Genomic DNA, 72,089 nt, shown 5'->3' with positions numbered 1-72,089 from the left:
CATACTATTTGGGGCATATGTGGCATTTTAAAGTATGTCAATAGTCCAGTAATCAGAGATGGTTCTGGCAAATTTATCAGAGGCTGGACCTGTTTTGTCATTGGTATAGGGAGCTTCCAGGTGAAGGAAATTCTTCTACTAATGCATGTTGATAATTTCTCTGCAATTTATAGTCTCAGAGAGTTGCCTAGGGGAGAGAGAAATTAAATAATTTGCCCAGGGCCATACAGTCAGCATTCATTAGAAACAGAACTTACAACTACATCTTTTGTGTTCAAAAGTCAGCTATTCAACCACTATGACAATGTACTTCTCAATATAATTAAAATATGTCTTCTGCATTACTGCTCCTTTGGGACTTTCAAGTTGTTGATTGATTTGCTGCCTTCACTACAGAGACAATTCCTTGTCATTCAGTCAGTCCATCAGTCAACTCAAATTTATTAAGTTCCTACTTTGTGCCAGACACTGTGCTAAGTGCTAGTGATATAAAAGAAAAGAAAAACAAAACAAAACAAGTATGCTTTCAAGGTACTCACTGTCCAGTGGGAAACTGGGGAGACAACAAGCAAACAATTTAAGAGAAACAAGATGCATACAGGAAAAATTGGGTAGATAGGTGTCTCCAAGGGAAGGCACTAAGATTAAGGAGGACTAGAACAGTCTTCTTGCAGAAGGTAGGATTTTAGCTTAAATTTGATGGAAACCAAGGTAGAGATGAGGAGGAAGAACATTCCTGGCATGGAAGGCCACCAGTAAAAATGTGTGGAGTTGGGAGATGGCATGCTAGGTGCAAAAAATCTCAAGAAGTTCAATGCCACACATTTACAGAATATATGAAGGACAATAAAGCATAAGACTGGAAAAGTAGGTAGGGGTGAGGTTATAAAAGGCTTTAGAAGTTATACCAAATATTTTATATTTGATTCTAGAAATGATAGAGAGCCACTAAAGTTTATTGAATGGTGATGGTCATGTTGATGGGAGTTGGGGGTAGGTTGATATTCTCAGCCTTGCACATAAAGATCAATTAGGTACTTAATGGAAGATATACAGGCAAATAGAAATATGTGAGTCAAAAAGAGCAGCTAAAATATTCTTGAAATATTAGAGGCTTGAGGTGATGAGCAACTTCACCAGGGTGATGGTAGGAGGGAGTGATTTGGAGGGCATGGGGGAAGGGAATGAGTTCAGTTTTACAGAAGTCGAGTTTACAGTATCTAGGCAACATCCAATTCAAGGTAACTAACAGGGAGCTAGAGATGGGAGGTAGGAGGGTTAGGCTGAACAACTAGATCTGAGAATCATCTTCATGGAGATGATGATTTGAAACCATAAGAGCAGATCAGTTCACCAAGTGAAATAATATAGAGTAGTTTGAAAATAATAGCACTCTAACCTGATCAAGTCAAGTAAATCCTTTGTTCATCTCAGGCAAGAGTGAGTAAACTGTATCAATCTCATGTTAGAATCTTGCATCCCAAATGTAGAATTGACAATAGGATACTATTGTCAGTATGCCATAATTGACAACTTGCCAAAAAAAAAAACAAGGAAAAAAACTTATATGTTATGGAAATAGTATTTTCTGACATTATTAATATATTCATGTTTAATTTTTTTTACTTGACAGTCATTTTCATAGTACATTTCTCCCCCCTTTGAATACTACCTTGCAAAACAAACAAAACAACAACAAATAGGAGGAATAGTTAATCAAAACAACTGTGTCTAAACTATGAAAAATTCCATACTTGTCATCAACCACTCCTTTAAAGAAAGGTGTGATGGATGTTTGTTCACTTTTTCTTATAAATATTCTTTTAAAAATAAGTATCTTCTTACTAATTTTCTTTTAAAACTTTCCCATTTTCCTAAAACACATCTGATTATGTCACTCAATACACTCTGAAACATTACATACCTGCACCCTTCTTACCTTTTCAGTCTTATTACACTTTACTACCCTTTATGTAAACCACAAACCAGTCATACTGCCTTATTTTCTGGTCCTTTCAAATGATGCTACATTTTCAGACTCCATGAATTTGAAATACTTGTTCCTCTCCTGTCACCTATCATTCTTTGAATACCTTCCTTCCTAAATTTCACCTCAAAGATTGCATAACTTCCTTCGAGATTCAATATTTTGGGGTCCCTCCACCTTTGACAGAACTTACCCTGAAAATGACTTTAATTTACACATTATATATCATGTATGTAAAAAATATTTATATATTATCTCTCCCTTTTGAAGGAAAGTTCTTTGAGAAAACAGACAGGGATTTTTTTTTCTTTCTTTCTTTGTATACCAACTGTTTAGCACAGTGGAAACAAATAATAAGCACATTAATAAACATTTCTTGAAATGACAAATATCCTTTTAAAATGTGTATCATCAAGGGGTGGAGCCAAGATGGCAGAAAGAAGACTGGGATTTGTCTGAGCTCAACCCAGGTAACCTTGGAAACAGTGTTAAATCTAACCTCTAAAAGAATTCTGAAGCAACAGAATCAACAAAATAATGGAACAAAACAATTTTTCATCCCAAGATAACTTAGAAGGACTTCAGAAAAGGTCTGTTTCACTTGGGTAATAGTAGGGTATAGCATAGTGCAGGCAGTGTCTAGGTAAGCCACAACATAGAACAGCAACCAAGGTTTCCCAATCCAGGATCAACAAGCTAGTGGCACAGCAAGTCAGCTGTGAGGCCTACAGCAAGATCAGCAAGTAAACTGCCAGCCCTGGAACCCAGGGCACAACAGGTGCAACTAAGCCAGGCCAATCCTGTGTAGAAGGTAAGCCAGCAGTCCCAGAATCCCCAGCTCAGAAAGCAAGTCACCAAACCCCTAGGCCCCAGTGAAAGAAGCTTGGGATAGTTCCCCCTGTACCACAGGAGCAGAGCTCAACTTTTAAAAATGAGTCTCAAAGTGGGAATAAAATTGACATTCAGTGAGGTAAAGAAACCTATCTTAAACTATAAGGAAGTAGGAGTGGCAGGTCAAAAGAAAAGGAGGGAGAGACTGATAGAAATGAGGGCAAACTGAGAGAGGCAGTGGTCAAATCAAAACACTGGTGAGAAGGGACAGGGTGAAAGGAGAGAGAGAGAAAAATATGAACAAGGGAAAAATAGGATGGAGGGAAATAAACAGTTAGTCCCCATAATTGTAAATGTGAATGAGATGAACTCTCCCATAAAATGGAAGCAATAGCAGAGTGGATTAAAAATTGGAATCCTACAATATGCTGTTTACAAGAAACATATTTGAAGTAGAATGGTAAAAGGTAAAAGGATGGAGCAGAATATATTATGTTTCAGCTTAAGTAAAAAAAAAAAAAACAAAAAGCAAGGGTAGCAATCCTGATCTCAACCAAAGCACAAAAATAAATCTAATTGAAAGAGACAAGGAAGGAAACTACATATTGCTTAAAAAAAATGGTACCATAGAAAATGAAGTACTAAACATATGTGCCAAGTGGTATAGCATCCAAATTCTTAGAGGAGAAATTAAGTGAGTTACAGGAAGAAATAGAAAGCAAAACTAAAACCATTAGTAAGCATTTTCTATAATGGAGGTAAGTTAGAAGCCTTCCCAGTAAAATCAGGGGTGAAACAAGGATGTCCATTGTCACCACTATTATTCAATATTGTACCAGAAATGTTAGTTAACAATAAGAAAAGAAAAAGAAATTGAAGCAGTTAGACTAGGCAACAAGAAGATAAAATTATTACTCTTTGCAGATGATGTGATGGTATACTTAGAGAATTCCAGAGAAAACCTTGAAATAATTAACAACTTTAGCAAAGTTGCAGAATTCAAAATAAACCCACAAAAATCATCAACATTTCTATATATTGCCAACAAAACTCAGCAGTAAGAAATAGAAAGAGAAATTCCATTTTAAATAACTGTAGACAATATAAAATATTCGGAAGTCTACTTGCCAAGGCAAACACAGGAACTATATGAACACAATTACAAAACACATTTCACACAAATGAAGTCAGATCTAATCATTGGAAAATTATCAATTTCTCATGGATAGGTTGAGCTAAAATAATAAATATGACAATTCAACTTTAATTTACTTATTCAGTGTCATAACAATGAAAGTACTTAAAATTATTTTATTGGGCTAGAAAAAATAATAACAAAATTCATCTGTTAGAACATAAAGTCGAGAATATCAAAGGAATTGATTTTTTAAATGCAAAGGAAGGTAGCCCAGTTAGATCTAAAACTATATTGTAAAGCAGCAATCATCAAAATTATTTGGTATTGGCTAAGAAATAGAGTAGTGGATCAGTGGAATAGGTTATGAACACAAGACACAGTATTATATAGTAATCTACTGTTTGATAAACCCAAAGACTCGAGCTTCTGGGATAAGAACTCACTGTTTGACAAAAACTGCTGGGAAAACTGAAAAATAGTATGGTAGAAACTAGGCATAAATCAACACCTCATACCATATGCCATATAAAGTCAAAATAGGTACATGATTTTGACATAAAGGTTGATACAATAAGCAAAGGAATAGTACATCTGTCAGATCTGGGGAGAAAGGAAGAATTTATGACCAAGCAAGAGATAGAGAACATTATGACATGCAAAATAGATAATTTTGATTACATTAAATTAAGAAGGTTTTGCATGAATAAAACCAACAGAACCAAGATTAGAAGGAAAGCAGAAATATGGGAAACAATTTTTACGCCATTGTTTCTGATAAAAGCTTCATTTCTAAAATATATAGAGAACTAAGTCAAATTTATAAAAATACAAGTCATTTCACAATGATAAATGGTCAAAGGATACGAACAGGAAGCTTTCAGATGAAGTTAAAGCTATCAATAATCATATGAAAAACTGTTCTAAAACACTATTGATTACAGAAATGCAAATTAAAACAACACAGAGATACTACACACCTATGAAATTGGTTAATATGACCCAAAAAAAAGAGAATGATAGATTTTGGGAAAATTGGGACATTAATTCATCATTGGTAGAGTTGTGAACTGATGCAACCATTCTGGAGAGCAATTTGGAACTATGCCCAAAGGGCAATCCAAACTGTCCTTTCCCTTTGATCTAGCAATACTACTACTATGTCTGCATCCCAAAGAGATCATAAAAAAGGGAAAAGGACCTACAGGTAAAAAAAATTTATAGCTGCTCTTTCTGTGATGTAAAAGAATTGGAAATTGAGGTGATGCCCATAAATTTGTGAATGGTTGAACATGTTGTGGTATATGAATGTAATGGTACACTATTGTGCTATAAGAAATAATGTTCATGTGGAGGTCAGAAAAAATCCTGAAAATACTTGTATGGACTGATGCTGAATGAAATAAGCTAGAAGCAGGAGAACCTTGCATGTAGTAACTGTAATACTATTATCAAATATTGACTTAGCTCTTCTAAGCAATACAGTGATCCAAGACAATTCCAAAAGACTCATGATGGAAAATTCTATTCAAATCCAGGGAAAGAACTATGGATTCTGAACACATATTGAAGCATATTATTTTCACTTTTTTGGTGACTTTTCCCTTTTGTTCTATTTCTTCTTTCGGAACATGACTAATGCAGAAATATGTTTCCATGTTTGCACATGTATATTCTATATCAGATTGTTTGCCTTCTTGGGGAGGGTAGAGGAAAGATAAGGAGGGAGAAAAATTTGGAACTCAAAATCTTATAACAATGCATGTTGAAAACTATTAGAAATATAATTCAAAAAATTAAATACTATTTACAGAAAAAAATGTGTATCCCCAATCACATTTTCCATAATACTTCCCTTTTAAAATATGTCAGATACTAATTTTAACTTTAAAGATTCCCTTAAAATGTTTTCAACTAATATGCCCTGAAGTAGAAATAATTCAACCTCTATGACTTCCTTCAAGTTTCCTAGTAAACAGTGGCATAAACTGGGATAAAAAAAAGTTCAATGTATATCTACAAAGATTTCACCACAATCACAATCAATAGCAGCTGCATTTAGCAATAAATATCATATGCCTCAGGACAAAGTGGTATGTGAGTTGAATTTCTGGTTTTGCTTTTTTTATTGTTATTGTTGTTAGTTTGGTTGTTTGTTTTGCCCTGAAAGATATAGTCTGGCACCAAATTAAATGGAAATTGCTGAAGTTGGATGGTAGTTCCAATACCATTGGCTTACAAAGCTTTATGCCCAAATCAGTGTCATTTCAACTATATCAAAACCATTCTTGTGCCAGTTTTTCTATGAGCACATTTCTTCTAATATGCATTTGAATGAATGCACACCCCAGTTCCAGAAAATACAGTGCCTTCTTGCATCAATTTGGAAAGACTCACTATGGATCAGCAAAATTTTTTTAATTTCTCCCTGTCTTATCAAATTCATTTCCATCTCATGCTTTCCACTTCAGTCAACTAAATCAAAATGTTTCTTGCAAATGTTTTGTTTCTTACTTCCATTTCTATAACTTTGTCTTGTGTCATTTCCTATTTCCCAAAATGCCTTTTTTACTTGAAGAATCTCCTTAAAATATTAACTTTAGGGGACATTAGATGAGAATCTGTGTTACCCAGTGGATAGAATGCTGGACTTGGAGTAGGGAAGATTTGGACTAGAATCTTGCCTCAGATTTCTTACTAGTTGTGTGACACATTAGAAGTCATTTAGACTGTCTGTAATTCAGTTGTTGTTGTTGTTGTTGTTGTTGTTGTTGTTTTTCATCTATGAAATGAGAGGATTGTACCTGATTACCCTTATGTGCCCTTCCATCTCTAAATCAATGATCTTATCATCCAACAAACCATAGTTTATCATGTAAGACTTTTTATGGTTGATTTGAGGACTATGATATAACAAATTACATTTAAACGTATGTAATACTCTTCGTTAGACAAGGGGTCTACCTAGTTCTAGTACCACATTGGGAAGTTTGGGAAAAATAACCCTATTTACAGTACCAAGCAATGAGCTAAATACTACTTAACTCCCCTACTTAACACCCAACTTTATCCTATTACTTCAATTAACAGTTCTATATCCCTGATAACTTTTTAATGAATCCTAAAAACAGTCATGTACACATTCTTGGTTCTCCCATACTTGCACCAATAATTTACACTTATAAATCCATTATTTATCTCATCAATGTGAGTTATCTCTCCACTAAGAATGATTTAAGCCCATACATGCCTTCTCATTCTTGTCCACATCATTTCACAGACTCTTCAAATTGGAGGATTTTCTCTACTTCTTTTACTATGTTGTAGGTACCAGCTAAGTATGCACCCAAACAGACTATCTACTTACTCTTGCCTTTGATACATGACTACTGCACCTCACTTTATGAGTTTCTTTTTTAGTATGATGGCTTTTTGCCCATGATTAAACAGAATACATGCCCTTGAGATGACTTGAACATACCTGGATAAAAATGAAAGGACACCAAGAATCACAAGAAAATGGGAAAATACTTGCAGAAGGTATTTTATCAAACTATTTTCTCCATTAAGGGCAAGAGAATCTCATACTTGGATATTTACATCACATTTCCTAATGTACCCATACAGGAAGTAGAAATGTAGAGAACATATTGGAAAGATATAGGGAAACATATTGGAAAGATATAGGGAAAGAATCTATATCAAACTACAAAACTGAAATGAAATTTGGGTTGGAACAATACAATTGTGATATAGTTGAAGGATTGTTATTACAATTCATTAAAAAGAAAGAAAGATAGCAAGACAATAGTATAATGTCAGGCCTCATTAATTTTTTTATGAAGTGAGATAAAATCAATAATTGATTTGTATGCCTACTCTGCCAGCTCTACAAAATCTTCATGAGAATTATCTGTATTTGAATTGAGGGAATTCTAAAGAAAAAACAGGGAATTATTAAGGAATAAGCAGGTGTTAGCAAGTGATATCTCACAGTGGATTCTATCTTTAGAATATCATAATTCACTAAAGACATAGAAAATATAAGATCCCATTTTATGTATTGTTTGTTGGTTTTGAAAAAACATTTGATTCTGTAAAAGAAAAAGACACCTTACAAGCTCTTTTAAATAAAGGTGTTTCCCATCCCTACATAAAAATCATTCATTGTTCCTTAGAAGGTATAATAACAGAGGGAAATATGTGTTCATCAAAGTTATTTGTCATAGAAATCATCCAGAATGGAATCTAGTACCAGGAGATTCCACAATGAAAACTCTCAGGAATATTATAACCAAATTCCAGAACCCTCAGGTCAAGGAGAAAATACTGCAAGCAGACAGAAACATTTCAAATATCACAGAGTCATACTTAGGATAATACAAGATTTAGCAACTACTACATTAAATTATCAGAGAGCTTAGAATATGACATTCTTGAGGGCAAAGGAGCTAGGATTACAACCAAGAATCATCTACCCAGTAAAACTGAGTATAACTCTTTAGGGGGTAAAATGTACATTATATTAAATGGAAAACTTTCAACTATTCCTGATGAAAAGACCAGACCTGAATGAAAAAAAAATATTGACTTTCAAATATAAGATTCAATAGAAGCATAAATAAGTAAATGGAAAGAAAAATCATAAGGGATTCAATAAGTTTAAACTACTTACTTTCCTACATGAAAAATGATACTTATAAGTACTTTATCATTATTAGGGCCATTACAAGGAGTGTATATATATATGACAGAGGGCATGGGTGTGAATTTATTATGATTGGATGATATGAAAAAAATTAAGGAGTGAGAAAGAGGTATGCCCTGAAAGAAGGGGGAAGAGAGAGGTAGAATAGAGTAAATCATCTCACAAAAAGAGGCAAGAAAGCTTTTACAGTGGAGGGGAAGATAAGAGTGGTGGGCAATGCTTGAATTTTACTCTGAACAAAATTAGCTCAAAGAAAGAATAACTTATGCCCTCATTTAGCTATGGAAAAATATCTTACATTAACAAGGAAGTAGGAAGAAAGGGAGATAAAAGAAAGAAGGTGGGGCACCCCACAGTCACTATTTAAATGACTTATGTTGCTGTTAATCTAGTCATTATTTAAAAGGAAATGAAGAATATTTAGCTGAGGTTCTAAATGTTAGACCTTAAGACTCATCCATGGTTTATTCTTCCAATGAAACTGTATTATATGGAAATGAAAGAGAGGCACTGACATAAACCCTAAGGAATTTGCCACTGTTTGGTCCAGCAAGAATTCCTTTCAGTTATCTTGTCTCAAACTGTTATCTGAGAATTCAGTGAGGGTAAAACAGTGAACAATAGATTTTAGGTAAGACTGACATATGGAGAAGAGGGTATCTAGAACTTATTTTATTACTATAATAAATAATATGAAAATTAGCTTGACATTAAAAAAAGAAAGAAGGTAGGGGCTAAAAGAAGGGAGGATGGCTTGGATGAGGTGGTAGTTAGTAACAAAATACTTTTGAGGAGGGGCAGGGTGAAAGAGAGAGAGAAGGACAATTGGGGAAAAAGCAGAATGGAGTGAAATTAAACAGTACTCAGAACTGTGAATGTGAATGGAATGAACTCATCCATAAAACAGAAGCAAATAGCAGAACAGATTAGAAAACAAAATATTACAATAAGTTTTCTTTTTTTTTATAAGAAAAACATTCAAAGCACAGAGATAGATGCAGAATAAAGGTAAGGTACTGAAGCAAAATCTATTATGCTTCATCTGAATTAAAAACAAACAAACAAACAAACAGGAGAAACAATTATTATCTCAGAGCAAAGAAAAAGCAAAAAATAGATCTAATGAAAACAGATCAGCAGGGAAACTCTATATTGCTAAAAGGTAGCATTGACAATTAAGTAATATCAATACTAAACATATATGCACCAAATGGTATAGCATTCAAATTCTTAAAGGAAAAATGAGTTATAGAAGTAGATAGACAGGAAAATTATGCTAATAGGAGAAGATCAACTTTACCCTATGAGAACTGGATAAATCTAATATAAAAGTAAACAAGGGAGACAATCAGGAGACAAATATAATTTTTTAAATGTTAGTTATGACAGATGTTTGGAGAAAATTGAAGAAAATAGAAAGGAATATGCCTTTTTCTCAATGGTAAATGGTGCCTACACAAAGAAGGACCATGTATTAGGGCATAAAAACTTCACAACAAAGTGCAGAAAAGCAGAAACATTCAATGAACCCTTTTCAGATTATAATGCAAAAAAAAATTCAATAAAGGGCCATGGAAAGATACATTAAATAATTGTAGGAAACTAATTGATCTAATCCTAAAAAATGAGTAGATCAAAAAACAAGTCATAGAACCAATCAATTATTTAATCAAAGAAAATGACAGTAATTAAGAGAATATACCAAAAATATTTGGGAGTACTTAGGAGAAAATTTATATTTCTAACTGCTAAGGTCAATAAAGGAGAGAAAGAGCTGATCGATGAATTGGTCATGCTACTAAAAATTTAGAAAAAGAACAAATTAAAAATTTCCAGCAAAACACCAAATTAGAAATCCTGAAAATCAAAGGAAAGAAGAGAATTTTTAATTTGAACTTTTAAAAATGAATGTTAAAAATTTTCCCATGTAAGTGGAAAAAAATAAAATATTCAACAAAAATCACTTGCTGAGTTTAAACAGTCAAATGTATTTACTTGTCCATGTAAGCAGGAAACACCAAGTGAAGGAAGAATATTTCTTGTCCACATTACAACATGCATTGGCATGGACATCATAAAGAACTTACTCATTGCTATTTATATCTGGGATAGGAAATAAAGATATTCAATGAGCTGAGCCCAATGTTTAAAAGGAAAATAGATTAAATTGCTTAAGGGAGATGGTAAAACTCTTTTTACTGACCCCAAATTAGCCATGAAAGCTTAGCTGTACATTTTCAATAATAATTTTTTACGAGATTTTGCTAAATGACAACAAGACATTGAATACTGATACTTTTAAAGAAGTAAATGTGAGTATCACAGAAAGGGAAATGCAAAGTCATATGGTGATTAGAAGCTGGATGTAATACATAACTGATAAGGGACACAAAAACAAGAGTAAAACCAAGGCATTCAGAAAAAGTAAAGCAGTTAGCAAAAATGGACTGGTCACATGACAAGAGCAAAGTATAGCAGGTAAACAACCACAGTGTTCCATCGGTATCCTCCTGATTTTGGAAGAAAGTGAGGAAACATAAGGAATAAGGAGACACTGATGCATTGCAATCTGCATCAATGAAGGAAACTAGAAAATCTATGAGATAACTGGTCCATTTGAGTAATAAGACTGGAATCATAAGAATAGAATTAAAAACATGAAAGCAGCCTTACATCCTATACCAGACCACAGAGAAAGTGTCCTGTTTATCAAAAATTATTTTTTAAACACACACACACACACACACACACACATTAAACAAGGGGTGGGTAACTTGCAGCCTCGAGGCCACATGTGGCCTTTGTTCTGTGAATTTTGGAAGTTTGGATTCAGTCAAAGAGCCACACTTGAGGACCTAGAGGGCAACATTTGGCCTCAAGGCCAAATGTTTCCCACTCCTGGGTTAAACAATCATCAGACCTCAATGGGTCAAGCAAGGCTGAAAAGATTAGGGTGAATAGTGCCCAAGGTAACCATATTTGATCTTTGTGGTTGAGGGACCTGAATATGAAGAACAGAGGTATACAGCCCGCACCTATGCTAATTAGGAAACAAGAGGTATGAAAGACAAAACAATGATAATAATTTCTTTACATTTTCATGCTTCTTTTCCAACTTTTTACCTTCCCTGTTTACATTGTACACTTTTGAAAAGCAGCTCTGTAAATTTTAAAATGGAAGTGGAAAAAAGAGAATAGTGAGAACTGCAAGGAGTTCCAATCACTCAGTGTGGGCTTATGCATCTGTTTGGAGTTTTGAGTCAGTGATGGAATGCAATGCATCATTGATGTCAATAGCTGAAGAATGACTGCAACAACGGGACCACACTGTCTTTCAGCAATCAGTTTGCACAGTGAAGACTGTAAGGCTTTGAGAGAGAGAGCGCTATAAAGAGTGATAATATCACAGACAAAGGCTAGAATATTTACTCAGTTTAGTTCCCCTATTCTAGATCTGCTCAAAATTAATCAAAGTACATTTATCCCAAGTGAGAAGTAATAAGATCTTCAAGGAATGTAAAGCTCACTCATTGGTTGCTGTTAATAGTTAGGGTACTTTCATTATTTCTCTGCTCTTTAGGTTTATTTTAATCAAAACAGCAAATGCATGTTAAACCATTTTGAAGGGAAAAAAAATTGTGCGAAAAGGTCAATCCAGTTGAGTAATCCAACCTATCCCCGTGATCTAATGGGAAACCTCTTGGACCAAGGCAAAGAAAAATTGTGTTTTTTGTTTATCATCAATTTCCTTTCTGAGCAAAGTGTGATGATAAAGAAAGCAAACAGGAAAGAGTGCAAATGGATATTACCCTTGCACCACTGATCAACATCTGAAGTAAAATTAATCATACACTTGTATTGTAGGGAGAGTACATTACACCAGACTCTTATTTGTTGCCGACTTTATCAATCAGATACACACTAACCTCCATTCCTACAGGCACTGACACAAAGTAAATCTTTGACTTTCAAAAGTCACTGAACAAGGTCAGGTGTGAAGAATGTAAAACATCTAGGGCTCATTTGGAATATTTATCATTGCATATTCTACATTATTTATAGCTCTAATCAGAAGAGCAGTGGGGGTATTCATAAATTCCTCCTGGAGTATGGTATCCCTGGAGGGTCCTGGAGATCTGGTAGAAGAGGAAAAATGACTTTTATTCTAATAGCAATAAATCACAGCAATGGGATTTTATAATTTCTATTAGTAGTGCAATCCAGAATTTTCATCTTAGAGTATGAAAATAGAGAAAGTTGAGTGTTGAATTTGCCAATAGAATTTCCTGGGGTGATGCATTAACCTCATTGAAAAAAGACACAGTTTAAGAAATCAAATTGTGGGAATTATTTGTTATCTGAAAGGTGTCCAGTCAGTAAGATTTAGAACAATTCATGAAATAATGAAGTGAAACTCCTGATTTCCAGTTATCATATCTAAATTAGTGTCCTGTCTCCCCCAGAATTATGATAGATCATCATCTAGAAAAGTAAACTTTCCAAAACCCATGTGTGTAAATGAAATGCTATATAGTGAAATTGAATATTTTATTGCAATAATATCATTTATTCATTCCACTAAGCTCATTAAAACCTTAGAATACATTTGCTACACCCTGCATTTGTTGAAATTTGTGATAACTGAAGTAATTTTAACATTGAAACTAAGTTTAAAAATGTCCTTAGCACCCATACTATATTGTTCTGTGTTCAATAAATGTTTGGAGACTGACAGGCTGAGCTAAACTTTACTCTGTTCATTAGCATCTAGTCACTGAGGGACATATAGGCACACCTCATTTTAGAAATTGTTCCAGTAGTACATTTTCTATTGGGCTACACAACCCAATATTTAATCATTATTGCAACTGCAGTATCAAGTTTAAAAAATAGTCTTATCTTCCAAATTACAAAAGAGGAAACTGGACATAGTATTTATCTCTTTTAAAAGTAATCATATTTTGGGAATGGACAAATAAATGAAGTAAATAACTTGAGGAGGTTTTTGAATGACACACTGATGCATTATTCATACATAACCTTGCAATAGTAGTGTATGAATCAAAATAAACTTATGGCAACAATAATGATAATCAAAAATTTAACTTCAGAAAATTATTTATTTTAGGGTCTGTAAGATGCATGTGTCTTATGTACTTACATGGATATGATCTATGCACAAACTGTTATTTAATTGATTTTTATGTATTTCATCCAATTATAATTTCAGAATTAGAAGAGACCTTGGAAACCATCTAGTAAAAAACCATATCAGAATAGAAATTCCATCAATGTTCTTGGCTAGTGGTTATTTAGCCTTAGTCTCAAGTCTTTGAATTATAGGAAACTCTACCACTCAAGGAAAATGATTCAATTTTTCTACAGTTCTAACTGCTAATAATATACTTCATACTTTTTTTCAACCTAGACACCCTATTCTTTCAACAAATACTCATATGACAGTTTCAAATATCTTCACTTTTTTGGTCACCATTATTTGGACATACTTCACATCATTAATGTCCTTTTTTTTTTTTTAATACGGACCCTAAACCTGAATATTCCATATGTGGTTTCATAAGGGGCTATGTTCTTGAACTAATATTACCCAAAATTGCATTGACTTCTAAAAGCATTTACTGAGAATCTACAGATGCAAGGAACGAAGTGAAATATCCCAGTGGATAGAGGGCCAAAAAGAATTAGGTTCAGGTTTGATGCATAATATCTATAGTATGTGACAATGGACAAATTCTTAACTCCTTAGTGTCCTAGGAAACTCATTAAGTCTATGGGGTACAGACTAGTTAGTTGTGCAGTTGCATTAATGGAAGGAGATTCCTTATGAAGAATTCCATACAACAATTAAATCACTAATCTCGATAATTATTAATGTACCTTAATGACAAGTGCAGGGCTAGAACTTTATACTTAGGATATTCAAATAATAAACTGCATCTGTCATTTCAACCTGTAGGTATTTACTACAACAATGCAACTTATAACTCATCCTTACCTATGCAACCTGTTCAATTATGGCCTATGGTCCTTTAATAAGTTAGACTCAGGAGGTATATTTAATATATCTGGGCCTTCCTCATTTTCTTTTAAAATTATGAGGTTAAAAAAGAAAAACAATTATGGACACCAGTTCTTGCCAGGAGGCCATCCTATCTTCTTTTTTTGTTCTTACATTTCTTTTAAAACATATTTTATATTGCTTATCCTTTGTAATTTGTTGCTTATAGTGTATTATATCCTGGGAATGTCCATCATATTACTTGCAATAGCCTTTTTTAGTTCTATGGAAACAGAAGTACGACATGATTCATAGTTGAATGATGCATGATTCTACAACAGAAGAATCAGATGACTATTGCTATTAAAAAGATGAGGTTTTCTTTAGGGAGAAAAGTTATGGTCATTAAAAAAAAAACCAGCAACAACAATAACAACTTTGCCTAAAGGTGTGTCCTTCATGTGTTCATTTCCAGGTCTGGTTCAGTATTCAATTGTAATTTCTCTCCAAGATATATAAAACAATAGCTTTGTTGAGAGAGACGGGCAGACACAGAGACAGAGAGATGAATGGATGGATGTGTGAATGGATGAATATTTGTTCTGGGGATAGCTAGATATAAAAAATTATGTATATATTCATATAGATGTAAATAAATATATGGGTATGAATAAACATATCATTATCTACCTATAGACATAACTCTATTTCAACTTTTTTGAACTGCTTACAGATCTCACTTAGAAGGTTCTGCAATATTACAGGGCTCCACATAATCAGAACAATGTCATCCACAAACGAGCATCTTAAGGACTTCATTATCAACAGGGGATCCCTCTTTTGCTCCACATCTTTATTTAAGTCTGCTATGACAGCAGAGAAACACGTCTCACTGTTTTTTGCCATACTTGATATTGAGCATCAGTAGGTTGTTGAGCAAGGTAATCTCTGACACTGTATCTTTCAATGAATGCAGTAAAATATTGACATATGCATGACAGACACTTCATTAGATGAGATCGTTTAATGGGGTATTTTGCTCTGCAAAAGAAATGCTTTTCTATAATCAACAAACAGTAAGCATAGCTGGTACTTATGTATACCTTTTGGTTCAATGGTGTGGTGGAACAACATTCTATTGATCACTATCACTTTCAAAAATCTATTTATTGTTCATTTTTGTGATCTTCTTTAAGAATATCTTGATGTTTTTGATACCTTAGGAATCAGTCCCTTAGTTCCCTCAAAATTGTGCCAGTTCAATGGAATAAGCACATATTAAGTATCCACTGTATATCTTTGATTAATCCATCTAATTTTTCCCATTTTTTTCTTTCATTGTCATCTACACTTCTTCAGGAAAAACAATACATGTGATACCAATATTTGAATATAATGATTTTTCTATGCCAAGAGTTTGTTAGGAGAATATTTTCAGATAGTTTTCATCTTGCAATCTTTCTGTTGTTCTCCTTGAAGATCCATACTAAAAGACCCTGAGAGGAAAAAAGATAGTAAAAAAAAAAGCGTCCTTTCCCTAAATGGTTTTGCTTTCTATTGAAATACAGCCGGTACTAATACACTGAGAGCTGCAGTCACAACCCTACACACAGGTGACCCAGGCTGTAGTGCCATCTTATCACTGGAAGTAACAGTGGAATTCGGCAGCCCCCTCAGTGTCTGAGCAGTCTTTCAAGGACCACACTGCTCACCTCCTGGTGTGAGGAAGGAGTTAGAAAAAGGTGCCCTAGAAATTGTCTGTTTTATCCAACCCTGTCTGCTCACCACAGCAGGTGGGGATCCCACCCTGTGGTCAAAACACACAAACAAAATGTACAAAAACTTCTGCAAAGATAATTCCATTCACCATTGGTACCCAGAGTGTGTGCACACTTATGAACAATATGAAATTCAGTAGACCTGAAAGACAAACAGCTTTTGTTGAAGGAGAACTCCACAGATATCACATCTAAATAGCAGCTCTGAGTGCAACAAGCCTGGCAAATAAAGGTCAGCTTACCAAAGTCAGAGGTTGACGCACATTTTTGTTTTGGGGGGATTTTTTTGGAGTGATCACAGTGAAGGGGAGTGTCATGAAGCTGGAGAAGATTTTACAATCCAAACTAATTTAATCAACAAGTTTGTGTGCCTACCAAAAGGACCTAACAACAGGCTCATGATAATCCAACTGCAACTTGATGCCACTATCATCACTGCATATGCTCCCACTGTGATGAACCCTGATGATGTCAAAGAAAAATTTTATGAAGATCTGGAGACCTTCACCATCAATGTGCTGAAAGAAGACAAGCTCAAAATTCTGGGTGACCTTAATGTCAGAGTAGGATGAGACTACCAGAAATGACAGGGAGTCCTTGGAAGAAATGGAATCAGAAACAGCAACAGAAATGTTCACTTACTACCAAAGATGTATGCATCTTATAACCTTCTCTTCACCAACACTGTCTTCCATTTACCTAAACCCAATCAAACTTCATGGATGTACCTCCACAGAAAAAACATTAGCATTTGCTAGACTATGTCATTGTAAGAAGATGAGAGAGACAGGATGTGAGAATAAAGAAGGTAATGTGTAGAGCCAAGTGCTACACTGATCATAGACTTCTCCTCTCCAAGCTAAACATTTGCATTCAACAACCACCAGTAATGGTCCCAAGGCAAGATAACTACCAGAAACCTTAATGTCAACATATTAGAGTGCTTCTCTGAGCATGAACAATTCATTGCTAACTTGAAGGGGAAACTGAGCTAACACATGCTTGGCAACATTGGGGCAGAAAAGGAGTGGGCAGCTTTTGGAAATTTGGTGTATAGCATTGCATTTATTCTCTGAGCCAGAATACTTGCAAACATCAATATTGGTGGGCTTATCATCAGGACAGTTCACCCTTTTCTAAGAAGGCAGCATTTAACTCCAACAAAAGTAAAATGCAAGTGAAACATAGAAAGTTGCAGGATTCTTGGCTCAGTAAGAAAGCAGATGAAATTCAGTTTTACACTGATAGTAACAATCCAAAATGCTTTTATGATGTTCTGAAGACTATTTATGAGCCAAAACTTTATGATGCATATCAGCTACTCAATGCTGATGGAGTCACATTGATTAGCAATTAGGACATGATCCTGGTGAGATGGGCTGAACACTTCCATAGTGTTCTCAACCAATCTTCCTTAGTCAATGCTGAAGCCACTGATTGTTTACATCAGGTTGAAGTCAATCCCTCTCTAGCCAAACTTCCAACTGAAGAGAAGGTTTTGAATGCCTTTAGGCTCCTCTCATGTGGCTAAGTACCTGGTGCTGAGTCTAATCCAGCTGAGACTTACAAGGTAGGTAGTCCACTGCTCATACAAAAGCTGACAGAAATTTTCCAGGTTATATGACGAGGAGGTCATCCCCCCAAACTTCACAGATACCTAGATTATCCATCACTATAAAGGAAAGGGAAGTAGGTTGTTCTGTGACAATCATAGGTGTAGGGGTCTCTCTTTTAGTCATCACTGGCAAGATTCTTTTCAGAGTCCTCTTCAATAGGCTGATCTTTCACTTGAAAGATGGTCACCTACCTGAGAGCCAGTGTGGCTTCAGAAAGGGCCGAGGAATGGTTGCTATGGAGTCTGTTGTTCTACAACTCCAGAATAAATTCCAGGAGTATAACAGAGGTCTGTACACAACATTCATTGATCTAGCCAAGGTCTTTGATACTGTGAATCATGAAGGCCTGTGGAAAATAATAGGAAAATTTGGTTGCCCAGAGAAGTTCATCAGTATTGTATGTCTGTTTCATGACTGCATGCTTGCCCGGGCTCTGGACAGTGGAAAATACTCACGCTTTCACAGTCACCAATGAAATGAAGCAAGGCTATATGTTTGCTCCCATGCTTTATAGCATGATGTTTTCAGCAATGTTGTCAGATTCCTTTAATGAGGATGAAAATGGCATCAAGGTCAGCTGTTGCACAGATGGCAAATTATTTAACTTAAAAAGATTATAAGCCAAAACTAAAATGGAGGGAGAGTTGGTCCATGACTTTTTGTTCATAGATGATTGTGTATGCAATACAACCACTGACACTGAGATGCAACAATGTATGGATCAATTCTCTGCTGCTTGCACTAATTTTGGCCTAACAATTAACACCAAGAAAACATAGGTTCTCCACCAGTCAGCACCACACCATCCAAACATGGAAGCCTTGGTTAGAGCAAATGGCGAAGTTTTGAATCCTGTGGATAGATTCACTTACCTTGGCAGTATACTTTTGAGGGATGTTCACGTAGATAATGAGGTTGACATACATATTGCCAGAACTAGCTTAGTGTTTGGGAGGCTCTGAATAAAAGTGTGGGTAACAAGATGTATAAGACTGCTTACCAAACTGAAGGTCTACAGAGCCATTGTGCTGACCTCATTGTTGTACACCTGTGACACCCAGACAGTATAACAGCTCCATGCCAGGAAACTGAATTGCTTCCATTTGAAGTGTCTTAGGAAGATTCTGGTGATCGCCTGGCAAGATGAGGTACCAGACATTGAGGTCCTTTTTTTTTGGAGCTAAACTCCCAAGAATTTAAACTCTACTGCAGAAAGTGCAAGTCTGATGGACTGGCCACATTGTTCGAATACCAAAGGTATGTACATTTGCCTAAAAGATTATTTCATGGAGAACTTACATAGGCAAGCACTTACATTGTGATCCGAAAAAGTGATTCAAGGACACTCTCAAGGTGTCTCTTGAGAACTTTGGAATTGATTGCATGTTGTGGAAGACACTGGCAAAGGACCACCGAGCATGGTGTATCTACATCAAAGAACACTATACTCTGTGAGAAGCAGAATTTCAGTACCTCAAAAGAAACATGAAATTTGCAAATTTAGAGACACCTCTACTCCAAATATTTGCATGGACTATTTGAGCCTCACCTGTAATGGAGTGTTCTGAGCTCATATTGGACTGATCAACCAGTTGGACAAACTGTACCTTGACTCCTACATAGTGATGTCATTTTTGCCCTCTTCAAAAACAAAGGACAACTAACACCCAAACTCTTCAGGTATCATTTCCTCTAAGGATTTCCTGAAATCTTCTCCTCTCAGTCGGGAGTGATAATTTCTTTTTGAAATGCATCACATTGTACATATGTAAGTATGTATATATGTAAGTACATATGTATATATACACACATATGGCATGTCTCATTCTATCCTAACTAAACAATAAGAAAGATGATGATAATGATGAAGATATTTACTATTGATATAGCCCTACTGGGTTTATAATGTGCTATATATGTGTGTGTGTGTGTAATCTCTCACCTTGGAAAGAAGGTGATATTATTATCCCCATTATACAGATGGGGAGACTGAGGCAGACAGTGACTAAGTGACTTTCTCAGAGTTACAAAGCTAGCAAATGTCTGAAACTAGATTTGAATGTGAGACCCCCTGGTTCCAGGTCCAGTGCTCTATCCACTGTACTATTTAGCTATTTACTGTGCTATTTATACTATTTAAGTATAAAACTCCTTGAAGGTAGGGAATAGGTATTTTAGTTCAGCTTTTTTTTAAATCTCTCTATCCCAGTAGCCTCTAAAATGCCTTGTACATAAAAAACACTTAATAAATGTTTGTTAAGTAAAATTTGAACTAAACAACTGTCACAAAGGACATGAATCATAATTTGTGTCAGAAATATTCCCAGTATCAATCACTTGAATTTAGTTTGCTGACCTTTAGCTCAACACTGGATTATAAAAATGAAAGTGAGGCCTAAGGATAGACATTGATGAAGAAGCTATAAGACATGATGGTGGCAGTGAACTAACGTCTTAAGCTGTGCCCACTATAGGATTTATTTTTTTTATTCTTTATTCATTCTATATTATTTGATGCATGTTTTAAGGTAATATGAATTTTTGCAATATCCATTTTGCCAAATACAAAGTACATTGTAAGTTATAAGCCATTGCCTTCCTTCCTAAGTTTCCCAAGTATACATTTGTTTATATAGCACTTTAGGGTTTGAAAATACTTTGCATATATTACCTCACTAGATCCTCACAACAGCCCTGGCAAGTAGATGTCATTATTATCATTATCATTTTACAAAGTAAGTCTAGAGCAATTAAAATATTTGTCCATGGTCACAAAACTAATAAATATGAGCAGCAGCATTTGAACACAAGTATTCCTGATCCCAGGTAAATTATGCTATTCAATATGTTACCTAGAAGAAGAGAAAAGGAATGGCATGATGTGCTTGGGCCTGTTCTATTCTGGTTCTGAGGGACTCTAGATTAGAGTGGGGCAATAGCATGCCACACTCTGCTCATCTGGCTTTTTATTTCCTGTGCTTTCTCCTAGCAAGCTTGATTAAGTTGTTAAAATTTCTTAGATATGTTTCTTAAACTATTTAGAAGAGGGAGAAGAGAATGTGAAGTAAACTCATCCCTACTAGGCTACCTCATCAAATGGAGAAAAATATTAGTTTGGGGAAGGTGTTTGGAGATGGGCATACCAAAGGTTACTTTTCTTTTGCAATGTAAATAATTGCTAGATTTCTTTCATCTTTACTGAAACCTAAATTCCATTTTGGATGACTATTCTAAGACCAGATTGGGAACATCTATTCAATTTGAATTGCAAACCCAACTGTCTTGAATTTTTTAAAGTCTTAATTTATAGCACCTAAGAGGAAAAATGTTACAGATCTAAAATATCTTTATAAAAAACATATTGTTTTCCTTACCATTAAATCGGAAAGTTACAATGATTTCTCCTGGGACTATAGATATCACACTTTCTGTACGATTCAAGAAGTCATAATTAATTTATGATGTTAAAATCTTCTATATTGGACTTGCCTAAAATCATCTCATACAAAATGTATAAACAAGACAAAGATGTTTAGCTAACTTCATACAAATGTCTATGTTCTATTTGGCCAAACTTCAGAATTTTTTCATTACCTTCTAATTAATTTACCACATGTGGCATGATCCTAATTTTCTTCAGGATTACTTTCCCTCCTCTTGGGAAATTTCTCTCTTTTTCTGTTCACTTGTGAACCTGTAAAAAAATACTTTGTCTAACTCATTTAACCTGTTTTTGAAGACCAGGAATAATTTATTCTGTTTCTAAAATTTCCATTTCTATTTGTCATTTATTTATTTTTTATTATATGAGAGGCAGCATAATTGAGTTGAGAAAGAGTTGACTATTAAACTGTGAAAACCTGAGTTCAAATGCCACCTCTGACACTTGCTGACTGATTCTGAACGTGTAATCACTTTGGCCTCTCAGTGCTCTTGGTTATTCTCTAAAATTAAAGTTTCAGTTAAGGTGACAACCTATATTGATAGACAGAGTTTCTTCATTTGGGAGCTCCAGGTATGAATGAAGTCACAGGTCTAGTCACTTCCTATGTAGGTTCTTTTACATGCAACTTATTATAAAATTTAAATTTATTTCTATTTAGTATCCCACCATGTATCCCACATATGAGATTATACTTTGTAGGTGAAACCAACTCAATCATTTGTGACAGATGTGTCTGATCTAACTCCATAGTTCTAAACCCAGAGGGTAGTTTTTTTTTTTTCTCACCATCCTCACCATACTAAATGACAATGTTGATATAATCCACCCCAGTACTTCAAGGAAAAGTCTGACCCTGGAATTCAGTTCTAGATCCCAGATGTCTTCTGATAGCATTTCTGTACCTGATGTAGGCCTTTCAGCATTGTGCCTATAATAAGCTTTTGAATAGATTAAGCCAGTTCAAAACAATTAGCCAAATAATGAAAATAAAATGAAATGACCTTTTAGAGCTTTTCCTTTAGATAGCTGCCTCTTACTCTTCTTCCAATGAGGCTTTTCTTTCACTTTCACATATAGTCAATAGAAGTACAGTTAACATGAACAGAATATAAATTGAAAGGAGCTTTAATCTGAAGGAAATCCATAGAAAATACTTACTGTGGAGTGTTTTCCTTAATATAGTGTTGGAAAGAACTCTAGCCTTCCTCTCATCAGTAGCCCACACTCTCTGGGGGCCATTTCCAATCATCCTGATCTATATCTCACCACTGGACTCAGATGGCTCTGGAGGAGAAAGTGAGGCTGGTGACCTTGCACAGACCTCCCTCACTCAAATCAAAGTCAATTGCAAGTCATGTCATCAACTTCCTGATGTCATGGTCCTTTTTGAGAATGAAGGACAAGCACAAAGCCCACATTGTCTACAAGTAGGGTAATGAGTATGGTGTGGTTAAAATGTATTTATTTCCCATTTCCACTTGCTAGTTGTGTGACTATGGTACCTTGATTTAACCACTCTGGACCTCAATAACTGTCCTCATCCTTCAAATGAGTATAATAATATGTAACCTGCTTGAAGGCATGAGATTACTGCTGAAGATCTCTTGAGGTTCTTTACAGATCCAAAATCTATGATATAAATATAATTGAAGGGGGTAAGGATGGGTCAGACAGCATAATAGAGTGTATGGTAAAGTGACTCAGGAATCAGGAGTTTAAATCTTGTTTGTGATTATTACTGTTTGTGTGACCTTGGACAAGTTATTTTGTCCCCTTTGGCCTCAGTTTCCTCAACTCTTAAATGAAGAGATAAGCCTAGATGGTCTCTATAGCCTTTGTTGACGTTATCTAAATCTTTGAGAATTACACAATTTTTCTTTAACTTGATCTAGTTTTTAAAACGAATGATATTAGTATATAATCCAATGCCTTATCACATTCTAACTTGCATTAGAGTTATGTTCAAATATTGTAAGGATCAAAGGAATAACACATGTAAAAATCTTAAAACACTATATTAATAGCAGTTATTAACATATCTTATGACCCTCCACATGTTATAAGTGCCTCAAGAACATGGAATACCCTTTGTATAAGTTTTATGTCCTTGTAAATAGAGGCAGTTTGGTATAACAGATAGAGAGCCAAGTATTGGATTATGATGACCTGAGTTCAGTTCCTATTCTGACACATACTGCGTAGGTGATCACAGGTAAATCTCATAATCCCCAGGTGATTTTTGAATCTGATGACTTGTGAATCTGAATTTTTAGAAGAAGATTACACAGTGAGAATTCCTCAATCACCTACAAAACCAGGTCTGGATCAAAATAAAGCACAATTTAAAAATTTCCACCACTGCCTAGCACAATACTTAGTGCTTAGTGAAATTTTATCTTTACCATTGACTAAAAATTAAGTGGGCAAGGCAAATTCTTAATTATTATTTATTTTTATAGATATAGTTAAGCTTCTTCCCAGTTTTAAATGAGTGGAAATGTCTTGGCCATAGTCTTCTAACTTTTCCTCTTCTGGATGATTAAATGGGTTTTATACAATGTTTCTCAGATCTGAGGGACTGTATCTCATGAAGCCAAAAACTTACTGTGAGAAAAATGGAAAATATTCAAAGAAACCAAGCAAAATGGTAATAGAGAAAAAGATGGGCTTGACACTCAAGCAACAGGAAAGCAAATAGTTGGGGAACTCAATTACACCACTTTCTAGGACTCAGTGCTCTCAAATACGTGTGTGTTTGTGTGTGTGTGTGTGTGTGTGTGTGTGTGTGTGTGATCTATATCTGTCTGTCTTGTTATGTACTTTCTTATTTGTTTGGGGTCAGCCTCATTAGAATGTGACCCTTTTCTTTAAGTATTCATAATGCTTGACACTTAATAAAGGCTTGTTGACTAATTGACTGAACAGTCCTCATTCCAACAGTAAGGAGCTCAATCTTTGGGAACTAACACATCTGCAAATCATCAATATATTTTCTCTATGAAGAACATTTATAGCCACTTTTATCTGAAGTTAATGAAGGCATGGGTAAAGTTTTGTATTGTTTTCTTTTTGCCTTTTTCCATATAAGTTTAAACGAGCTTGCTTTTGTTCATAGTTAATAAATGCCTCTCTCCATTCCTGTCCCACAGCTGTTGGAATAGTATGATTGAGGGGTACATTGCAGTGAACATAGCAATTCCTGTTGACTGACTCTAGTCCTTCCCCTCCCCCCAAAAATGCTTCCTTCCCAACCAATTATTTTAATTTGTGAATTTCCTAATTCCTCTGTGGCAATCTAAACACACACTCCCTTCTTGAACATATTTCCCTCTGAAAGACTCAAGTTATCCACTATTGGACAATATCATATCTTAAGGTCCATTCTAGATCTAAAGTTCTATTTGTGTGTGTGTGTTTGTGTGTGTGTGTGTGTGACCTATTTATTTGAAATATAACAAATGTATACCTAATATTTTCAGGGACAGATAACTAAGTATAGGAGCATTTCTCCTGCTTCTCTATCCCAATAACATCCAAAATAGTAACAACTATAACTAGTAACCACTAGCATCGACATAGTGCATTCTCTGTAACAAAATGATTTTTTATACTCATATGATATTTACACCAATGCTGTAAATATATAATCTTTGTTCATTTTATAAGTGAGGAAAGAGATCTTAAGAGCTTCTGGTCAAACAGAAAGTAAATGTCAAAGAAGGGATTTGAACCCAGGTCTTCTGAATTCAGCTTCAGCAGTCTTTCACACTACTCTGCTTCTCCCTCTGAATGAGTTCCAGAATACCTGTAGTTAGCATTTGCATTTCGATCCTTATAAATTGAACACTTAACATAGTCACAAAATTATAACTTTCAGGATACTTAACAAAGGAGCTATCAATATAAATACAATGAACTTTAACAATATCATGTTTAAACATTATGATGTGTTTGGTTTAAATATACAAATCATTTTGGGGAAAAATAGATGCTTAACCTTTCAGGGATTGAATTAAATTTCTGCTTTGATATGGCATCCTTACTTGGTTAATTGATGGAAAGAAACAGAAACTGGGTCACAAGAATATATTTGCAAAAGAAACTTAGTTTATATCTAATTAGTACTTAAAGTAAACAAGTATTTCCTCAGCAATCAACTCATGGCTAATTATTTAACTAACAAGCTAAATGCTATAATTTAACTTTCAAATTAAATCATTGGAAAGAAAAACAAGTCATAGAGATCAATATTTTCAGAAAGGTGCAGATACCAGGGTCCTTTGTTTTGGAAGATAAGCTTCCTCTGAAGGTGATTTCAACCTGTGTATGCAAAGACAGACTTTTAGCATTTTTTTTCTATTCTGCATACAGATGGAAGTATTGCTAATCTATTTGCTTTCTCATCCTCTTGGACTTTGCAATAAAGCCTTTTTAGATTTTATATGTGTGTGTGTGTGTGTGTATCTGTTTCCAAGAGATCAAGAGAAAGTCTCAAATGAATTGATGATCAATTCAGGGAAACAGGCCTTCAGGTTGGTGAAATAATTGATTCAATGATATCACCAGCTTGATTACTACCTGCACCCCCCAATCAAAATGTCATTTAATGGAGTTAATTGAATTTTCTCATTGTTTCAGCAGTAGATGCGCCTAAACTGTGATTCATTATTTGGCTGATGCCTTTATCTCTTAAACCTCATTCTTGATTATTCTTAGCGATGGAGACAGATGCATCTAGTGGATTAAAGAGAAGGGTTATCCTTAGGGATGCAGACTTACTAATCAGATCAATGAAGATTATGAAAGGAAAAGGTAGAAACTGTGCAACACATGACTGAACTTTGAAAAACAAATGGACACCTGCTGAATATCTAGCACAGGGATGGGGAACCTGCAGCCTCGAGGCCACATGTGACCTTCTAGCTCCTCTGGTGCAGTCTTTTGATTGAGTCCAAGTTTTACAGAACAAATCTTTTTATTAAGGGGATTTGTTCTGTGAAGTTTGGATTCAGTCAAAGTGCCACACTTGAGGACCTAGAGGGCCACACGTGGATTTTCCTCACCCTTGAATTCTAGCAAGACATGACCTGTTGTCTCGAATGACATATCAGAAGCTCTCTATCTTTAATAAAATGATCAATGATAAATTCCTCTGCTGGAAATACAGTCTTCAAAATATCCTTGATAATTCAAATAAACTCTCTGAGAACTTGAGGATTATCATATATGATACTATTACCAAAAATCACCCAAACATGACATTGATCCCTAAAATTGTAAGAAAAATATGCCCTTAATAAATGTCATGTTACCTATGCTAATTTTCAAGCTACATAGATTAACAATAGCTGACATTCATAGAGTGCTCTAAAATTTACAGGGTGCCTAGGTAGTTCAGTGAATAGACCATTGGGAGTCAAGAATACCTAAAATCAAATCTGGTCTCAAACACTAGCTATGTGATCCTGGGCAAGTCAATATATATATATATATATATATAATTTCATTTAATCTTCAAAACAAACCTATATGGCAGGTGCCATTTAGTATCACCATCTTACAGGTGAGGAAACTCAAATGGAAAGTAATGAAAAGCTTTCAAAATATATAGAACTAGAGGTCACTCACATATAAATAAGCATTTGTAAAATACTTACTATGTATTAAGCACTCTGCTAACCTCCAGGGATACAGAGAATGCCAAAAAATAAATTCCTTCCCTCAAAGAGCTTATATTCAAATAGGAGAGACAACATACAAAAAAGAAAGTTTACAGAAAAGATATATACAGTATAAATGGTGTAAATGAAAAGTAATTTCATTGGAAAGGACTGGGGATACTATGAAGATGGTGGGGAAGAGAAAGGGAAAAGCCTCCTGCAGAAGGCAGAATTTGAGCCGTCTTAAAGAAAGCCAGGGGAGCTAAAAGGTGGAGAGGAGGAGGGAGATGATTCCAAGCATAGAACACACCCATTGTAGATAGACATAGTGGAAATGGAGAGTTGTGTGAGAGGAACAACAAAAAGTCCCGTGTAGCCATATGGTAGTGTGTATTGTGAGGAGTAGATTTTAACAAGACTAGAAATGTAGGAAGGGTCCAAGAAATATTGCGCAAAAGCTTTGCCACATATTCCTATTATAGTTTTGTATTCAAATCTCCCTTAGACATTGCTCCTTCTCTCAGAACTGCACTTCCCTCCTGTCTCACAGTTACTTTGACCTTGCAAATACATTTGGCTCCTTTCTGAAGATATTTTGATTCATAGTAGAGAATTACTTGGCAGTCATTCAGGCATTCCCTATATTCCTCCTCCCCTGACATTTTGAGGCTTTACATTTCTCTTCTCTATACTAACTGTATTTGGTCTTATGCATGAAGACAGGTACCTAAGATATACTTAAGTGCCTTTCATCTTTCTCATATCTTTTCTCTTTAGGCAGGGAAAATTGGATTTCTTTCAGTGTAATGTACTTAAAAATAAATACAGGGTTTTTAGCAAGGCTCCAAGGACCTGGACAGAAAGTGACAAAGTACAAGCTTGGTAGCCCTTGGTAGCCCTACCCATCTTTCTTTCAGTGGAAAAATTGACACATATAACCCAAAAGTCATGGCACTTGCTAGGTGTAGAGACTTGATAAAGATTTAATGAGCTGTGAAAATAAGGAACTACTAACATATAACCTCAAGCACAAGTGATTTTTTTAAAATTTTCGAACCGTGTTGTTTCTTAGAATGTTTCAGTCAAGACTAGCCAAAAGGAGATTCGAATAACTTGAACTTCTTTTAAAGTGATAATATTTTCCTCCAAAACTACTGTATAATTCATTTCAATTTTCTAATCTTTATTAAATATTTATTTTTTATATATTACTATCAGTGTTGGTATTTATGGTTTGTGCTATTGATAGTGAACTATGATGCTACTAGTTAATTATTTTGTATGTATTTGTTTCCTGTGCTTACATTAGGCAAGATCTCACAGGATTTTATAACTAATACTTTTCTTAATTTGTTCCTATATTTTTACAATAGCTATCTGGAATGAGAAAGTCCTGTCTTTGAAAGTGTGTGTGTGTGTGTGTGTGTGTGTGTGGAAGTTTGTGGAAGTATTTAAGAAGTTAACGATGTTTATACAAGCATAAAAATAAAATACTTCAGGCCTGATTTATCTTCAGAGTTCAATGCATTTCTGACATTTCTATACTTCCCAAAAAAACTGGCTACAGAATGGTAGAAATGCAAAACTTGACTAGGGTAAATCTACTTGATAGACCAGATGTGTTGTGCAATTGTTAATCACTGATTAGGATCAGTGAAATTCTGGAGCCCTTTCAAATCTGTTCAAGGGAACTGATTGTGAAATCTTCCATTTGAGCATTTACACTTCAGAAATTTTCAAATGCTAAATTAGGGCTAGAAATATTATTTTGTTGATTATCTGGCCTTAAGAAAGTTAAGAAAATGTTGATAATGTAGATTAAACTTAAAATTGTACCACACGTTTTGGGGAAACTCAGTTGTTAAACATTTACCATCACACTACTATGATAGATTATTAAAACATCTGAAAATGTCAGTTTTACCATGGATATTATAAAGTCATTTAGTCACAGATCCATTCGTTCACTCACTCATTCATTCATTTAATAATAGCTCACTAGTTTTGCTGCTATTTGTGAAGAATTTTGCCAGAACTTCAAGCATGTCATTTACCCAAACAAGACCATTTTCAGTAATGTCATTAAAGTATTATACAGAAACCAAACAGTGATATTATGAAGCTTATGGCAATATGATTTAATTGATTACTTGAATCAAATTGAATGATAATATTTCATGTTGCTTCAATTACTGCAGCATCACAATACTAGGTATGACTCCAGGCCTGGTGTTCTGTCCACTATACCACCTAGCTGCCTTTTTAAAAACTGACTTTCTAAGGGGAAAAAACAAACAAACAAACAAACAAACAAAAAACAGTGTGCACGACTATATTTTAAATCTAATTTGCATTGGGGGCAGCTAGGTGGCTCAGTGGATAGAGCTCTGGCCTTGGAGTCAGGAGGACCTGAGTTCAATATCCAGTCTCAGATATTTGATACTTACTAGCTGTGTGACCCCAGACAAGTCACTTAACCCCTATTGCCTTACAAAAAAAAAATCTAATTGGCATTATTAATTATTTCTTTGGTCTAGAAAACAACAAATCAAGTCTTAGTTTGCACAAATTCTAAAGTGTAAATGTTTGCACTGAAATTTTGACAACATTTCTCCTGAGCTGGTCCCAGTCTAGGATCTCCAAATTCTTGATTAGGATCACATTTCACAGCATAGAAGGGAATATTCTAAACTAGATCCTAGGTGTCTCCCATGAAGGGGTAGTGACATGAAGTAATCAGGTCACAAAGGACAGTCTATCTTTGCCATAATGATTATAGTAGTACTATGGGGAAAGTAGGCCCATCTCCCACAGGGTCTGGCCTCCATCCCTGATATTCAGCTACCAGGCCCCAACTCTTTAACCCTCAAACATCTGGAGCTGGGGGAACAAATAGTAGTGTGAGGGAGCTATAGAAAAAGGGAAAGCTAGATCCTGATAATTAAATGAGTTATGTAGTAAATAAGTAGTTGTTGCCTTGGTTTGATATTTTTTATACCAGTAGTTAGTTGTATTGTTTAAATGTTTTTAATGATATTGCTGTTATCATTTACTTTGTACTGTAATTCCTTACAAAATCAATAATGTATAAAAATCCCTATTATTTATTCAAACCAAGGTGAGGATAGAGAACAAATTATGCATATTGTCAGGAGGTGGGGAGGAATCTACAAGTCTTAGAAAAAAGTTACCTCATTCAAAGTGGAGATATTCTAAATTAATTGTGAACTGGGTTGGAAATTAAGGATTAGCATTTAAATCCTGGCTCTGCAGTTTTCAATCTACTCTTCAGCAACTCACTTCATTTCTTTGACACTCACTTTTCTTATCTGTAAAATAAATTGATTGCAGTGGGTGTCCTCTAAGGTCCTTTCCAACTCTATGTCCTATGAAAATAAAATTTTATATATTATATTTAACATCTAAAGTCTGGGATTTAAACTTATGCTACTGATACCACATTCACCTAGCAAGTGACCTGCTGCTCTCAGCTGCAGGCCACAGGATTAAACATCACATATTCATAGCAACTTGACGTTGTAGGGGAATAAGGCCTTCAGGGTGAGGGTGACTTGGAGAAAAATCTCACTCATTCTTAAAATTTCTAAGCAGAAATAGGATGACAAAGGCTAAATGAGTCCCTGCATGTCCACATAGACAAACACCTTTAAGTTAAGCACTCACTGAAATTATTCACTATCATGAGCTTGAGACATGATCACATGTAAGAAAACCTGAAAAACCTCGTGGCAAGGCCAGTCACTGTTAAAATTCCTAAGAAGGTGGGAACATAAAAGGAAGAAATTAGGATTTTGAAGACTGCAATGAAAGAGTGGGTGTTAGAACATTTCTCATAAAAAGAATGACATAGTTGGCACTGTAGAGGTGGAATTTACAAATGAAACAGAAAACAACTCCATTTTTCGATGCTATTACTTTCAAACTCAACCAGAGTTTTCAGTACCACACATTACTATTTCTGAAGTCTTCTGAGATAAGGAAAAATTACAGGAGCTCTCTAGAAGGAAATTTAGAGTAGGAGTAATACTTTTTTAAAAAATTATATTCCCTTGCATCACATTTCTTTTAAATAAAACACAGAGCACAGAAATGATATTTTCTTGAAAAGGAAAAAAAAAAGATAGCACTTGCAATCAACTGAGATAACCTTTCTGACTTTTTTCCAGGAAAAGAATCCTACACACTAGGTGATTCACTGTTTCTCTTTTCCCCTAAAGAATAACAATAATTGCTTTGCAATTCCTCCTTCATATTCCTTTTGTTTTTGTTCTAATAATAAATTTGTAGGCTTAATGAAGTGGGCAAAAAGTTGACTTTTTCCCCACATGAATAAGTAGAATCATCACAACATAAAAGGAAATTATAGAAAAATGGATTCCTACTCTGATCCACATGCATCATTTATACTTATCATTGTATATTGTAAAATCACTTCCAAATGGTAAACATCAGCATTTCTCATTCCCATATCAAGGAGATACTAGTATTAAAAGGCCATATTTATATATCACATTCACCACACAGAGAAAGGTCATGCAAAATACAAGAATTCAAGTCCATCAAAATGTAAAGGCTCAGTTTAATAGAGCTTGAGCTATAGATGAAATATAGCAGCATATGAAGAACTGAAATCAGAGTTGGGGTAAACGGAATCAAAGGAAAAAAGGTTTCATCCATTTTTAGATGCCTCTCCAAAGGAAAAGCTGACATTTCCTTTTTTCATTGCTTTCTTCCTTGTCCTCTTCCTTTATCCCCATCCCAACTTTTCTTTCTGTTCTCTCTCCTCTCCCCTCCCCTCCCTTCCCTTCCCCTCTCCTCCCTTCCTCCTCCTCCTCCTCTCTCTCTCTCTCTCTCTCTTTCTTTCTTTCTTCACTCAAAGTTCAGTTTTCTTACTCCACTCCACAGATTACCCTGGAACAATACAATGGAAGCTATGCAAATAAGACACAAATCATTTTGAAAGAAAAATGAAATGAACAAAGGAATATGTATGTCCATATAGACCAGATACAACATTTGTTATTGTTTTTATTATTATTATTGTTATTATTGATAACGATTATTTTCATCTTTCAAGTCAGAGTATACATAAATCAAAAAGTCTTTATTAAATACTTTACATATTCCAGGTGCTGTTCTAGGCTCTAGGGACAGGTTGTCATTGTTGTTGTTTGTCCTTCCTTCTTGAAGAGGAGCATGATATCAGGAAGGTGATGCCATGACTCTCTCCTCTGGAGCAATATGGGTGCAGTGGCAAGATATAAACCAGGACCTATGGAGATGGCCTCTATAGGGGAGACCTCTCCCCCCAGGATACAGAAATATATATAAATCTCCTTTTAATTTTTTAAAAGTTTTTGTTGATGTGTTCTGTTTCTTAATCACCAAAGTTATACCAGGCATCCTTTACTCCCCCAGAGAGCCATCCCATATAATAAATACATATTTTTTTTAAAAATGGGAATCAGCACAATTGATTACTATATTGAAAAAATCTGAAAACATGTCCAATGTATAACATCTGTGGAACTCCCAACTCTACAAAGAGGTAGGTTGGAGATGTTTTCTTATATCTCTTGATTCAAGTCTTCTTGATCTTCATAATTTTCTTATGTTTACTTTTGATTTCTTTTATGCATGTGTTTGTTGTTCTTTCCACTTAAACTGCTTAGAGTTGCTGTGTATATTGTTTTCTTGGCTAATAATTTATCTCTTTTATTAAAACAATTCTGCATTTATAGACCAAATTCATTGGTTTTGTTTTCAGTTTTGTTGTTCTTATTTGAAATTCAGAATTTTTACTTTGATGTTTAAAGATTTTTATTTTTATTTTGGTTTTCTACTTGTAATTTTTTTTGAATTGTATGACTAAATCATTGATCTGATCTTTATTTTTTTGGTGATGAAAGATTTAAAAAAATAAAAATTTTAAACAAGATTCTTTTAAAATTCCCCACATGATTTTATCCCAAAAATTTTGCCATGTTTCACTATAATTTTAATGTAATTAACATTATTTATTATGATTCTTTTCACCTAAAATTTCCTTAGCATTAATTTATTTAATTTCTATTAATTTTGAACCATTTTCTCAAAGGTCAACATTCAACATAATTTCACTTTTTCAGCCAATTAAGCATAATTAAATGTTTGTAATTCTTCTATTTGTGAAGGTTTTATGCCTAAGTAAATGGTCAATTATCATAAGTATATATTTTTTGTTTTCATTCAATAATTGACAGAGGTCAATCTTTATTTAAAATTTGTTTTAGATCCTTAATTTCTGTCTTGCTTGTGTATTAGTTATTTATTTCTCTTTGAAAGGAGGACATTGAATTTACCAACTTTTATAGGTTTACTATTTATTTCTATAAATCTATTATTTTTTTGTTATTTATATTTTGAGACATGGTATGTTTGTGTAAGTATTGGTATTAATTCATTGTCTACTTAAATATTTATATTATCCCTTTGTTTCTTGTCCTTCAAACATCATATTTTCCTTTTATATACCTTTTTAGTGTGTTTTTATTGTTATCTTGTCTGAGATCAGGATTGATGCCCCTTCCTTTTTGGTAGTTCACCTGTAACTTGATATATGTGTTCTAGACCCTTATTTTGACTCTGAATGATTTGCTTACTTCTTTGAAGTATTATTATTATTATTAATTATTATTATTTTATAGATCACGTAATGTTGGAATTTGCTTTCTAATCCATTCTGCTAGCTCCTTCCACTTTATTATGAAATTTTATTATGAAATATTATTATGAAATAATATGAAATAATTCCATTCACCTTCACAATTATCATTAACAACCTTTATTTTATCCTATTAGTCTTTCTTCTCATTTTGATCTCCCCCTTTCTGTTTGTTTTCCATTGCTGATTTCCATGGACCTGTTTTTGATGTGATCTGCTTCCAATCCACATTTCCCCATGTTCAATTACAGGTAACAGGCCCTTATCCTTTAAAAATGAAATTTTTCCATGTATGCCTTGATAATCTTTCACCCTCTTAAGATGGAAGTTATTTTTGTTGTGGTGGTGATTGTTGCTGTTTTTAAGCCAATCCATTCTTAAACTACCTACTCTTTTATACTCCCTCAGTCCTCAACCTGTACCCATTAGATTCTCTAGTGAATGTTGGGTTTAGTGCATTTTTATACCAAATTGTATGTGTGTGTGTGTATTTATCTGATTCAGATCAAAGTCAGATCCATGTGTAGCCTAATCATTCATGCATAGCAGTATAGACATATGTATGTGAATTATATGAGATATTGTTACATCCCAATCCTTTTTTCCTTAATGTTATTCTTTTTTCTTCATGTTTCAATTTATCATGAGACCATGAAAATATAACAAAACTGTTCACATATATTCTGTCTTATTTAATTTTTTGACCTTTGAAGATCTTAGGTTTCTGGGAATATGTTTCTTTTTTCTTTTTTAATAGGATGTAAATTTCATTATCATATTGTATCTTCTGATTGCTCAATTATATTTACCTCCTTTTTCTTTTCATTCCTATGGTTGCATTTCCACATTCTACAGAGCTTTGCCTTTTCATCGGGAATACATGAAAGTCCTCTTTCACTTTTTTTTTTGTAATATTATACTCAACTTTCTTGGATAAGTTGTTGTTGGATTTTAAGCCTTTGTCTTTTTCCTATTGTGATAGCATATTCTAAGCTCATCTCTTCTTTATAGTCATAACTAGCAGATTTTATGTGATCCTGACAATGGCTTCTTAGTATTTTAACTCTTTCATTGATTTAGAAACCCTGGACTTTGACTTTGACATTCCTAGGACTTTTCATTTTGGGGGTTCTTTCAGGAAACAAGCTTAACCAGAATTACTTAAAGAATGTAAAATTATAAAATTGGAAATGTATAACAAACAACAAAGACACTGATTATTATAATTTTAACAGATGTGAAAACAATTCTAAAAAAAGAAGATCAAAATAACAAAATTAATCAAAAGCCCAGGCCTCCAGGAAGCAACTCAGTCTTTGAACATTTGAATTAGTTGGTAAATAGAAAGAGATGGTTGAAAAGACAGCATTGAAATATGATTATAAATTCATTTTAAAATAATAAACAGGACAATATTGTACACTCTTAAGTGGTGAAGTGGAAGTCTAGTGGAACTAGAAGTGTGATTTTATTGCTAAAAGGAACTCATTTGTGTGGAAACTTCATCTACCAATACTGGTTATTGTTTTCTACACAACTTGTACTCAGAAAGTTCTTCAAATAACTGAGACATTAGGTTACTTGGCTAGAGTCATAAGGCCAGTATGACTGAATTTGAGCCCGGATATTGCTGGCTCTCAGGCCAGCTCTAAAACCATTGCACCATTGCATTACACAAGAGTATTACCTTATAAATTAGATAGAAACAAGGGAGAATAAAAACGAATTTAAAGAAATGTTGGAAAGACATACAATTAGACAAATCATTTAAAGGGGATTTAAAGATTAAAGATTAAAAATTAAAGATTAAAAGATTAAAAATAAAGGAAAAAATACAGGTAGGAAAAAATGCCTAGGTTAGGACAAAAAATTTTTAAAATGTGTCTCTTCTTCCCCAACTTGGCTGAAATTTAACTTGCTACTCATTACACCTAAGCATATTAATACCTCACAAAATCACAAAATTTTAGAGTGAGAAGGAATTTTAGCAGCCATTATGTCCAACACATGCTCCAAAAGAAATCGTCGCTACAGCAAAGTCAAACAATCATTCATCATTGAGTGAAAAAATTAAAGTTAAGGGAAAACACTACCTCTATAATAACTTATTCTTCTTTTAGATAACTTTATTTGTTATTAATTTTCTTATTACATCAAGCACAAACTTGCCTCTTTACAAATATTAACCATTTATCTTGGTGCTGTTTTATATCATAAAAGAGAACAAAGGTACAGTCATTCAAATACTTGAAGAAACCTATCACGTACATCTAGTCTTACCTTAATGAACTTAAATATCCCCAGTTCATTCAACTCCTACTCATATGACAGGTGTTCAAGGCTTATCACTAGCCAATTTATCTATCTCTTGACATGACAACTTATTGGTGCACTTGTTAAACTATGTTACCTGGAAGAGAAGACAAAATTATAGTAACCTGACCAAAACAGAGAAAAAGTGGGACTATCTCCATCTTATTCCCAGAATCTATCTCCTTTAATGTAGCCCAAAATGGAAATATCTCTTTTTTTTGCCTTTACATGCACTATTAAATTTTATCTTATTTGTTCCATTCTTTATCTCAGTCTTTATCTTTCTTGGCCTCTGTAGGATTTGACACTATTGACCATTATCTCTTCTTGGAGATTCCTTCCTTCTCTTAATTTTCATGTTATTACTCTAACTTGGTTTTCCTCTTGCCTATCTGGCTGCTCCTTCTTAGCTTCAGTTTTTGAATCATCATCAATATTATAACTGTTCTTGATGACTCTACTATAACGCTTTGATCTGGGGACCTTTCTTTTCTTTTTGTAGACTTTTGATTGGTGTCCTTTTAATTTCCCATAAGCTTAATTATTGTCTTCAAGCAAATGAGTTAGAAATCCATATATTTCATCCTAGATTTTCTCTTAATCTGAAGTTCCATATTACCAACTGCTACCTGGACAATTTGGATGCCCTGCAAGTATATCAGGAGTGATATTTCCAAAATGAGATTTATTATCTTTCCCCAATGGCCTATCTCTCTTTGGAACTTTATTGTCAAAGACACCATCACCCTTCCCATCCCATAGGTTTCCCTTCTCCATTTCTTCCTAGATTCCTCACTCTCCCTCAGTCACATTTATAAACAGTTAACATATCTTCTAACTCCACAGAATCTCTCATATCTACCATCTTTTTGCCATTTATACAATCATCACACTAGTTCAGATCCTCATCACCTCTCTTCTAGACAATTGCAATACTATTCTAATTCATCCTCCATCAGAGCTAAGTACTGACAAACCTTAATACTGAATGGTAATGAAAGGCAGTGGTATACAATGACTAAATCTACACATGTAAACTACTTTAACTAAATGTATTTGTCATTTTCTTTCAACAAATTCTGTTGATTTTTTTCTACTTATAAGCTATTCCTTGTGTCTTTTTTAATAGTCATAAAATGGAGAATTAATTATGATAGATTTTAATGTGATATGAAGATTATGCAAAATCCTTCTGGTGCCATGGGCATTGCTACACGGTATTGGGCCTCTCCATTAAAATTCTCAGTGTGATCAGATACATTCTGGTAGTCATAAAGATCAATGTAAAATAGCAATTTGTAGCATAAATACCTAAAAATCAAGGAGGTTAAAGCTTTTTGATAAAATATATTGAAACTTTCCTGTCTTTCTTTTTTATTTTATCTTATGGTACCAAATGGGGGGAGGATTATAAAGAAATAGTTCCTAAGACCTAGAGAAAGTGGTCAAAGTCATTTTCTAGTGACATGTCTGTTACTAACTTTATCATAATATGCAAAACAGAAAGACAAAGGTCTTCATAACTTGTTAAAAATGATGCTTTTTATAGTATTTTCCCAGACCCTGTTATGACTTTCCCCATTATTGGTTTTATCAGACACTTTTATATTGGCTAACCTGTTACAAAATTTATAGTTTAATATTAATAATTAGATTTGGGATAAAGCTTAAGTATAATAAACTGCTAGGAAAGAGATATTAAACATCACAACCCAAGTCATGAATCATGCCATATCTTGCCTGTATTCTGCTCTTCCCCATGTTTTAATAATCATAGAAGGTACAATATAGTTGAATCTCATTGGATTGAAAGCATATTCTGTTGGAGAGATTAAAGATGTTTTGTTTAAGACAAAGTATCATTTAAAGTGGGCAAAATGGAAAAGGGGAAAGATGATAGCAACTGGGAGAGGGATTGTCTAAGGTGGATGAGAATAAGAATTCAGAAAGAATGAGGAGAAGGTCATTTCCAATTCAGGAGACAAAAACTATGAATCATAAGAATTAGGGAAGCAAGGGATAGGGATTTTCTAGTTACAGGACATGAGTATGGAAAACTGGGAGAAAAAATAAAAGCTCCTGCATTATCCTAATCCTGGTGTGAAAATCCTTCTGTTAATGTGGATTTCCAGAAGGTATCTCTCAGTTGCTCAATGGTATTGGAATCAGAGAAATCATTCAGGAGGCTAATGATTGCAATAGGAGGAATAGATAGGAGTGTTTGGTCAATGATGATGATGATGAAGAACTTGTATAGTGAACAAGGTCTGTAAAATTTCTGGTCTTGCAATTTTCATTTCAGGTTAGAGTTCCCTCAGTGGTCAGAGTTAGGGTTTAGAGAACTAATGAAGATGGTAGTCAGAAATGGTACAAGGTAAAGGGTACGTGTAGTGCTGAATAGGACACAGAAATGAAGCAACTTTACCACCTTCAGTTGTTCTTTATCACAAGAGACCCCAAGTTCTGGAAGTTCCTACTAGGGTAAAACAAACTAACTAACAAAAAACTTTTAGCAATAGATTGGTATCAAGCTCTAAGCATATCTGTTGTCTGAGGTTTAGCCAAGGTAACTTCGGAAAGGCAGAAGTTACCTAACAAGAAGGTTAACAATTACATTTTTCCCCACAGCATTTCAAAAACGACCTTCTATGACAAATCTGAATTAGATTGTCTTCTGTATTGGATTGTGGAATTACTCATAATGATGAAATCATGAATCCTTGAGATAACCAAATATTTCAGTGCAAACTAAAACTTTCTACTGGGAAAATTGAGCTCAGAATTCTCCTCTAAATATATGTCTTCTACAATAGTTTTGTGAGGGTTGTGCCCATTTCTATTTGTTTACTGAGTTTTTTAATCCTATAGATCATATAGATTAACCTGGGCCTGAACATTTTTTAAATGTTGATAGCTGTATTTTGATGTAGTGAATTTTCTTGGTAATTTTATTTATTTCATGCATTTAAAGTATTATTCTGAGTAAGAGTCCATAGGTTTTACCAGTGTGCCAAAGGGTTCTGTGACACAAAAAAGGTAAAGAACCTTTGATATAAGAGGGCATTATGTGAGTTGCATACTAAGGGTTGATTTACTCAGGTCTTAAGATAAGTGGCCTTTTCAGGGTTTCTCTAGCACAGATATAGGTGAGTCTCCCACAATAATATGGCTAGACAGATTCCTCTGCTACTGAGTAGCATATCTTCAAATGATGTCTGGATTTCTAATTTGGCTGAGACATATTTGAAATATCACTCAAAATATAAATATATGGCTTTGCCCCAATTCTGTACCTGAAATCTGTCAAATGTTAGTGCTATCTACCACACATTCATAAAATACAGGTACTTTGAATAATGTTCTCATATAGTTTATCAGACATAGCATAAACAAAAGGAAAGAAATCATAGGAATTCCTAGTACAATCCTTCTTCTCTAGCCATCTTCTAGCATCTCCTCCTGTGACTACAATTAATTAATCAATCAATTAACATTTATAAAATACCAACTATCTGTCAGGCACTATGCTAAGTGTTAAGGATACAAAGTCAAAATGAAACAGTTCCTGTCCTTGAGAAGTTTTCTTACATTTTAACAAGGGAATAACATTTATACATGTAATCACATAAATGGTACATACAAATTATTTTGAGAGGGGATGCAGTAGCCACTGTGGGGATCAGAGAAATCCTTATGTACAAGTTGGTGTGTGGGCTGAAATTTGAAGGAAGTGAGGTAATCAAAGAGACAAAGTAAGGGAGGGAAATAGCTTCCAGGAATGAAAGGCAGCTTATAGAAAGGCATGTCAATTTGTATGAAGAATCAGAAGACCACTGTGGTTATACTGGAGAACACATGAAGGGGAATAACTTATAACAACAAGACTAGAATGGTAGATTGGATCCTGATTGAAAAGTGCTCTTGATACCGGAGAAAGATGTCCATTCCTTTTTCTAGAGGTAACAGGGAGGCACTGAATTTTGAGTAAGGCAATGTATGTTTATACGTGTGTATGTATACACACATACACATACATATTTAATTATATATTAATATAATGTATTACATGTAATCTATAATCTATTATAAGATATAATTATATATTAATTTTACACACACACACACACATATGAACTTAAACACCTGTGGGGAGGAAGAATTGAAGTGACAAAAGAATGGAGTCAGAGAAATTAATCAGGAGGCTAATGACAGAAATAGGAATAGATAAGAGGAATGTTGTGAAAGCTGTATGGTAAAGCAGAAATAATTTTGGAGTCAGTGGGTCTATTTGTCATTTACTTGTAATGGCATTGGAGAAGCCATTTAGTCTCACTTTGCCTCAGTTTCAGATAGCTCTTCTCCTCAACAAGTTTATATTCTTATGGGGGAGATCACATATACCCATACAGTATATGAGAGTGATGATGGGAGAAAAGAGTTCTGATTTGAACATCAGAATTTGGAAATCATAACATAATTAAGGCAACAAGAGGAACAGTAGGGAAGTTCACTGACATACTGCTAGGTCTGGATTAGTGCCAATGATGATTTCCCTAAAGTCATGGCATGTATTTGATTTCACACTATTAGAAGTTATAATTATATAAAATATGATCATTATATCTAGCCCAATAGAAATATTCAATATCAATGTGATTAATATGCCCACTTCAGGGAATTTATCATTCAAACTAGTTGAGACCTAGCTGTACTTTTTTTCAAAGGCATTGCCAGTTTTGATTTGATTACTATTTTCTGAGCAAGGGGTGGAAGGGAATACACCCTTGGCTGGGGAAAAAATGATGATGCAAATGATGCAAGGTTCTGGGGAATGTTGAGCCAAATATTTCATTTCCTCACAGATATGGGAACTGGAGGTCCATTTTATAGGTGAAGTACCAGCAGTAGCAGAAGGATATAACATTACTATGAATGGATAGTTATCTTGATTCATAAAGATGATGCTTGCCTTAATGAGATTATTTGAAAAATCAGCTAAAGTTTAAAGTCAAAATTGATTAAAAATCAATTATACTCTTAGAAATAGACTAATTTGTTTTGCCCATAAAGAAGCATTCTGAGGGTTTCATGAATATCAAATAACGACCATACTCAGAATATGTTATAAATTGTCAGATGAAGTAATCTTGTTGGTTGTTTTTCTTTAAGTGTTTTAGTTTCATGGGAGAGTTTGATTCTTCAGAGGGGTGGGTGAACTTGTATTAGCCATGACATATTCAGAAATTACTGAGATGGAAAAAGACAAAAGTCATCAATAAAACATTAAAATAGTTATAATAGTCATATCAGGAAAATTGTTATAAGAAGGAGAGATAAACTGCCTGAAGGAAAAGGATGACGGGTGGACAGCCTATGTTCTATTGGTACCCTTGTGACATTAAGAGAAAGTGAAAAGTAGATTATGTGCCATCTTCCTTCTATGTTTTTTTTGGATAATTAATTTATTTATTTTTAGTTTTCAACATTCACTTCCATAAGATTTTATGTTTTAAATTTTCTTCTCCTCCCATTTCTTCCTCCCTCCAAGACAGAGTACAATCTGATATAGACTCTACATATGCATTCATGTTAAGCATGTTTTCCCATTAGTCATGACGTAAAGAACAATTAGAACTAATGAAAGGAACCATGAGAATGAAGCAATAAAACAAAAAAAATCAAGGAAAAGGAGAACAAATAGTATGCTTCTATCTGCATTCAGACTGCACAGTTCTTTCTCTGGGTGAGTCTTTTGGAGTTGTCTTAGATTCTTGCATTGCTGTGAAGAGCCAAGTCTATTAAAGTCAGTCACTGCACAATGTGGCTGTTACTGTGTACAATGTTCTCCTCATTCTGCTCATTTCACTCTGCATTAGGTCATTTAAGTCTTTGCAAGTTTTGTTTTGTTTTTTTTTTTTGAAACCTGCTTGCTCATCATTTCTTATACCACAATAGTATTCCATTACATTCATTTACCACAACTTGTTTAGCCATTCCCCAATTGATGGGCATCTCCTCAATTTCCAATTATTTGCCACCACAAAAAGAGCTTCTATAAATATTTTTGTACATGTGGGTTATCTTCCTTCTATGTAATTGTCACTCCTTCCTAATGGAGTGCTCCATCTCAACAGGTTTTCTAGTTCTAATATGAGGACTGAGCTTACTGATGAAAGTTTACTACTTTCCTTTCCATACACCTGGCTTTCCATGATGTTCTCAAGGAAAAGTAGTCAAATCATTACATATCAAAAGTAATTACCAGTGTTTATAGAAAGCCCATTTTGATTCCCTTATAACTCCACTAACCATCCTTGTGAGTTTATCCTTTCTTGGACACTATCTTACATACAATATCTTCCCTTATTATAAAGTACAATTTTTGAGGGTAAAAACTATCTAGCTTTTATGTTTATATTCCCAGTGTTTATCAAAGTGCCTAGTACATTTAGTGGAGGGGAAAGTGATGGGAAGGCAAGAAGAGAAGAAAATAAGCATTTATATAGTCCTTAGTATGTGTCAGGCACTTTGCTAAGTGCTTTACTAATTTATCTCAAGTTCAATCAATGTGCTTTCATGCATGTATTTGTTTAAGGGACACCCTATAAAGAAATTATCAGAGGACACAAAAAAGAATCTCTTTTATAGAATTGTCAAGCTTGGATGAGATTTGATTGGCATCCCTGAAGGTAAAAGCTAGATCAATGAAGTCAACAATCCTTTTTGCTATTTGAGTATATCAATAGCTATGCTTACTTATATCATGGCAAACAAAGAATGATATTGTAACAGAAATCATATTATTACAATAACAGTTCAGCTGGAACAAATAATTGCATGTTGGTATTTTGGATTAGCATTTTTTCTAGAGAGCTCAAGAACCTCATTTGTAAACCATGAAAGTGGCTGATAGAGCTCAACATGTACCAACTTTCTTTAGTCTGAGGTGATTAATTTTGAATGAGGTGTCAAGTAGTAAAGTATTAGCTTGAATTACATTCACTTTAATTTAGCATCTTTCTTTTCTTTTCCTTCTTTTGTTTAATATCTCATTGAAATTCATCAGGATATTCTAGCCTAAGATCAAATATTTCACAAGCTGAAAGTAATGCATTTAAAAATAAATTCTTCTTGCAAACAAGACTTGTTTATAGCCAAGGTATGCATCTTTTTAAAGACAAGTTGAATATGAAGAAGTACTCTTCAGTTGTCATAGGATTTGAATTTGACCTTCATGTTACATATAAATTAGCTTCGTTTAACTACACAGTCACTAATCTAACCAATTTTAAGACTAGCTTGAAATGATCATTTTAGCCAGCTTCAGACAGCCTTGTGGCTATGAAACAATGAAGGCTCAGCTATTCATTTTAAGACTGCCTATGATATAAAAAAATCCTGTCAAATTAGTCAAACTGCTCCTTTTTAATTTACTTAAGGAAAAAAAAAACAGAAAATAAAAAAATAAAAACAATGCTCCAGAGTGCACAACTGCTTGACTGATTTTTCAAAATTTAAAAAAAAAATTTTTCAAAAATGTTTCTTTTCAAAATGTGCTGGCATCCTGTAATTACAAATGCAGTATGATTTTTTTTCTTGTTTTAAGGCAAATAAAAGGGAAAAAAGGGTTATTTGTTATTATAAGAATGGTCAATTATTAAGCAAAACTAGGAATCTGGAAGAATGTCCCCAAATGTGGGGCTTCTCACAATATACACGTCTTAAAAAATAGATAGAATGCATACAGAAGCAACTAGTATTGAATTCACCACCATGATCTGCTCCTCCCTCCCCCCATCTCATTTTATCTACACAGGGTAAAAATATAATGAGCTTTGTCTCAGAAAAAAAAAGGTCTAAATGACACAAAATGATTAAAAAGGATGAAGAGTAGTATTTCTCCCTTTTATCATCTCCATTGGAATTCTAAGTTGGTTGATTAGTTTAAAAGAAAAGGCTCATACAGAAAATGGTGGAAGAACATCTAACAGAATGAATTACAAATATTAGGTCAGTCATGTAACAATAGCGTCATGAGTATTCAACTTGGGGCAAGCAGAAGCTAGCAATGAATGGCATAAACAAATAAAATGACTTTTGTATTTATAGACTGCCTCTTTTATCTCCTTTCTCTAGATAATCTTTAATCACTTCCTTTGTACTTTATTCTCTTCTGCTGACTATAAACATGCCTGTTTAAACCATATAACACTACCACCAATAACAACAAACAACAGCAACAATAATTTAAATCTACTTGTTCTCAAGCTATCATCCAATGTCGAATGTCCATTTCTCAGGCAAATTCCTAGTGAAAAGATGTTTATACTTATTGGCTTCACATCATATGATCTTGTTCACTAAGCACTAATAGTAAATTGTGTCTACTGGCAGATAATTAATGGAAATAACACTGGTGGACCTATAGGTACCCTAGAAGCTCAAAGTGGCAGTCAACCAATGGGGAAGCCAACTCATAAATGCAAGCATAAATTGGGTGAGTAGGTATACAGATGCTAAACTTTTAAAAAAAAATCACTAGAGCCTACAAATGATGCTGTCCAGCACATATTTAATACTGTAGTTCTGCTTGAACATCCCTACTTCTCTTCTTCTAGCTTTTAAAGCAACATTTAAAACAATCCATTTCAGTGCAATCAATTGCCCTATATAGCTCCACTTACCGCCTCTGTGACTTCCTTTTAAAATACACCCTTCTTTGGCTCCCACTATATTAAATGTTTTTCCTTTTTTTCCTATAAGAAGCACTTTAGTATATGTAGCAGACACCTCTGAGCCAATATAATAAAAATGACAATTCTGCCTAAATTAATTTTCTTACTTAGTGCCATACTAATCAAATTACCAAAACTTATTTTATAAATCTAGAAAAAAAATAATAAAATTCCTCTGGAATAAGAAAATTTCAAGATTATCAAGTGAATTAATGGAAAAAATGCAAAGAAAGGTGACCTAGCCATACTAGATTTAAACTATGTTATAAAGTAGTAATTATCAAAATATCTAGTCCAGGCTAAGAAATAGAGCAGCAGTTCAGTGGAATAGATTAGGTACACAAGACACAGTAGTAAATGGCCATGGTAATCCAGTGTTTGATGAACCTAAGACTCCAGCTCCTTGGATAAGAAATTCACAATTTGACAAAAACTGCTGGGAAAACTGGAAAATAGTATGGCAGAACCTAGGTACAGACCAATATCTTATACCATATACCAACATAAATTTAAAATGAGTACATGATTAAGACATAAAGGGTTTTCCCAATAAGCAGATTAGGAGAACTAGGAATAGTTTACCTGTCAGATTTATGGAGAAGGGAAGAATTTGTGACTAAACAAGGGATAGAAAGATTTATGAAATATAAAATATTTTGATATTAAATTTAAAAAAAGTTTTTGCATAAACAAAACCAATGCAACCAAGATTAGAAGGAAAGCAGAAAGATTGTAATAACTTTACAATGGGCCTCATTTCTCAAATATATACAGAACTGAGTCAAATTTATAAGAATACAGGTTATTCCCTAATTGCCAAATGGTCCAAGAATATGAATAGGTTCAGATAAAGAAATCAGAGCTATCTATAGCCATATAAAAATGTTCTCAATTGAGTACAGAGCCAAGATGGTAGAGTAAAAGCAATGACTTGCTTGAGTTCTCCCTCAAATCCCTTCAAATACCTGTAAAAAATGGCTCTTAACAAATTCTAAAGCAACAGAACCCCCAAAAGACAGATTGAAACAAATTTCCAGTCCAAGACAACCTATATGGTTGATTGGGAAGGTCTATCGCACCTGGCTGGGAGAGGAACACAGTTTGATGTGGGTGTGCAGGCAAACAAGGCCTCAGTGAAACTGGAGCAGACCTCAGGAGACAAAATCACAAGCAACTTCGGCAGTTTCCAGACTTCTCAACCAACAAACATCAAAGACAACTTAGAAAGTCAGTAGGAGAAGTCTGTGACTGCAGTGAGAGAGAAGCTCAGTTCCAGCCACACTCCCAGAACACAAGACACAACAGGCACAACTAAGCTAGGTCACCAACACAGTGGGCAAGTCACCAATGCCTCAATAACAGGAACACAAGGCCAGTGACCAGACCCCCAGTGCAAGAAGGTTCAGACAGTGCCTACTATGCCCCAGGAGCAGAGCTCACCTTTTAAAATAGAAATGAATCCTGACAACAGAAAGCTACTATAGTGACAGGGAAGATCAAAAAACAAACTTAGAAGAGGACAACAATGTCAAAATGCCTCGAAAGGTAATACAAATTTATCTCAAGCCCAAAAAGCCTTCCAGGAAGAGCTCAAAAAGGATTTTAAAAATCAAATAAGAGAGGTAAAAGAAAAATTGGGAAAAGAAATGAGAGGTAAGCAAGAGAAAGTCAACAGCTTGGAAAAGCAATCACAAAAATTGACTGAAGAAAACAAATCCTTAAAAAATGCAATTGGTGGGGCAGCTAGGTGGCACAGTAGATAGAGCACTGGCCATGGAGTCAGGAGGACCTGAGTTCAAATCAAGCCTCAGACACATAACACTCACTAGCTGTGTGACTCTGGGCAAGTCATTTAACCTTAATTGCTTCACCCACACACAAAAATACAATTGACTAAATGGAAAAAAAAGAAGAAGAAAACAACAAAGAACTGGCCAAATGGAAAATCAGGTACAAAAGCTAACTGAAGAAAATAATTTCTTAAAAATAAAATTGGACAAGTGGAAGTTAATGACTCTATGAGTCATCAAGAATCAGTCAAATAAAATTAAAAGAATGAAGAAATAGAAGAAGATGTAAAATATCTCATTGATAAAACAGCTGACATGGAAAATAGAACCAGAAGAGACAATTCAGGAATTACTGGACTACTTGAAAGCCATGATGAAAAAAATAAAAAAGCCTGGAAAGCATCTTTCAAGAAACTATAGGAAATGGAACCAAGATGGCAGAGTGAATTCAGGGATTCACCTGAGCTCTCTCCAAAATCTCTTCAAATACCAATAAAAAGTGAATCTGAATAAATTCTAGAGTGATTAAACCCACAAAGGAGACAGAGTGAGGCAGATATCCAGCCCAAGACAACCTGCAAGGTAGATAGGAAAAGTCTGTTGTACCAGCCTGAGAGAGGAGTGTCCAGAGCACAGGGCATAACACATACCCAACCTATGAAAAGCCAGAGTAGGCTTCAGGGGACTGAATCAGCAGCAGCAGTGGTGAGTTGCAGTCTTCTTACCCCACATACACCACAGACAACTTAGAAGGTCAGCAGGAAGCATCTATCTGGAATGGGTGAGAGAGAGCACAAGACTGCAGGGTATGCCAAAATAGCCCAGCACCAGCAAACCAGAAACAGGCTTTGGGAATGACTGAATCAGCAGCAGTAGTGGCAACAGCAGTGGCAGTGGTGGCAGTGGTGGCAGTGGTGGCAGAAGCAGCAGCATTGGTAGCTCTACTCCTGAAGCTATTAACCCACAGACTAAATTTTTGAAAGTCACCTATTTAGACTTCCAGGAGCCAAGATGGCAGAGCAAGCAGTAAGTCACTCTCACTCTCCCTTATTGACCTTGAAAAACCCACAGAATATTGCCTCAGAAAAAATCCTGAAATAGCAGAGTGAACAGAAAGACTAGATACAGCAGTCTTTTAGCTCTTGAGGCTGAAGGAATTAATGGGAAAGGTCACTTTTGCTGTGGCTGAAGGGGACCAGTACAGGAAGGTAGGTGTCCCAGCAAGCCAGTGACAAACCTCAACTCAGAAAACCAGTAACCAGGCCCCTAGCCCCCAGCACAAGAAGCCTGGGACAGTGACCCTTGTGCCCCAGGAGCAGAAATTAAAAGACAGAAAAAAAGGCAAACAACATGAACAAGAAGCAACATATAAAAACAATGACCATAAAAAAGTATCATAGTGACAAAGAAGATCAAAACACAAATTTAGGAGAGGATAACATGGTGAATATATCGACATCTGAAACCTCAGAGGGGAATATAAACTGGTCTCAAGCCAAAAAAGTTTCTTAGAAAAGGTAAAGGATTTTAAAATTCAAATAAGGGAGGTAGAAGAAAAATTGTACAATTCATTTAAAAATACAGTTGACAAAATGAAAAAAAAAGTACACTGAAGAAAACAATGATTTAAAAAGTAAAATTGGCCAAATGGAAAAGGAGATAGAAAAACTCACTGAAGCAAACTCCTTAAAAGTAAAATGGACTAAATGGAAAAAGAGGTACACAAGCTAACTGAAAGAAAACAGTTCATTAAAAATTAGAATTGGGCAAGGGGACACTAATGACTCTATGGGACATCAAGAATCAGTAAAAACAAAATCAAAAGAATGAAAAAAATAGAAGAAAATGTAAAATTCTTCATTGGAAAAACAACTGACCTGGAAAATAGATCCAGGAGAGATAACATAAGAATTATTAGTCTACCTGAAAGCCATGATGAAAAAAAGAGTCGGGACAGCATCTTTCAGGAGATCATCAAGGAAAACTTTCCTGAGGCCCTAGAACCAGAGGGTAAAATAGTCATCAAAAGAATCCACCAATCACCTCCTGAAAGAGATCCCAAATTGAAAATTCCAAGGAATATAATAGCCAAATTCTAGAATTATCAGGTCAAGGAGAAAGTGTTATAAGCAGCCAGAAAGAAACAATTCAAATATCGTGGAACCATTGTCAGGATTATGCAGGACCATGCATCTTCTACATTAAAAGATTGGAGGGCTTATAATATGATATTCCATAAAGCAAAGGAGCATGGATTACCCAGCAAAACTGAACATAATTTTTCAGGGGAGAAGATGGACATTCTATGAAATCAGACTTTGCTGATGGAAAGACCATAACTCAATGGGAATTTTGATCTTCAAATGCAAGACTCAAGAGAGGCATAAAAAGGTAAACAGGAAAGGAAAGAGGGGGGAAAACATGTTATTCAAAATGGGTAAATTGTTTACATCCCTACATGGGAAGATGATACAACTCTTGAAAACCATATTTAGGAGGGATATAGATAGACAGAGTGGGTGAGTCTAAGTTGACTTTGATGTGATGATAAAAAAACCAAATGAAGTAGTGAAAAGGAATTGTAATGGGATAAGAGAAAAGGAGGAAGCAGAAAAGAATAAACTACATCACATGTAGTGGCACAAAGACATATTATAATAGAGGAAAAGAAGAGAGGGGTATGAGCATTGTTTGAACTTTATTCTCATCAGATATGGCTCAAGGAGGGAGTAACATACTCAGTTAGGTATAGAAATTTAACTTGCCAGGAGTAGGAGAGTAAAAGGGAAAGAAAAGGGAGGGGACTGATAGAAGGGAGGGCAGATTGAAGGAGGTGATGGTCAAAAGCAAAACACTAGTGAGGAGGGAAAGGGAGAAAAGGAGAAAGAAAAGCACAAATGCGGTAGAGGGGAATAGGATGAAGAGAATGACATGGATAGTAATGATAACTGAATGTGAATGGGATGAACTCTCCCATAAAACAGAAACAGATAGCAGATTGTATTAAAAACCATGAGCCTACAATATGTTGTTTACAAGAAACACATTTGAAACTGAGGGATACACACAGGGCAAAGGCAAAAGGTTGGAGGAGAATATATTATGCTACAGCTAAAGTAAAAAAAAAAAACAAGGGCAGCAATCTTGATTTCAAACAAAGGAAAAGCAAAAATAGATCTTATTGAAAGTAATAAGGAAGGGAACTACATCCTGCTAAAAGGCACCATAGACAATGAAGAAATATAATTACTAAACATATGTGCACCAAGTGGTAGAGCATTCAAATTCTTAGAGGAGAAGTTCAGGGAGTTATAGACAGCAGAAAGAAATAGACAGCAAAATGATACTAGTGGGGGACCTCAAATTCACCCTCTCTGAACTAAATAAATCTAACCAAAAAACAAACAAGAAAGAAATTAAGGAGGTGAATAGAAACCCCAACAGCAAGAGATAGAAAGAGAAATCTCATTTAAAGTTACTGTAGGCATTAAAATATTTAGGAGTCTACCTGCCAAAACAAACCCAGGAACTGTATGAACACAATTACAAAACCTTTTTTTCACACAAATAAAGTCAGATCTAAATAATTGGAAAAAACATTAATTGCTCAAGGGTAGGCTGAGCTAATATAATAAAAATTACAATTCTACCTAAGTCAATTTACTTATTTGTTACCATACCAATGTACCAAAAATTACGTTATAGAACTAGAAAAAATAATAACAAGATTCATTTGGAAAGACAAAAGGTCAAGAATATCAAGGGAACTAATGAAATGAAATGCAAGGGAAGGTGGCCTAGCCATTCCAGATCTTAAGTTGTATTATAAAGCAGCAATCATCAAAATTACTTGGTACTGGCTATGAAATGGAGTGGTGGATCAGTGGAATAGGTTAGGTATGCAAGACACAGTAATCAATGACTATAGTAATCTACTCTTTAATAAACCCAAATACCCCAGCTTATCGGATAAGAACTCATGATTTGACAAAAACTGATGGGAAAACTGGAAAAGAGTATGGCAGAAACTAGGCATAGACCAACATCTTACACCATATACCAAAATAAATGTACATGATTTAGATGTAAAGACTGGTACTAAAAGAAAACTGGGAGAGCAAGGAATACTTTACCTGTCAGATTTATGGAGAACAGAAGAATTTATGAACAAACAAGAGATAAACATTATGAAATGCTAAATGGATAATTATTGATTACATTAAATTGAAAAGCTTTTGCACAAACAAAGCCAATACAGCCAAGATTAGGAGGGAAGAAGAAAAATGGGAAAGAATTTTTACAACTGGTGTCTCTGATAAGGGCCTCATTTCTAAAATATATAGAGAATTGAATCAAATTTATAAGAATACAAGTCATTCCCTAGTTGGTAATTGGTCAAAGGACATGAAGAGGCAGTTCTCAGATGAAGAAATTAAAGCCATCTATAGTCATAATGAAAAAAAAATTCTCTAAATCACTATCAATTAGAGAAATGCAAATTAAAACTACTCTGAGGTACCTCACCACAGCTCTCAGATTGTCTAATATAACAAAACAGGAAAATGATAAATGTTGGAGAAGATGTGGGAAAATTGGAACATCAACACATTGTTGGTGGAGTTGTGAACTGATCCAACCATTCTGGAAAGTAATTTGGAACTATGCCCAAAGGGCTATCAAAATGTGCATACCCTTTGACCCAGCAATAGCACTTCTAGGAATATATCTCAAAGATATAATAAAAATGAGAAAAATACTCACATGTACAAAAAATATATTTATAGCAGATCTTTCTGTGGTGGTAAAGAATTGGAAATTGAGGAGATGCCCATCAACTGGGGAATGGCTGAACAAATTATGGTATATGAATGTCATGGAATACCATTGTTCTATAAGAAATGATGAGCAGGTGAACTTTAGAAAAACCTAGAAAGACTTGTATGGACTGACGCTGAGTGAAGTTAGCAGAATCAAGAGAACATTGTGCATAGTAACACCCACATTGTGCAGTGACTAACTCTGATAGACTTAACTCTTCTCAGCAACGCAAGGATCTAAGACATCTCCAGAAGCCTCATGATGGAAAATGCTATCCACATCGAGAGAAAGAACAATTGAGTTTGAATGTAGATCAAAGTATTCTGTTTGCTCTTTTTTTCTTCTGTTTTGTTTTGTTTTGTTTTTTGTTTCTTGTGTTTCTTCCTACTGGTTCTAATTCTTCTTTACAACATGACTAATGTGAAAATATGTTTAATAGGAATGTATATTTAAAGCCTATATCAGATTGTGTGCCATCTTGAGGAGGGAGAAGGGAGGGGGAGAAAATTTAAAACTCAAAAGCTTCTTGAAGTGATTGTTGAAAACTAAAAATTAATTAATTAATTAAGGAATAAATTATAAAGGAAAAGTACCCTGATATCCTAGAACCAAAGGATAAAACAACCATTTAAAGAATCCACTATCACCTCCTGAAAGAGATCCCAAATTGAAAATGCCAAGGAATATTGTAGCCAAATTCCAGAATAATTAGGTCAAGGAGAAAATTCTGCAAGTAGCCAGAAAGAAATAATTAAAATATCATAGAATCACAGTCAGGATTATGTAGGACCTGGTAGCTTTTACTTTAATGGATCAGAGGGTGAGAAATATGATATTCTAGAAAGCAAAGAAGTTTGAATTGCAACTAAGAATCAACTACCCAGCAAAACTGAGCATAATCTTTCAGGGAAAAAATGAATTTTCAATGCAATAGGAGATTTTCAAAGTTTCCTGATGAAAAGACTAGAGCTTAACAGAAAATTTGATCTCCAAATACAAAATTTAAGACAAGCATAAAAAGGTAAACAGGAAAGAAAATAAAATAAAAAGTATGGTATTCAATAAGGTTAAACTGCTTATATTCATTCATGGGAAGATGATACCCATAACTCTTGAAAACTATATATTTATTATGACATTTAGAAGGCGTATACATAGACAAAGGGTGTGGGTATAGGTTGACTTTGATGTGATGATAAAAAAAAATCAAGCGGTAAAAAATAGTATTGTGCTGGAGAAAAGAAAAGGGGGAGACAGAATGGTGTAAATTGCATGACATGAAGAGGCCCAAAAGACTTGTTACCACAGATGGAAAGATGGGAGGGTGTTGAGCATTGTTTAAACCTTACTCTCATAGGATTCGACTCAAAGAGGGAATAACATACACACTCAGCTGAATATAGAAATGTATGTTACCTTATAAGGAAGAGTAAAGGGGAAAAAACGAGAAGGAGGATGGATCAAAAGAAGGGCAGATTGAGGGTGATGGTTATCAGAAGCAAACCACTAAAGAGGAAGGACAAAGAAAAGTATAAACAGGGAGAAAATAAGATGGAGGGAAATACACAGTTATTAATCATAACTGTGAATGTAAATGGGATGTACTCTTCCATGCAATGGAAGTGGATAGCAGAGTAGATTAAAAATCAGGATCCTATAGTATGTTATTTTCAAGAAACACATTTGAAGCAGACACACAACAAAGTAAAGGTAAAAGGCTGAAGCAAAATATATTATGCTTAGGCTAAAGTTAAAAAATAAAAAAAGCAAGAGGAGCAGTACTGATCTCAGCAAAGCAAAAACCAAAATAGATCTCTTCAAAAGAGATAAAGAAAAAACTACATCTTGCCAAAAGTACCATAGACAATGAAGTGATATCAATACTAACCATACAGAAATCAAGTGGTACAGCATCTAAATTCCTAGAGAAGCTAAGTGAGTTACAGGAAGAAATAGACATCAAAACTATACTTGTGGAGGACCTCAACATCCACCTTTCAGAACTAGATAAATCTAACCACAAATGAACAAGAAATTAAGGAAGTGAACAGAATTTTGGAAAAGTTAGATATGATAGACCTCTGGAGAAAATTGAATGGGGATAGAAAGGAATATGTATATATTTTAGGAATATATTTTTTCTTAGCGGTACATAGTACTTACAGAAAAATTGACCATGTGCTATGACATGGAAACTTCACAATCAAATGCAAAAAGGCAGAAATTTTAAATGCATCCTTTTCAGATCATGATGTAATGAAAAATACATATAATAATAGGCCATGGAAAAATAGACTAAAAAATTAATTGAAACTAAATAATCTAATCCTAAAGAATGAGTGGACCAAAGAATAAATCATAGACACAATAGATAATTTCATCAAATATAATGATAATAGTGAGACAACCTACCAAAATTTATGAGATGTAGCCAAAGCAGTACATGGGGGAAATTTTACATCTCTAAATGCTTACATTAATAAAATAAAGAAATAACAGATCATTGAATTGGGTATGCAACTAAAAAAAGCTAGAAAAGGAACAAATTAAAAATGCCCAATTAAATACCAAATTAGAAATTCTGAAAATCAAAAGAGATTAATAAAATTGAAACTAACAAAACTATTGAACTAATAAATAAAACTAAGAGCTGGTTTTGTGGAAAAAAATAAAATAGATAAACCTTTGGTTAACTGGATTAACAAACAAAAGAAAGAAGAAAACCAAATAACCAGTATCAAAAATGAAAAGAGTGAATTCACCACCATTGAAGAGTATTTTTCCCAAATGCATGCCAATAAATGTGGCAATCTTAGTGAAATGGATGAATATTCACAAAAATATAAATTGTCCAGATTAATAGAGGAGAAAATAAAATACTTAAATAACCCCATTTTAGAAAAATAAATTTAACAAGCCATCAATGAGTTCCCTAAGAAAAAAATCTCCAGGGCCAGATGGATTTACAAGTGAATTGTCCCAAATATTTTAAGAACAATTAATTCTAATACTATACAAACTATTTGGGAAAAAAAGGTGAAGAGTCCTACAAAATTATTTTGTGACACAAATATGGTACTGATACCTAAACCAGAAAGAGCCAAAACAGAGAAAGAAAATAATAGACCAATTTCCCAAATGAATATTGATGCAAAATATTATTTTATTCTATTTTATTTTATTATACTTAATAATATTTTAGTTTTTTTTCCAATTATATGTAAAGATAGTTTTCAAAATTCACTTTTACAAGATTTTGATTTCCAAATTTTTCTCCCTCCCTGCACCTCTCTTCTCAAGACAGCAAGCAATCTGATATAGGTTAGATATGTAAATCATATTAAATATATTTCCACATTAGTCATGTTGTGAAAGAAGAATCAGAACAAAAGGGAAAAACCACAAGAAAGAAAAAAAGTAAAAATAATATTCTTCATTCTCCATTCAGATTCTATAGTTCATTTTCTGGATGTGGATAGCATTTTCCACCACAAGTCTTTTGGAATTGTCTTGGATAGTTGTATTGAAGAGCTAAGTCTGTTATAGTTGATCATCTCACAATGTTGCTGTTACTATGTACAATGTTCTCATATGCCACAATTTGTTTGGCCATTCCCCAGCTGATGGGTATCTCCTTAATTTCTAATTTTTAGCCCAACTCAAAAAGAGCTGCTATAAATATGATCTCTTTGGGATACAAATCTTGTTATGGAATGCTATTGTGCTACAAGAAATGATTAGCAGGTGGATTTCAGAAAAACCTGGAAAGATTTAAATGTACTGATGCTGAGTGAAGTGAGAAGAACCAGGAGAACATTATACACAGTAACAGAAACACTGCGTGAAGCTCAACTGATAGACTTAGCTCTTCTCAGCAAATCCAAACAATTCCAAAAGACTCATCATGGAAAATGATATCCACATCCAGAGAAAAACAATTACAAAAAATAAGACCCATTTTCCAATTGATAAATGGTCAAAGGATATGAACAGGCAGTTTTTAGAAGGTGAAATCAAAGCTATCTATAGTCATGTGAAAAAATACTCTAAATCACTAATGATTAGAGAAATGCAAATTAAAACAACTCTAAGATACTACCTTTACTTATCAGAAATAACAAAGGTTTGAGAGTATGAGGGAAGATAGGTATAACTAATGAATTGTTGATGGAGTAATGAACTCTACCATTCTAAGTATTCTAGAGAATAATTTGAAACTGTGTGCAAAGGGCTACAAAACTTTGCATACCCTTTGACCCAGTGATACCACTACTAGGTCTGTATTACAAAAAGATCAAAGAGAAAGGAAGAGAACATATAAGTAGCAAAAATATTTATAGTAAAATTTGTGTATATGCGTGTGTGTGTGTGTGAGTGTGTGTGGTGGTATAGAACTAGAAATCAAGGAGATGTTCATCAGTTGGGGAATAGCTGAACAAATTTTGGCATATGATTGTAATGGATTATTATTTTACTTTAAGAAATGATGAAGAGGGTGGTTTCAGAAAAAAAAAATCCCAAGACTTATGTGAATTGATGCAAAGTGAAGTTAGAATTGGGGCATTCTTGTGCACAGTATAAGTAATGTTGCAATGATGATCAAATGTGAAAAGCTTGGCTATTTTGATGAATGTAATGATCTAAGTTCCAAAGGACTCATGATAAAAAACCGCTATCCATCTCCAGAGAGAGAACTGATGAACTCTGAGTGCAAATTGAATTATAATTTTCTCATTTTATTTTTGCTGTGCTCTTTTTACACTATGGTTAATATGAAAATGTGTTTTTCATGACTTCATATGTATAATTGATATCATATTGGTTGCCCTCTCAGTGGGTTGGGGAGACAGTGGGAGGGAGGGAAAGAGCGAAAGTATTTGGAGCTCAAAATTTAAAAAAAAGAACATTAAAAATAAAAAATATTTTAAAAAAGTTTTTGGGTAAAACAATAAAAGAGAAAGTGTTGAAGCAATGTAGGAAACATTGAAATAATTCTCTGTGAGGTAAGTGAAATATTAGCTTCTCCCCTTTGATGTAAGAACTCCACTAGATTCCTGCAAAACTGAAGTCCTTCATCACTATTACATCCTTTTGGCCAGGCTTTGATCTCTTTGTTAAATTCCTTATCTACTTCATCTTTCTGATCAATTGGTCTGTATGAATAACTATGTGAGGTGTGTAGGTGAAAAGTATAGTCAGATATAAATCTGAGACAGACTGGATATTGGGAGCTAGGTAATTTTTCATTCACCTTTTAGGGATTTATTTCAATGCTTCCTACATTTCTTTAGTGATTTCTCTTTTATAGTTCCATTGACATCATGATATAATTTCTCTTTGTGTGTGTGTGTTGTTGTTGTTGTTATTTAATGCTGGACATGGTGAGTGCCTTCCGACTCTATTCTTAATGAAAATATTTGTTATATAAATTCTCCTAAATAGTCAATAAGTATTTAGCCAATTCTCTTCTTTAATCCCAAAATATATTTACCAAAATATTTTTTTCTAACTTCTTCTCTGCTCAAATTTGCATAAAATCATAAAGTGTGATTGTGGTGCACTGATTTCATTGTGAAATTTTTAAAAAAATTTTTCATTGAAATTTTCTACTTGTATCCTCTTCTATGGATTCTGGTGCAGAAGCTTCAATTATTTTCATGGTGGTCTATTTTCTTAGGTTCATCATAAGTGCTGCTAAGTGAGATGAACAATTATCTCATGAACAAATTTTTTTAAACCTTGGGCATATATTGAAACAAAACCTACTAAATCTTTTTTTTTGCCTCTTTTATGAGAATCTATTATGCTTTTCTTTTTTGATAAGAACCTATAACTCTCTATGGAGAAGTATTTAATTTAGTTATCATTTCTTTATATCTTCTGTTTTCATTTTTAGTGTGAATTATAATACTGATATGGTTCCATTCTAGTAAAAAACATGACTACTTTCTCATTGGGCATTAGACAAGTGACTTAAGATTAGATATTTATTATTTGATTAAATTTTACAAATAGCATAATAATGCAGGACTATTAGCACATTTTGTGCAAGTTTCTAAAGCTCTGTTGCCATAACTATTGGGACAGACATGAGTCACCACAAGTGACCATTTTGTCTTTTTCTTTGTTCTGTAGGTTGACATGAAGAAAAAAGTAATGCCTAAGTGACTGGTAAATTAATGATAAATCCCTATTTTTTGTTGCCTAGTCCTCAGAAAGTTAACTCACTGCCCTAGAAGTGTACTCAAAGGATAGCCACTTTCATAACATATTCAGGAGATTACTATCCACTGATACATCTTGCAAGGACCTAGGATCATATGTTTCTATGAAGAAATATTGGACTAGGAATTTTGTGGAGGATGATTACATACTTTTTTTAAAGTCCAGTCCTCACAATGATGTTAATATAATATGATATGGTTTTAAAATATCTTGGCATTATAATATACTTTAAACAAAAGGTGTCAAACTTGCTGGCCACAAAACTCCTGAGGAAGGCTCAAAACAGAATGAAATGTAATTGAGAAATGTTTAGCAAAATAATTAAAAACACAATATAAATAATATTAATTTGTGGTATTCTCAGTCAATATGTGGCCACAGGGATCCATTTCCATTTGACTACAACACCACTTTAAACAAAACCTCTAAGTAAATTAGTTCATATATATTCGACTTCCACATACTTTACCAGATTTACTTCACTTTACTTCCTTTCAAAGCCAAACTGACGTACTAGAAGTTCCTGAAACTTAGGATTTCATTCCTCACTTTTCTGTCTTCATGCAGTCTTGCCTGTGATTACAATGCATTCACTCCCCCTCATCTTTGCCTTTTAAAATCTTTGCCTCTACTTAAGGCTCAAGTGCTATTACCTTGGTGAGACATTTTGATTTCCCTAGATGTCAAGGTCCTCTCTTTGTTCAAATTGTCTTTTTGTTTATTTGCTTTGTTTCATTTGTGTGCATATTATATGTACCCCAAAAGATTCATTCCCTCCCTTCAGGGTAAGGACAACTTCTTTTTGTTTTTGTATCCCCAGGACCCAAGACAGTGGCTAATACATAATAAATGCTTTAAAATGCTCATCAAAATGAATTGAATGATACTCTAGCAATATATGTATCTGAATGAAGTGTTTTGATCTTTAAAAATCAAACTATTGAATTGGCAAATTCTTATTCTATAAAAATAAATTAATAGAATTATTAATTTAAAAACACAGCCAGTGTAGGTTATCAAGAAAAAATGCTCACACACACACACACACATATATATATAGATGTGTGTATACACACAATTTATGGTTTTGTGGATGTATGTGTGTGTATGTGTGTATATGTATATGTGTATATAGATAGATGGATAGATAGTTGTTCAGTCATGTCCAACACTTTATGACTCCATTTGGCATTTTCTTGGCAAAGATACTAGACTAGTTTGACATTTCCTTCTCTAGCTTATTCAACAGATGAGGAAACTTAGGTAAACAAGCTAATAAATATTTATCTGAAGTCAGATTTGAACTCAGGAAGAAGAGTTTTTCTGACTCCAATCCTGGCACTCTAACTACTGTGCCACCTGGCTGTCCATATCTATATATCTTTATGTGTATACATAGATACATACATATATATATATTTATATATCTTTATATGGATACATAGATACATATATATACATACATAATACATAATACATAACTACGTGTGTGTGTGTATAGTATGTAAGCACACATGAACAAATTATGGCTTACTTATGCAAGCAGATGGAAGGGAAATTTTTGTTTTCCATTCCAAAGGAATATTAGAGTCTAGCTGATTAGACTCTTCTTTAGAGTCTAAGCCTAACCCAACCTACTTTTTTAACTGTATCTCTCACCTCTTTCCACCCAGTATAAACTTCCTGGTATTTTTAAAAATAACTTTTATTGACATCTTTTTTTTATAATACCAATTTTTCCACTGTATCTCTCATTCTCCCCCCTCACAGAGGATTATGAAAATAATATTTAAAGAAAGAAAAAAGAGGAGAAATAGGGGGAAATCATCAAAACCAATCAAATAAGCCAAAAATATTACCCCTCTACTGACTATATTTCACTGTCTCACCACTAAGTCTTTGTTCATGAGGCCATCACCCCAAATGGTTATCCTCCTTCCTGACTAGTGAATGCTATGTTAATTTCTCAAAAACTAGATCAATCTTGTGTAAATGAATACCTTGATTTGTTTGATCCTCCAATTAACCAGGCACCTGGGAAGGGCTATATGAGGATTGTCTGTATTAGGTAAAAATACAGAGTGGCTTGACATACCAATAATCCTTTGTGGTGATAGATAATAAACCCAGCTTGATGCATAGAAAATCAGCAACTCTGAGTCCAATTAAGTTCATACCAGCCTTGAAGCAGACCTGGAGCCATTTAATGATTCTTGGACCTTTGAGACACCCTTAACTTCAAAGATTTTTCTAACTGTTGGTTATAAGGCTCTCGGGCACATCATGTTTTATGGTTTTCAGAGAGATGACTTCATCTTATTGTTTGTGCTCAAGCCTTGAACTGTCAGGCTGATTTGTGTGTCAAAGGGACACAGCTCTGACACCTGGAATTCCTTACTCCCCATCTTGGCCTTTTGGAGGATTCCTACTTTTCTCCTCTAATTTTCTGCCTTCCCTTGTTTGAAAAGTATAAATATCTCACTCTTTCCATCTGAGCTTTGAACAGTGTTCTCACCTGTTTCAACTTGCAAGTTTCTTCTTCTTAGGCAATGAATGCATTTATAATCTGTGTAAACTGTGGTCAGACTCTGGTTTATCCCAGGTTTCCCTTTTTGGACCTAGAGTTTCTTCCATTTAGCAGTTCACAAGGGTTTTTCTTTAACAATCTTTACTTCTTTAATAAAGTCCTCTTTGAGCACTCCAGCCTATGTGAGGACTCCCACAATGCTTGTCTTCTGTACTGATGATCATTTGGTATTTATTGTATCTTAACTTATACTGCAATAAAATATCTTGTTTTATAGATTGGAAACTACTTGAAGATAGAAATTGTGTCTTACCTGTTGCCTTTCCCCTGGTCCTTTAAATATGATAGCCTTCTAGTTAGATTATAAAATCTTCATTTCTCCTTATACGTTCTTTGTTCCAGTCAAGCTTGCTTGCTTAATGTTCCTTGTGTGTGCAATATTCCATCTCCTACTTCCATACCTTTGAGCAGACAGATGTGTAGTATATTCTTTCATTCTACTTTTTTCCCCTTGCAATCCCTGGATCCCTTTAGTATTTAACCCAAGTCTACCTATTATATAATCCTTTTCTATTTTTCCTAATTTGATGTTGCAGTTTTTATGTAGGTTATTCAACTCATCTTTTTGAACACATTTTCCTTTGCAAGATGGGGATATCCTACCTCAGAAGAGTATGGGATAATGCCTATCTAGCATTATTATGCAAGTCATTCAGAGCTACATAAAATGCAGATATGCTTTGTTAGTGGTAGACCCCTGAGAAAATCTGAATAGTTAAGTGAAGGAAGTAGAACTCATACAAATTCTTTAGCATTAATTTAAAGAGGTTATGATCTACGAAATACAATATTTTATTGCAGGAAAATCTGCTACGCCTTTCTAAAAAAATAGACACTGAGGAAATAGATATTTTATAATACTTTTGAGATATGAAGCCTATGATTTTTATATATTTACATAATCCATGTCTTAGTAATTTTCCTTAGATTATGATTCTCTATTTTCCTCAGATACCACATAATAAAAAGATTTTGAATTTCTCTATTTCCCTATTTTATTTCCCTTGTGTAGTAAAAGTATTATATTTCAGAGGATGCAAGATCTAGATTCTATGAGAATTATTTTTCCTCTTAAAGACTATAGATAGAGATAGAAAGGACTTTAGAGGCTACCTAATGTAGCCCCACAGGAGGCTTAAAGAGGTTGAAGATTTTGCCCAGCATCACACAGATAGTTCCTAACAGAGTGAAGCTTCAAACATCATCTTTTGAAACCAGATCCAGTAATCTTTCCCCTATACCAGAGTGTCTCCAGCCTGAGATAACCATGATTGCACAAAAGATAGATCAAAGTATCTTAACAGGTTATGCATAAAATAATTTTATAAAGACAATAAATCAATAAATAAAAATGTTATTTAAATACATTTATGCCCTTTAAGAAATGCATCTGTCTGTCTACCCCACTGTTTCTTTTTGTCTGCACGTATGTGCTTATATGTATACACACATGCATAAACATAAATATGGAGTAACTTTTAAAAAATGCAAAAGGGTTACAATATGATTAATCTAGACTTCCAGGAGCCAAAATGGCAGAGTAAGCAGTAAATCACTGTAACCCTTTCATATTCACCTCTAGGCAACCATAAAATAGAGCCCCCAAACAAATCCTAGAACACTGGAACCAGCAAAAAGAAGGGATGAAACAATCTTTTAGTGCAAGAAACTTGGACGATCAGCAAGAAAGATCCATCTCACTTAGTACAATTGGCCAAATGGGAAAGAAAGTACAAAAGCTAATTGAGGAAAACAACACCTTAAAAATTAGGATTGGGCAAGTGGAAGCTGACTCTATGAGATACCATGAATCAATCAAACAAATTCAAAAGAATGAAAAAATGGAACAAAATGTGAAATACCTCACTGGATAAAACAACTGACCTGAAAAAATATCCAAGAGAGACAGTATCAGAATCATTGCATCACCTGAAAGTCATAATCAAAAGGAATAACTGGATAGCATCTTCCAAGAAAGTATCAAGGAAAACTGCCCTGATGTGAACCAGAGAACAAAATAGGCAATGAAAGAATTCACTGATCACCTCAAGAGAGAAACCCAAAATAAAATGCCAAAGCCAAATTTCAGAACTATCATGTCAAGGAAAAAATACTAGAAATAAATAATTCAAATACCAGGGAGTCACGATCAGGATCATACTGAACTTGGCAACTACAAAATTAAAGGAATGGAGGTCTTGGAACATGATATTCTAGAGAGCAAAGGAGCTAAGACTACAACCAAGAATCACTTACCCAACAAAAATAAGCATAACACATCAAAGGAAAAAAAAAATCATTCAATGAAATAGATGGATTTCAAGCCTTCATAAGGAGAAGACCACAGCTAAAGCAAAAATTTGATCTCCAATATCAAGACCCAAGAGCGGCATAAATAGGTAAAAAGGGAAAAGAAACAAACATAAGGGATTCAATAGAGCTTCCCTACACAGGAAAATGATAACTCTTAAAAAGCGTATCACTAACCATACAGATAGAAGGAATACTTATAGAAAGAGGGCATGAGTACAAGGTATATTTGAAGGAATAACATTTTAAAAATTAAGAAAATAGGATGGAGAGAAATACACAAATAGTAATCATAACTGTGAATGTGAATGGGATGAACTCCCCCAAAATGGAAGCTGACAGCAGAGTGGATCAAAAACCAGAATCCTACAATATATTGTTTACAAGAAACACACTTGAAGCAGAGAGAAACATGCAGAGTAAAGGTAAGGGATTGGTGCAGAATCTATTATGCTACAGCTGAAGTTAAAAAAAAAGCAGGGGTAGCAATCCTGATCTTAGACAAAGTAAAAGCAAAAATAGACTTAATTAAAAGAGATAAGGAAGGAAACTGCATCTTGCTAAAAGGTACCATAGTCAATGAAGCAATCAAATTAGAAGAACAAAGAGTAGTCTACTTGTCAGATATATGGGGAAGGGAAGAATTTATGACCAAACAAGAGAGAGGGGCCATTATGAAATGTAGAATAGATAATTTTGATTATATTAAATTAAAAAGGGTTTATACAAATAAAGCCAAGGCAACCAAGATTAGAAAGAAAGCAGAAATCTGGAAAACAATCTTTACAGCAAGTGTCTCTGATAAAGACCTCATTTCTCAAATATATAGAGAACTAAATCAAATTTATGAGAATAAAAGCCATTCCCCAATTGAAAGATGGTCAATGGATACAAACAGGCAATTTTCATATATAAAAAAAAAGATACATACCAGCATATGAACAATGCTCTAAATCAATTTTGATTAGAGACATGCAAATTAAAATAACTCTTATATAGCACCATGCACCACTCAATAATATGACGAAAAAAAAGGAAAATGATAAATGGTGGAAAGGATGTGGGAAAATTGGGACACTAATGCACTGTTGGTGGAGTTATGAACCGATCCAGTTATTCTGGAGAACAAGTTGGAACTATGCCCAAAGGACTATAAAATTATTGTGCATACCTTAATTGCAGCATTACTACTTCTGTATCCAAAAGAGATCATAAAAAAAGGAGAAGGACCTAAATGTGCAAAAATATATATAGCAGCTCTATTCATGGTGGCAAAATATTGGAAATTGAGGGAATGCCCATCAATTGGGAAGTAGCTGAACAAACTGTGTTATATGAATGCAACGGAATACTACTGTGCAATAAGAAGCAATGAACAGGCAGACTTCAGAAAAATCTGGAAATACTTGTACAAACTGATGCAAAGTGAAGTGAGCAGAACCAAGTAAACATGGTACACAGTATCAGCAACATCATGTGATGATCAACTATGAATGATAGTTTTTCTCAGCAACACAATGATCCAAAACAAGTGCTAAGGACTCATGAAAAAAAATGCTATCCATATCCAGATTAAGAACTGACAAACTCTGAATATAGATCAAAGTATATTTTTTCACCTACTTTTTTCCTTTAGATCTGTTTCTTTTTTCACAACTGTGTTGAAAATGGAAGTGTTTTACATATGTATAAAGTGTATCAAACTGCCCACCATTTTATGAAGAGAGAAGGGCAAAGAGGAAGGGAGTGAAAAAAATTTGGAACTCAAAATCTTGTAAAAATGAATGCTAAAATTTTTCTTGATATGTAATTGGGCAAAAAAGAAAATACTATTAGGAAAAAATGTTACAACATGTTAAAGTTTATAAGTCAGAAAAAAAGCAGTTAACCCTTACCTTTGTGAGAGAGAAAGAGGAACTCAGAGAACCCTGAAAAATAAACAAAAAGCATAGGCATTTTTTTCTCTCATTGTATAAAAATAGTTGAATCTTATAGTATTTTTTTCTGATTTCAAATATAGATTTAGATTTAATTGTTGCCTTCCATTTTCATGGGTATTACAGTTACATGTTTAATAATATTGTTTTCTTTTAAACATAGTTTTTTGAGCTTCTTGAGAGCAGATATTGTTCTTGTTTTTCTTTGTATCCCTAGTCAGTCAGTCAATAAACATTTATTGAGTGTCTACTATATGCCAGGCACTTTGCTAAGCATTAAAGTTATAAAAAAGAAAAAGAAAGTCTCTTACCTCAAGGAGCTTACAATCTAGCTGGGGAAGGCCATATGCAAAAGGAAGCTGAAATACAGGGTGGGAGATGAACAATGTCAGGATTCTTACATTGTCAGTACATAAAGAGTGCTTAATAAATACTTGTTGCATTAACTTTACTAGAATTACTTGTTTAGTATACTTAAAATGTAACTACATAATGATGATTTCCTATTATATTTCACCTGATGAAATCCTGCCTTATCTAGCAAAATGCCCTGCTATTCCTTTCTATTTTGAAGATTTCTTGATTTGGTTCACCAAATTTACCACTCTTAGTACCTTGTTTATCTAGGAAGAAATCAAAATACAAATTCAAGAAATGAATACTGAATAATAATCATATTAGCTTTATGACTTTGAAAATATCATTGATAATTTCTTAGTAATTTTATCTCCTCCTTCTGACTTCCTTAAAGTCCCAGTTAAAATCATATTATCTCTAGAAAGACTTTCCTAATCACTTTTAATCCTACTCATTTTCCCTCTGTCAATTATTGCAAATTTATCCTGTACATAGCTTGTTTGTACATAGTAGTTTGCATATTGTTTCCCCATTGCCCTACCTAGACTGTGAGCTCTTTGAGAACAGGGATTGTCTCTTATTTTTCTTTGCATCCCCAGTGCTTAACACAGAGCCTGACACATAGTAAATGCTTAATAAGTGTTTATTTATTGACTTATTTTGTGTGTTGGCACTGTATGAAAGAATAATCCAAGAAGAGTTCACAGCATTCTTTCAACCTCCTTCAAAAAAAAAAACCATGCTTTATTAACTCCTCATATTGGGTAATTTATATTAAAAGTCCTCTGTTACTCAGTAGTGGTGGATGATAAAGAATTTGGCATAAAAATACACATAAAACACCAAGAAATTTCCATTTGATAAAATGAGTGCAGATCAGTGAAATTGAAGCAAGACAATGACATTTAACAGTATCAAATATTTCACCTGTGACAACACTTATTTTCATTAGCTGGTACCTAATTTTGATTGTTATAACTTACCTCATAGTTATCATTCCCATTAATATGTGAATTTTTATCTATAAAACTGGACCACACTTTTATTATTATTTTTCTAACCATTGTTATTATTAATTATTGCCTATTATAATTGCAAATGCAACAAACATTTTAGGACACTCCTTTCCTAAGAGGAAAAAGCTTTTTTAAAAACTGATTTTAGTTTATTAGAATTCTTTTGTTTGCATATTAAAAATCAAATAGTTTTCATTGAAGCATAACCTGTCATCCTCATAAATTTGCTTGTCAAAACAGGAACAGGTTTACACACACACACACACACACACACACACACAAGCACACACACACACTCATCCCTCCTAATTTCTACAAAAGGATTTGCTTCTTCCTTCCCTCACCAAGGTAGCAGTATCTCCTGTCAAAGCCATTTTTAGGATATTTATTAGTATCCCAGCTGAGCAGTCTTCCCATCATGAAATAACTGCCACCTTCCAATGTCACTGGTCATGTATCATCTTTAGGTTAATTTTGTGAAGTAATCCATCATAGTTTCCCCCCAAGAAACAGGCACCTACTTCTGAGGCCACTGAGGATAAGAAAGTAAACACGGACATGGAAAAGAATTGTTCACAAGCTCAGGCCAGGTAACTGGCCAATTAGTATTTATAAATCTTCAAGAACACTTAGAAAGCAAAGGGCCTCACTTAGAAGGATTGACATCAGAAGAGGAACCTTTCTATTATATAAGCAGGAGCAATCCAGGCTCAGATGACATCCTTCTTGAAGATATCCTGTGACTGCCTCTGAAAACAATGAAAAGTTGTTAATATTAATTACTAAAGCTCTTTTAAAAGGCCTTATTACAGCTTAGGTTAAGTAATCTAAAATATCCAAAACAATGTTAGTATTCTAAAATAAACATATTCAAGGAAATTAAAATTTCTAGTTTGTAGAAGGAGTTTTAGTAAAATATGAGAGAAGGTCACAATTATTTCTAGTATATTTTGTCAAATAGTATAATTTAGTAGGTTGTCTCATACTTCAAAAGATAAGTCATTTCCTCCATTTGGTTCCTCTTTCCTTGTTCCCAAACAATAAATGGCACAATCTGAATACATCATGTTCTTCAAGAAATAGTAACCAAAATTATTTTCACCTATAGCCCAACCTTCTGTAAATTACAATTGATCAAATGTTGCCTATCATCAATTAGTTTAGAGTAGTCTTTGGATGGCAGATATATACTTTGTCACTAGAATTTTGCTGTGTTAGGTACATCTTCCAAAATTTATATCAGCATAGATTTTGAAAACCTGGAGTAACTTTTACTTAACAATGAAGCACATCATATTATTTAGTGGAGAAATTCAGTGTAAATGTGAGTAATTAGATATTATGTATATATGTGGTATCTAAATATATAAATAGACCTCTCAGTTGGCATGGATTGATATGATCTGAGGTCTGGCTTATCAATCATAAGAGTAGGATAAACTACCTACTCTACCTGTAGAACTAGCAAGTTAGAAGGATAAATAGGATTCAGGTTCCTTTAATCTTCAAGAGGAGTGGGGAGTTACATGGATATAGATTGTGTGTGTTTGTGTGTGTGTGTGTGTGCACACACGCACATGCAAGTGTGTGTGTGGGGGGGGGTAATCACCTTTTCTAGATACTCAAGGGGCAAGATTTTTAGTTCAGAACACTTCCCTGATTCCTCTCAAGGTAAATTATATATCAAAACTTCTACTGGCTAATTTAGCTCTTTCCCACCATTTGGTGGCTGGTTACACAAAAGACTATCAAAAATATCAACCGTAAACCTATTTGTTGAAGGAAAACAGCAACCAGAAATTGATCAGACTATGTAATGCGAGAGGAATACGAGAAATACAAAAGAGTCAATAAACATTTTAGGTGGGATCAAGATAATTCTCAGCCCAAAGCAGAAAAAAGAATAATCTCAAACAGTGAAGGTATTCTCTCAACAGTCTCCCACATTACCAACCTCAGAGGGTAAGGAATATGATAGTGCCAGCAGAAATAAGCAGCAACTGGAGTTCAGTTTCAGTTTACCATTCAAATCTCTGTCTCTATCTCTTTCTTTCTCACTCTTATTCTCATTCTTTCTCTTTTTCTCCCTGTCTCTGTACATCTGTCTCTTTCTCTGAGTCTCTCTCTTTATCTCTGTCTCTCACTGTCTCTGCTTTTCTCTGTCTCTCTCTGTCTCTCTCTTTGTCTCTCTCTGTGTCTCTGTCTCTGTCTTTCTGTATCTCTCTCTCTCTCTCTCTCTCTCTCTCTCTCTCTCTCTCTCTATCTATCTATCTATCTATCTATCTTCTGGTGTTCCTCACTGCATATGTTCCTGACTCTTCCTCTCTGTAACAAACTGAAGGCCTTTAGGCATTACAACAGATTTGCAGAGAGCTTTCCCTCAGCCAATCAGAAATCATGCTTCCCTCCTATTATTGATGATGTATCATAGATATATTCCTCAATAAAATCAACCCAGGCTTTGTGAAAACAGGGTTACATAGAAAATAGTTATAATATGAGCCAGGAAAACATAAAATTTATATGGCATGTTTGGATTAGTGTTGTTACAATACAGTTGCTGGTTTTAACCACACCATAATTGCATTTCCAGCATTTGACTAGACAGATTTCACAAGGATAAATAGATGATACAAAAAAAGATTCAATAATAAAAGAAAAATTCATACAATGCTATTGTTGTGTTAGTCATTTCATCCTCTCAGAAAATAAATTCATTACTATAACATGTCCAAATCAGGCAATAAAATGGAATTCCTGACAAAATGGGATTCTATAAAGGCTTTGATCAGATAATCAGATGAATTCAAATGAAAGCCAATTTTTCTTCCTCTCTCACATTTGTACACCTTATGGGATTTGCGTATGGAGGTCAATAAAGATATATGAGGTACCTTGCTTAGTTTGGGGGGAAAAAGGAGAATATTTCTATTCAAGACAACTTCTAATCTTCATTGAAGAGAGAAATATCAAAACTAAGCAACACAAAATTGTTCTAGCCCAAGCAGGATTAAGGAGACAGAAGTCTACAGAAAGTGAAGATGTGTTCTAGCCAGGAGAATGTTTCATAAAGTCTTCCACTACAGAGATTGAATGGGGACCTACAGCCTTGCACTAGAAGAGGAGTGGGTCTCATAACTAGCCCTCAAATTAAGTAAATCAAAGAAAAAAATACTGAAAGCAGCCAGAAAAAATAAATTCACATTTTCCAATAAATGGTCAGGAGGAAGTCAGAGCTGTAGACAGGATTACACAGAATTATTACAGTACCAACTACTACTATTTAGGAGTGAGGAGTTTAAGTGGAGCCAAGATGGCAGAATAGAGGCAGCAACTCAACCTAACTCTCCCACCATTCCCCTCCAAACAACTTTAAAATAATGTGTAAAATCAAATTCTAGTGTTGCATAGCCAACAAAAAGTTAGGGCTAGACATTTATCCAGCCCAACACAACTTAGGAGATCAGAAGGAGAGATTTTAAGGGAAGATCTTATGCCAAAATAAGAGATAGAGAGGATCATGGAAAGTATAATGGATAATTTTGATCATATGAAATTAAAAAATATTTTATACAAATAAAATCAGAGAGAGACAGAGACAGAGAGGCAGTGAGAGACAAAGGGATACAGATGGGAGGAGAGGAGAGCTAGCTCTGGTCCTTTGTAGTTATACTTTGATTTCTTTGAGGAAATACCTTCCACTTTATGACTGTGACCTTGCATCTTTGTTTCCCTATCTCAGGCCAACCCCCTATTTATTAATTATATTTCTACTGCACCTTACTTGCACAGATAAGGTATAGTTTATGAGGTTCCCTCTACACAATCCCAATTTTCATCTTTGGCATTACAATTTAAAGAAATATTGAATTTTTCCCCAACTCCTATTTTTATTCCTCTAAAGTAGTAAAGCAAGGTGATTGAAGGAGGAGTTATGTTTATGCACAACTTCTTCTCTAAAGCTCTAAAATAGTAAAGATTTTTATATGTTCTTATTGCAGAAATTATCCCTCTTTTCCTCTTACGTGTACTAAAATAAAGATTCCTAAAATTTCTCCCCCTGCCTTACTAACTTAATACAATGGGCCATCACCTTTTAATTTTGAAAAGAATTTTAAAGTTTTCTTTATATATCATTTTTTCATCAAAAGAAATCTTTGAAGTAATTTATTCTATTAAAAATATTCCAAGAATTATGCTCAATTTGTGTAGGATGTTATGTTTAGGTATAAATCATTTTCTTTATCTTTTTTTGCATTTAATATTCTAGCCTTTTATTTTTTGGTGGTACATATTTTTTTGATGCTAAGTAGTTCTAAGCAATTCTATCTAGAGTTGCTTGGTATGGGATGTCTCTTTTCCTGATCACTTGCAACATTTTTACTTTGAACTTGGAGATCTAGAGCTTGGCAACATTTCTACATAAATTAAATATGAGGGTATTATCTTCTCTGGTGATTTCCTTTGAATTCTGCCAATCTGAACTTTGTCCTTTAATTTTTTAAAAATATATAATTTGCTAAGTTATAGAATTGTGAATTTTTGATTTACCTTTCTCCCCCAGGAGGTAAATGATTGTAAGATTCTCTCTTTGAACCCTGCCTGTTTTTTTTTTTTCATGGTCCATTGTGTTTGGTGTAGCTATCTGACTCGCCAGTCTGATTTTTTTTATCTTTTTCTTTTGGTTTAATCATTTTTATTTGCCACTAAATTATTACTTTTTTCACCACCATTCTTTTTGTTTCAAGGTTTCGACTGTTTTGCTAAGGGTTTCTAGAGTCCATTTTAAATCATAACCTCCTTTTGTGTTTTGCATTTAAATAAAAAACCTTAAATATCACTCATCTCTTTCTTTTATTTGACTTTTCAACCACACCAGAGCATCTTGAGACTATTCTTTTCTCTTGGTTAAGTGTATTTGTTGGAGGATTATTTTCTTCTTATTGAGTGTCCTCCTGGCTTTTTTTTTTAACCTCATAAACTTTGCTTTTATTTGCTTGCTAATTTTCTCAAACCCTGCTGTTGTTTTTCCTGTGTGTTATGGGCATGCGTGTGCATGTATGTATTTGTGTAATCTCCTCTTGGAAATTTCTTTCCCTTTTCCTGCTTTAGCTATGGCTTTTCTAGGAGTTATTTGGTACAATTTCAGCTTTTTAAAGGTGAGAAGGAGTTGTGCTTGTGCACAGCTTATCCCTCACTCATCTTGCTTGGAAGTCTTAAAATCTTTAAACTCAAAAAACCTATTCTTAGTTCTTCTTGCAACCTGCTTCTTGAATCCTTGGTTTCTATCCTCCACTGAGCTACTTGTAGAGAAAGGAACTGCCAAAATTAGATACTTTAGACAATTTACTAGTCCATTATATAGCTAGGTCAGGAAACACTTTATCTGACTGGTGTACCTATTGATCTAACTAGTCTCTCTACCTTGAGTTTTGTTTTGCATCAAACCATAATATTCACCACTGTCAGATTATCCTCACTAAAATTTTATAAAAATCATCAAATTTATAGTTTGAAGAAATCAGAATCAAATCACTTCATTTCAAAAACCAGGAAAATGGCCCAATGAGGCTAATACCCAACATCACATTGGTAGTATGCATCAAAACCAAATCAATCATTTCATACACTTCCCTAGTGAAAACATGTCTATGAGCTCCTATTACTTTCAAGATTAAGTTCCACCTCCTTGATCTGACATTCAATGGTTTCCATCATGTTTGTCCAGTCACATTTTCTACTATATAGTACGCCTCTTCACAAATCCTATTGTTCAGCCAGAGTTAGCTCAGCACTTTTTAAACTTTAATATGCTATATTAAAATTATTCATTATTGTTATAATTATTATTAAAGACAACATTCATATCACACTACATGCCAGGCAATGTGTTAAGCATTTTACAAATATTATTTAATCTGATCCTTACCACCATTATTATCCCTGTTTTACAGATGAGAGACCTAAGGGTAAACAGAGGTTAAGTGAATCACCCAGAATTGCATAGCTAATAACAGTCTGAGGTAGGATTTGAACTCGGGTTTTTCTGACTGCAGGACTGGTTTTCCATAAATTGTACTACCCAGATACTCCAGCTA

This window comes from Vombatus ursinus, unplaced genomic scaffold (genome assembly GCF_900497805.2).
Source record: "Vombatus ursinus unplaced genomic scaffold, bare-nosed wombat genome assembly UNPS02014872.1, whole genome shotgun sequence".
Classification (NCBI taxonomy): domain Eukaryota; kingdom Metazoa; phylum Chordata; class Mammalia; order Diprotodontia; family Vombatidae; genus Vombatus; species Vombatus ursinus.
The sequence above is the reverse complement of the archived record's forward strand: the minus strand, read 5'-3'. Positions refer to the sequence as shown.